At 47.5% G+C, this 72,089-nt stretch overlaps 2 protein-coding genes and 2 pseudogenes across 2 annotated transcripts; 3 read left to right on the top strand and 1 right to left on the bottom strand.

Moving 5' to 3' along the window:
- Positions 1 to 3,695: 3,695 nt before the first annotated feature.
- Positions 3,696 to 11,349, top strand: LOC123048901 (GDSL esterase/lipase At1g28570-like; annotated as a pseudogene).
- Positions 11,350 to 12,502: 1,153 nt separating this feature from the next.
- LOC123055689 (GDSL esterase/lipase At1g28570-like) lies at positions 12,503 to 32,624 on the top strand (annotated as a pseudogene).
- A 1,642-nt stretch (positions 32,625 to 34,266) lies between these two features.
- On the top strand, positions 34,267 to 38,912 carry LOC123051894 (uncharacterized). Its single transcript, XM_044474885.1, has 6 exons — positions 34,267 to 34,511; positions 35,545 to 35,598; positions 35,672 to 35,705; positions 36,766 to 36,806; positions 38,500 to 38,559; positions 38,652 to 38,912. The coding sequence occupies exons 1-6, from the start codon at positions 34,446 to 34,448 to the stop codon at positions 38,709 to 38,711; spliced, it is 315 nt and encodes a 104-aa protein (XP_044330820.1). The 5' UTR covers positions 34,267 to 34,445; the 3' UTR covers positions 38,712 to 38,912.
- A 322-nt stretch (positions 38,913 to 39,234) lies between these two features.
- LOC123051893 (4-coumarate--CoA ligase 5) lies at positions 39,235 to 41,400 on the bottom strand. The gene is made up of 3 exons (XM_044474884.1): positions 40,310 to 41,400; positions 39,796 to 40,208; positions 39,235 to 39,675 (listed from the first exon to the last, which is right to left on the bottom strand). Exons 1-3 carry the CDS (start codon positions 41,294 to 41,296, stop codon positions 39,453 to 39,455), a joined length of 1,623 nt encoding a protein of 540 aa, XP_044330819.1. The 5' UTR covers positions 41,297 to 41,400; the 3' UTR covers positions 39,235 to 39,452.
- Positions 41,401 to 72,089: the final 30,689 nt, after the last annotated feature.

Consider the following 72,089-nt stretch of genomic DNA (forward strand, 5'->3'; position numbering starts at 1 on the left):
ATAATTATGACAGTATATCGTGAGCACCATAAGTGAAGCCACGGGTAATTTGGATTTCCCATGGGCCACAAAATACGACATGGGATTCACGTACAGATGAAAGTGTTACATAAAGAAAATGTTTGACTACAAATGTACGTGTCATGTGAATTTAAAGTTACCTATAACTCCAATTAATAGTGTATATGCAATGTCAATTTAAAGTTGCGTACAACTCCAATTCATAGTATTTTTCATGTCAATTTAACTACGTATCCGATTTTTTACGAACAAGACTTAGAGATTGACCCTGTCTAGCTAAGTTGTGGGTCAGTAGTTAACATGGATGAGAAAAAACATCACCACATCCTATTCTCTCATTTTCATGACAATGATAGCAAGAAAAAAAAAGACATTCATAAACAAACAAAAAGATGGGAATTTTATCGCTACCTAGCTCTCTTGTCCGTTGAGACGACACAAGGATCTAATGCCGACAAAAAGATGGAAACAAACATTCATAAACAAACAGATTTTTCTTTTCTTTCTTTTTTTCTTCAGTTTTTCGGTTTCATCTTTTTTGCTTCGGGTTTTCTTGTTTCTTTGGTTCCCTTTCTTTTCTTGCACTGGTTTTTTTTTCTTATTTATAGTTTTTTTCTTGGTTTTCCTTCGTTTCCTCATGGATTTTCACAGTTTTCTTTCTTTTTTTAGGTGTTTATGTCTTCGGTTTCTTCGGTTTTCACCATTTTTCCTTCAATTTTGTCTGTTCCTTTCTCAGTTTTCATCAGTTAATTCTCTCGGTTTTTATACACCTTTTTATATATCTAGTATATTTTTATAACACATGTTTAACATTTCCTAAATACAAGATAAACATTTTTTGAATACATGGTCAATTTTTTTGCAAACATTTAATGTTTTAAATGCTTCATTAACCTTTTTTAAATTTTTTGAATACATGCTCAACATTTTATCAAATACAAGTTTAACAATTTCACATTTTTCAAAAACAAGTTTAACAATTTTACATGGTCAACATTTTTTTGATAGACATTTAACATTTTTCAAATTCTTGATTTTTTTTCAACTTCAAGATTAACATTTTTTAATATATGATCAACAATTTCTTTGTATACATTTAACAATTTTTGAATGCTTAATTAACATTTTTCTAATAAAAGTTTAGTTTTTTTAATACAATACAAGATTAATTTGTTTTGATTACAGCTCACCATTTTTTCTATACACATTTAATTTCGAATGCTTGATTAACAGTATTCATATACTTGTTTAACATTTTTTTCAAATGCTTGATTTACATTTTTTAATACATGATTAAATATTTTCACACACATTGTATATTATTTATATACATTTTTTTCATATACATGAGGAACATTTCTCTATACACATTTAACATTTTAAAATGCTTTGTTAACTTTTTTTCCAAATCTGCTAATTTACAGTTTTTAAATATATATATTTATTTATTTGAAGTAAGCTAAAGTAAAAAATTAAAAACTAAAAAATACAAAGAAACATGTATGTGGTCTCCCACGCGTCTGAGCTGGCCCATCAGGCAATCCCTTGACGCGAGGCTTCCCTACGTCTGGCTCTAAGTGAGACATAGGGGCGCCCAGTTTAGCCGGTTGTGCTTCATGATGCCGGCCCAACCTAGTGAGCTTTTCTAGAATGAGCTAGGACCACTCTAGGCCAACTAGACTGACTCGTCGTCTTGGGCCTACCCGAGGGATCCCCGTTAACGATGGCAAGAGATCATAACTCAAGTGCTAAAAAAAGCCTTTAAAAAACTCAAGTACTCAAAAAAGGAAGAAGACCACAACTCACTGTTAGTGTGTTGGTTAGGGCATCTTCAAGGAAGACATGTGTCCGACCGGACATATTTGTTCAATTTTGTAATCCAATAGGGACCCTTGTTGGTCCGCGAAGTAATCCAAACGTCCGTTTTTAGCAAAAGTGAGAGAAATATAGGGGAGCTATGCCGGAGTTCGGACATCCACTTGACTAACCAAAAGCCTTTGTCTGGTCTTCCTCTTTTTTCTCTCTCTCTTCACATGCATGACCCCCTCTCTTTCCTCTCCTCCCAAGTGGACACTAAACCACAAATATTCCACCGCATGCATGGTCACCATCTACTTTTTCTCCTCTCGACCAGATACTTTGTGATTAACATTGGACGTGTCACTGCGGCATCATGTCCGCGGACCACGTCCGGACACAAAAACAGACATATACCGAAGACATTTGCAGGTCAGGGTTGGAAATGCACTTAGTTGTTTTTGGAACTATACTCCTTGTATACTACTCCCTCAGTATTATATACTTCTTTTTAAAGATTTTAATATAGACTGATTTTAGAGTATAGATTTACTTATTTTGCTTTGTATGTAGTGCGTATTGAAACCTCTAAAAAGGCTTTTATTTAGGAGCGGAGGAAGTATTTCCTAGGTTATGATAGATGAGCTTTCAGTCATGGTTGTCACAAACTTTTGTGTAGTACTTCATCCGTCCCAAAATAGATGACTCTACTTTGTAATAACTTTAGTATAAAGTAGTATAAAGTTGTATCATCTATTTTAGAACGGAGGGAGTACTGAGTATTATATTGAGTTAAAGAATGTTTTGGCTGACTTATGTACAAATACGCCCATGACGTCCGTGTTCGATTTAACAATACGTAGCACCGATACGCCCAGGAAGTGCCGTGTCGCCGTTCCGGACGGCTCCGATACGCCGATACGGCCGATACGCCTTGGATACGCGTGTCAGAGAAGTATCCCGTTTTTTTATTTATAAACAAAAAGAAAAAAAATGCTGATACGGCAGCGACACGCTCGTGACACTGCTGGGACACGGCGAGCGACCGAGCGCAGCCCCGAGCAAGCCCAATAGCCCATGACCACGTAAACCTAATCTCTCTCTCGCACTCTGTTCGACCGCATGAGGAAGGGATCGAGGGCACTCGCCGCCGCCGCCGCCCTGCAGTGGCTCGTCGCCGCCGTCCACACAGCCTGGAATCGCCTCTCCGCATCGAGTCTTCTGCGCCGCCGTCGCAATGTAAACAAATCTCCCTGAGCACCAAGTGATGTCTGATGCGTGCTTGCTGTATGCTTGCCTGCTTGTTCGATTATTGCTTGGCTGTGCTTGCTGGCTTCCGTTGTACTAGTACACCGAGAGAAATAGCTGCACAAAGGAGGCTATCACTTCTATCTATTGCTGCTTATTGATGTTTGTTGGATAAAATTGCTTGCTGATGTTGATGTATTTTCTATTTTGCGTACACTATGAGGAGTTGAGGACCTGGATCATTCAAGACAAAAGAAAAAGAGGCTTGGAGGCAACCAGGCAACTAATGGAGTCGAGGACATTTTGTTATGTTGGTTTTTATTACATGTCACTTTCATTAATTATTTATATATACTCGACGTATCGCATATTGCTGTTTCTAGAAATTGCCGTATCCCGTATCGCCGTATCGGTGTCGCCGTATCGGTGCAACGTAGTTTAACATGTCAACCAACAGCATTCTCCCCTATAGCCGTCATACCTCAAAAGTCAAAGACACCATTTTGTACAGTAGTGCAAGCTTGCACAAAGTCAACTTCACCGTCGATCAATCTAATTCCTTGAGTTAAAAGCTGGTTATATACTCCATTTGCTACCGAGTTTCTTATCCAGCCGGCTCGATTCAAAAATGTTAGTGGCGTCAGTTGGCCGGTCAGCCAAGCCTATCCACATCATACAAGAGCTAGGAAGCTGCGTATCAGTGAGTCTAGCTCGAGACCGAAACCATTACTTTCCATCCATCCACCATAATGGCGGTGGCGTCGACTCTGCCTGGGCAGCTCGTGGCGGTGGCCGCTCTTCTTGCGCTGTCCGTCGCCATGACGGCGTCGGCATCGGCGTCCCCTGCGCCTGCGAACCGGAGCCGCCGCTGCTACAAGCATCTATTCAGCTTTGGCGACTCTCTCATCGACACCGGCAACTCAATGGTCAACTCCACTCCGCCGGGCCCCGTCCTAAAGCTGCCTACGGTGAGACCTTCTTTGGCCGCCCCACCGGCCGCTGGTCCGACGGCCGCCTCGTCGTCGACTTCATCCGTAAGTTCTTCGATGGCGGTCAACATCTTAGTACGCATTTGTTTTTAGTAAAAGGGATTTCTCTTCGATTTCATTGACGCAAAGGCAAGTAGATGTCTTGTTACATCTTAAGGAGATGTTTGGCTACAGAAATGGTAACAGTAATGTTAACATAATCAGATCACACCGTTTAAGGAGGTGTAATGAGTTTTTTCCAAATTTGTTTGGTTCACGGCAGTAAAGGAATTGCTTACCATCTCTGAATCTCGCTGGCCAGCATGCTCACCATAAATGGCCTGATCTTGCTCGGCCCCAGCCGCCCAAGATATCAAGCGCCGCCGGCCGTCCTCGAAAATCAAGCGCTGCCAGCCGTCCCAGAAATCAAGTGCCGCCGTCCGTCCCAGAAATCAAGCGCCGCCGGCCACTCGGAAGAGGTTGATGGAGGAAGAAGAGGTCGACTGGAAATCGGGAGATGGGCCTTGTTGCTCCCTGACGGCGGCTTCAATGGTTCATCCTCGCTGTTCCCGGCGACTGGTGTGGCGTGGTCATTCGCGGCGGCTGGAACAGGAGGAGATGACCGAGGGGAGGCGGCGGCGCTGGACTCGAAGGGGGGGGGGGGGCACCGCGCTCAACTTGAAGGGGGATCGAGGGAAGGCGACGACGCAGGGCAGATCGGGGAGAAGAGGGAGTCGTGGAGGAGGAGGAGGGCAGGAGCGCTCGGGGGAGTCGCTGGTAAGGAAACCGGTACCGGGGGGGTGGGGGTATCGACGGATAGCTAGCCTGGACCTGATTACGGAGGGACGCAATTACGTAGGGCTGTTGCCAAACGCACGTAACGAATTCCGTTTACACCGTAAACAGGTGACGGGCCAAAAACGCTGAAACTGTGGAAGGTTATGCAACTCACGATATATTGATCGGGTGCAATATGCACTTATATATAAGTACAAAGGGGAGCCACGTCCTCAACTATACATGGAAGGAGGAGGGCTTGTTGTACAAGAAATACGCATGCAATATCTACATCTCAACACCCCCGCAGTCGAAGCGGCACCATGGTCGACGCAAAGACTGGATCGGAACTCCTCGAAGGACGCGGTAGACAATCCCTTGGTCATGATGTTGGCAAATTGTTGGGATGTAGGGACATGTAGCACGCGTACGTGCCCAAGAGCTACCTGCTCCCGAACAAAGTGGATATCAATCTCAATGTGCTTGGTGCGTCGATGATGAACCGGGTTGGCGGGAGAGGTAGACCGCAGAAACGTTGTCACAGTAAACAATCGTGGCCTTGTCAACCGGAGACAAGAGCTCATGCAGAAGCTGACGAAGCCAGGAACACTCGGCGACGATGTTGGCCACGGCGCGGTACTCCGCTTCAGCGCTGGAGCGGGAGACAACGGGCTGCCGCTTGGACGACCAGGAGATGAGCGATGGTCCAAGGTAGACGCAATAGCCGGAGGTCGAGCGGCGCGTGTCGGGGCAGCCGGCCCAATCAGCGTCAGAATAAGCCGTCAAGTCCAGAGAGGACGAAGCCTGAACTGACAACCCAAAATCCAAAGTGCCACGGATATAGCGCAGAATGTGTTTGACCGCGGTCCAGTGAGCATCACGAGGAGCATGCATATGGACCACCTGCTGCACAGCGTACTGGAGCTCCGGACAAGTAAGAGTGAGGTACTGAAGAGCACCAACAATCGACCTGTAGAATGAAGCATCTGAAGCGGGAGAACCATCTGTGGCAGAGAGCTTGGCCTTCGTATCAACAAGCGTGGCAGCCGGTTTGCAGTTAAGCATCCCGGCACGGTCTAGAAGCTCATGAGCATACTTCCGCTGATGAAGAAAGAAGCCATCTGCTCGACGAAGAACCTCGATCCCGAGGAAATAGTGCAGAGGACCTAAGTCCTTAATGGCAAACTCAACACGAAGACGATCAGTGAGCTGTCGAAGAAGAGCAGTCGAGCATGCTGTCAAGATGATGTCGTCGACATAGAGCAACAGGAAAGTAGTAGCATCGCCCTGGTGGTAGACAAACAGTGAAGCATCGGAGCGAGTGGAGCGGAAGCCAAGCTGATGAAGAAACTTTGCGATGCGCTGGTACCAGGCGCGAGGAGCCTGCTTAAGCCCATACAAGGACCGAGAGAGCAAGCACACATAATCCGGAGAAGACTCATCAATGAATCCCGTGGGCTGCTGACAGAACACCTGTTCCTCAAGATGACCATGAAGGAAAGCATTAGAGACATCCATCTGATGCACAGGCCAAGAGCGGGACACCGCTAGCTGAAGGACAGTCCGAATCGTCCCCGGGCTTAACCACCAGGGCAAAAGTGTCGGTGAAGTCAACACCGGCGCGCTGACGAAAGCCACGAACAACCCAACGCGCTTTGTGGCAGTCGAGGGTGCCATCGGGATGAAACTTGTGCTTGAAGACCCACTTCCCGGCAATAATGTTGGCATGAGGGGGTCATGGGACAAGCTGCCAAGTGTGATTGCGCTGCAAGGCGTCGAATTCCTTCTTCATGGCTGCAAACCACAAGGGGTCGCGAAGCGCAGCACGAGCGGAGGCCGGCAGAGGCGATGGTGATGGCGCGGACGTCGAAGCCACACAGGTGTACTCCTCCGAGGAGTACCGGGTACTCGGCCGGAAGACACCCATACGGGACCGAGTGACGGAGCCGGCGGGTGGTGGAGGCACAGCAGCCCGATGGACCCAGCTCCAGGAGGGGCAGCAGTCGGCGAAGGTGCAGCCGGAGTCGGTGAAGAAGCCGGTGACGAGGCTGGCGAGGCCGATTGGGTGGCCGCAGAGGCCGGCGAGGCCACCGCAGGGGCCGGCGAGACCAGCGGAGCCGGTGAGGCCGACGGGGCCACCAAGGCCGGCGAGTCCGGCGAGGCCGGCGTAGACGCCGGAGGGGCCGTCGGGGCCGGGGAGGCCGGTGGAGACGCCGACGAGGCTGGCAAAGAGGGTGCAGCCAGGGAGGCAGCAGACGGCAGCCGTAACACCGTACGGCCGAGGGGCGCACCACGCCGCGGCAGAGAGCCGAGGCGGACAGTGTCGGGCGAAAGAGAGCCGGGCGCCGAAGGAGAATCCACCTGTTGTTCCTGTGTAAATGGGAAACAAAACTCGTCAAAATAAACATGCCGTGATGTGATGACACGGTGAGCAACCGGATCACAGCACCTATAGCCCTTGGTGTTAGCCGGGTAACCGAGAAAGACACACGGGAGGGAACGAGGGGCAAGTTTATGAGGGGAAGTGGCGGCGGTACTCGGGTAACAAAGACAACCGAAAATACAAAGGCCGTCATATGAGGGTGGAGATCCGAAGAGAGATGGTCTGGTGTAAAGTTCCAGCGGGTGCGACACGGACGAAGGTTAATGAGGAGGGTGGCAATAGCGAGAGCATCAGGCCAGAAGCGGGAAGGCATGTAGGCATGGAATAAGAGGGTACAGACGCAATCATTTAGAGTGCGAAGAATGCGTTCAGCCCGACCGTTCTGCTGTGAAGTGTAAGGGCATGTGAGTTGGAAAATGGTGCCATGGGTGGAGAGAAGGTTGCGGATGGTGGTGTTGTCGAACTCTTTCCCGTTATCCGTTTGCAAGGCGAGGATGGGACGACCAAATTGTGTAGACACATAAGAGTAGAAGGCGGTAAGGGTGGCAGCAACTTCGGACTTCTTACGCAAAGGAAAGGTCCACACAAAGTGAGAGTAGTCATCTAAGATAACAAGGTAATATGAAAAAACAGTATTACTAGCAACGGGAGAGGTAACTCAAAAGGTAACACGCAACTGTGGATGAAGTACTAAAGGGAAGGCGAACATGTTTGCCCAGACGGCATGCGTGACAAGAGTGCGCATCCGTTTTATTACATGTAAACGAAAAATCCCTAATTATTTGACGAAGTGCGTTGGAGCTACGATGACCAAGACGGGCGTGCCAAAGATCGACGCCGGCAGAAAGAGCAACTGGTCCAGCAGGTGTGGATAATGGAGGCTGGACGGAGTACATATCGTCAGGGCTGTCACAGTGGTGAAGAACCATCCGGGTGAGGGCGTCCTTAACAGAAAAACCAACTTCGTCAAATTCCACAGTTACAGAGTTATCACGAGAAAGTTTACGAACACAGACTAAGTTCTGAATAAGTTCAGGAGACACAAGAATATCATTGAGATAAAGTGGTCAAGAGGTGGAGGGAAAACTAGCGGAACCAATATGAGTGATAGGAAGACCAGTACCATTACCGACAATGATACGAGAGGAAGTGTGAATAGGAGACGCGGAAGAGAGGTTACCCGGATAAGCGGCCATATGTGATGATGCACCAGTGTCCATGAACCAGTCGCCACCGCCGTTATAGGCCCCGGTCGGAGGCTGTTGATGAAGTGCAGCGAGTAGGATCGGGTCGTAGGAGACCGGTGAGGGGTAGCCCGAGTAGCCGGTCACTCCAGCGCTAGGGTTTGGCCTGCCATAGCCAACCGGGGCGGGGGAAGTAGGGCTGCGGGGCAACCGAGCCTGATTGCTGACCGGCGAAGAAGGCCTGATGACCGGAGGGTCCGGGCCCGAGGAGACTCGGAGCGGAGGGGGCGTGGCACGGGCATGGTGTAGGCGTGCACGAACCCTGTCCAGGGGTTGTGGCCGCCCCCCCCCCCCCCAAGGCGGTGTCGGCTGTTGCAGTTGAGGTGGCCCGGCGCGTGACTGCTGCTGCTGCTGCTGGCCTTTGCCGCGGCCACGGTGCCGCTGGCGCGGCTGTTATTGATGCTGCGGCGGCGGGTGTTGGGGAAGAGCTGGAGCACCAGGGGGCCGCGCTTGGAACGGGGTGCCGTAGGCACCAGCCGGCGCGGGAGGAGCCGGCGGCCGAGGCGCCTGGAAGGGCGCCGGAAAGCCGGGAGGCGCACCCCCGGGTGCAGGACCGCCGCGCGAGTAGCCGGCGGCGAAGGCAGTGTGAACGGCATGGGAGCGAAGATGCTTCAACCGGCGTTCCTCGAGACAGAGATATGCCACCGCCCGCTCGTAGGTAGGGTTCGCCATGAGGGTGAGGTTGGAGGCGGCGTTGCCGAGATCCTCATTGAGGCCGGCGGTGAGGGTGGAGAGGAGCAGCTCGTCGCCCACCTTGAAGCCGATATCGTTGAGCTCGTCGGAGAGGGTCTTGAGGCGCATGCAGTAGTCATCGATGGAGGAGTCGTTTTGGTGACAGCCGAAGAACTCTTGCTGCAGGAAGACGATCCGTTGGAGCTTGTTGTCGATGAAGAGACCGATGATCTTGTTCCACACCGAGCACGCATCATCCTTGTCGCGGACGACGGTGTGGAAGATGTCCTTAGACACGGTGAGGAAGAGCCACCTGACAATGGTGGCATCGATGACCAGCCAGTCGGCATCGCGGTTCAGGACGAAGAGGTTGGCGGTGCCGTCGATGTGATCCTGCAGGTTATACTCACGAAAAAGGAGATTGAAGTATGTTTTCCAGGCATAAAAATTTGCCTCTTTGTGGGAGAGGATGACCGGAACGCGACGTTCGATGGGAACATCACGGATGTAGGCAGGATCGGGAAGGGTGGCGGCGGAGGAACCGGCAGAGAAGTCGAAGGGGTTCGGCGGGCGGACGACCGGAGGAGTGGAGGCGGCGGACCGGTTGGACAGGTCAAAACCAGACATGGCACTGGTGTGGCCGGGGTAGGGTTAGGGTTTGTGGTGGCAGCGGGCGGCCGGGTTGCGGCGTGGGTTAGGGTTTAGGTGGCAGCGGGGTGGGGTGGAGGGAGGAGATCGCGAGGCAGGGGGCGGGTGGTTACGGCGGCGGCAGGGGAGCCGGCGACGCGCGGGGAGGGCTACGGCGGCGACGAGAGGTTCGGCGGCGCGGGCGTAGCGAAGGAGCTAGCGGTGGCGGCTTAAGAAGCGGCGGCGACGCGGCTAGGGCAGGGAGGATCGAAGGGAGGCTGATACCATGTGGAAGGTTATGCAACTCACGATATATTGATCGGGTGCAATATGCACGTATATATAAGTACAAAGAGGAGCCCCATCCTCAACTATACATAAAAGGAAGAGGGCTTATTGTACAAGAAATACACATGCAATATCTACGTCTCAACAGAAACAAACACCTCCTTAGTACATCACATGATACATGATAATTGGCACATGCAGTGGAGAGGCTGGGATTCCCGTACTGGCCGGCGTACCTGCAGGCGGCTGCCGGGAAGTCACCGGCGAAGGAGTTCCTGTACGGCACAAATTTCGCTGTGACGGCCGCCACGGCATTGAGCCAGGATTTCTTCATCAAGAAGAACCTCAGCATCGACCTTCGTCCCCGGATCCCCCTTTACTCCTTGGGCGTCCAGATCGGCTGGTTCAAGAAAGTGCTGGCCACGCTCGGCACCACGGACCAAGGTAACGTGTAGCTACAAAATCGGTGGCATGCGTGGTGCCATGGCTACCCAAACGCACTGACCATGAACGTATGCAGAGAGGAAGGAGGTGATGGAGAGCTCGCTGTTCCTGGTAGGGAAGATTGGCGTCAACGACTACCACCACCCCTTCCTGCAGAACAAGACGCTCGAATGGGTCAGACCCCTCGTGCCCCAGGTCATCAGGTCCATCGCTCTGTCCATCGAGGCCTTGTTCGAGCTCGGCGCCAAGACCATGTACGTGCCGGGCATCTTCCCGCTAGGGTGCACCCCGCAGTACCTCGTACTCTTCCCCGGCGACGACCGCGACCCTGCCACGGGCTGCCTCCGGTGGCTCAACGACCTCATCGTCATCCACAACCACATGTTAAAAGCCAAGCTCGACGAGCTCCGCCGCCGCCACCCCGGCGTGTCCATCACCTACGTCGACTCCTACGACAACGTCCTCGGCCTCATCAGCAAGCCGGTGGAGAACGGCTTCGGCGTGGAAACGGTGCTGGAGGCATGTTACCCTCTCTTAAGCCTTGGGCCGGCGGCGGCTGTGCCGTGCTCGGACCCGTCGAGGTACGTGTCCTTCGACGGCCTGCACATGACCGAGGCAGCGTACAAGATCATGGCCAGCGGGCTGCTCGACGGCCCGTTCGCCACGCCGCACATCATGTCCACATGCAACCACACCTCTAGACCTGCGTGTGTGCACCCAAAAAAACCTGCGTGCGTGCACCTTAAAAAAAACTAACACGCACTTCGTCTCGTCCTTCTTTACTTGTGGTAAACTCATTTTTATCTTTTTTTAGGGAAACTCATTTTTATCTAGGATGTTATTGTAGTTGGTTGTTTCGTTTTTGGTTTATCTATGTTGACTTGGGCAGTTGGGCTTCAGTTATGTTTTCTTTGTGTTTGTTTTTCATTCGTATATTGTGTCCGGCTGTTGTTCAAGACTGTATTTGTTTTAAGAGGAGAGTGAAGTTTGATCATTGCCTGGTTGTGGTGTTCTTGTACGTTTTGACACTCGTGTCAGCCGGTGATGTCCGTGCAATCCCTTGGGAGCCCTTATTTCACATTCCAACCATAGAATTGCTGCTACAACACTCCCATGGGCCGGCCAATGAAACTCTCACTTGCTCAGCTCGGCTTCGTGCTCCGCTCGCATAGCTTTTTTTTCGCTTCATTGCTAGCTTATGAGAAAACGACAATCATATTTTTAATTCAAAAGTATGTTAAATAAAAGTATGTTCAAGAATTTTAAAAAAATCATGGATTTTAAAAATGTTGTGAAGTGATAAAATAAAATAATCATAATTTTTGAAATATATTCATGCATTCCAAATAATATTCTTGATTTTGGAAAAAGGTTCATAAATTTTAGAAAATCAAGTTCATTAACTAGCTACAAGACTTTTTGAATATGCATTTATTGAAATGTAATAAAACAATACCAAATATTAATTTGACAGTCTGACTTGAAATGTTTTTCATTAGAAAAATAAATTTAATTTATTTAAAATTCTCGAACTGTTAAGTTGCTAAAATGTTAGGATGCACTAATAGTTTACCGGTCAAACTAATGGTGTTGACTTTCAGCTGACATATGGGCTAAATTGTTTTGAGATAGAGCTGACATATGAGCTCCACGTGTCATAATATCTAACATACGGGTCAAACAAGCGGTGTTGACTTTCAGCACCTCATCAACGCTTACATGCAGGCCACCCCTGTCACTATCGGGTTTAAAATGGCCAGTAGCATAACAGAAATGGTATTTTTTCCCAAAAATTAGACTAAATGTGGCAGTTTTTTTTTTGGTTTGTAAAGTGGTAGTTTTTTGCCACTATTGGTCGAATCATGGTAGATTGTTTAAATACTCATTCTATAGCTACATGTTTCTGAGTATTTCCACATCAACGTGCGGGGAATCGTTTGGTTCGGTGCAAGCTTGCACAAAGTCAACTACGATGTCGATCAATATAATTCCTTAAATTAATCCATTTGCCACGAGTTCCTTATCCAGCCGAAATGTTAGAGGCTTCAGTTAGCCAGTCAAACAAGCTTTGCTTCATCATACAAGCTAGGAGTACAAGCTAGCTAGCTGCTAATCACATATACAAATGGAAGTCCGGGCAGAACTGAGTGAGTCTAGCTCGAGACCAGAACAATTACTTTCCATCCGTCCACCACAATGGCGGTGGCGTCAACTCTGCCTGGGCAGCTCACGGTGGTGGCCGCTCTTCTTGCGCTGTCCGTGGCCATCACGGTGTCGACGTCCCCTGCGACTGCGAACCGGAGCAGGTGCTACAAGCATCTATTCACCTTCGGTGACTCTTTCATCGACACCGGCAACTTCATCGTCCACAACTCCACTGATTCGGGGCCCGTCCTGGAGTTGCCCTACGGGGAGACCTTCTTCGGCCACCCCTCCGGCCGATGGTCCGACGGCCGCCTCGTCGTCGACTTCATCGGTAAGTTCTTCGACGACACATCGACATCTTATTACGTATACATGCATGATGAATGATAATTGGTACGATGCGTGCAGTGGAGAGGCTGCGGTTCCCGTACTGGCCAGCGTACCTGCAGGCGGCAGCCGCGAAGTCTCCGGCGGAGGAGTTCCGGTAAGGCGCCAATTTCGCGATGGTGGCCGCCACGGCGCTGAGCCAGGATTTCTTCATGAAGAAGAATCTCAGCGTTGACTAGTTTCCACCGATCCTCCCCTACTCTCTCGACGTCCAGATCGGCTGGTTCAAGAAAGTGCTCGCCGTGCTCGCCTCCACGGACCAAGGTAACGCGTAGCTTGAACAAAATCCGTGGCATGCGTGGCGCCATGGCCACCCAAACGCACTGACCATGGATATTATCTCCTACCACACCATCGCGGCCATGCACGTATGCAGAGAGGAAGGAGGTGATGGAGAGCTCGCTGTTCCTGGTGGGGGAGATCGGGGCCAACGACTACAACCACCCCTTCTCGCGGAACAAGACGCTTGAATGGGTCAGGCCCCTCGTGCCACAGGTCATCAGCTCCATCGCTCTGTCCATCAAGGCCCTGATCGAGCTGGGCGCCAAGACCATGTACGTGCCGGGCATCTTCCCGCTGGGGTGCACCCCGCCACTACCGGAATCGCACCCTACGCCGACGGCGAGGGCCGTCGGCATAGCCCTGATATGCCGTCGGGACATGCCTATGCCGACGGCCCCCGTCGGCATAGGGCCGTCGGCAACATATCCGTCGGCGCAGCCCGGAAGGCTGTCGGCATAGGATCTATCCCGACGGTGTTCGTGCATCTATGCCGACGGCCCTGGCCGTCGGCAACGTTCCCGTCTAACGGCGGCCGCCGTCAAGTGACGACCAACCGCTGCTCGCCACGTGGCTCATCTATGCCGACGGCCTAGCCGTCGGCTTAGTTTAAATCTATGCCGACGGCGCCGTCGGCATAGATTTAAACTAAGCCGACGGCTAGGCCGTCGGCATAGGCTTACCCAAGGAGCGCCCAGTTGCTGACACGTGGCATCTATGCCGACGGCCTGGCCGTCGGCTTAGTTTAAATCTATGCCGATGGCTAGGCCGTCGGCATAGATGCCACGCGTCAGCAACTGGGCGCTCATGCCAGCCCTATGCCGACGGCCTAGCCGTCGGCATAGTTTGTATTTGATTTTTTTTCTTTTTCTGTTTGTTTTCAAATCAATTTAATTCAGATATATAGCACATATCAGCAGATATATATGATGGAAATAGACATATAGAACACATCTAAGTATCATCCGTCACCATCACAACAATATATGCATAAGCATCATCATAATCAACATAAAGATAAGCATAAGCATATAAAGAAGCACGCAAGTCATCTAAAGGACCATCAAAGACCACAAGTTTATCATCATCACCACACACAAGTCATCTAAAGATACATAAGCATAAGCACACAAATAACCAAAAGGCTTAAGCGCCAGGACGTCGAGCACCGCGGAGGTCGTCAACGCCAAGACCGCTGAAGCCCAGGTCGTCACTGCTAGCGGCAGCGCTACCGCCAAGACCGCCTCCGCCTCCGCCTCCATGGATCGGAGTGGTCGGGCTCCGTGACTCGGGAGTGCTGCGAAGACCACCGCCAACGGTTGATCCACCGGTTCCCTGGATGTTGAAAAGACATATTAACGGGATATATGACTGTGTTGAAAGGCATGATATGCTTTGAGTGAATAGATTGGGGATGAACTAACCGGCGAGGGGCCAGCGTTCTGTGCCACAAACTCCTCAAAGGTGAGCAACGTTGGTTGTGCTGGAGGACCCTCTGCTGATGGCCATTGAGGACACCTGCCGGCCGCCATTTCCTGAAAAGCGTGCTGCATCTAGCGATCCCTCTGCTGATGGTATGCATGAAGGCGGTCGTGCCACGCCATGGTCTCCTGGCGTGTGTACTCCATGTAGGCCTACAGTATGACATGATGAAACTCATAAAACTACTAAATGCGGAAAATAAAGTGAGCAATGAAGATAAAAGGGAAAATACTTACAGTTTGCTGCTCCTGAAAGAGGGACAGTGACGGTGCACTACTCATGGGCGTGCTCGTGCGCTGGCTCAGGGTTGGGTCGATCCGACGGAGCTATGTGTAGGAGATAGTAGGAGTGATCACAGCATCGAGAACCGCCTCCCGACCGTGCTCCTTGGGCCCCATGCCCACCACCACCCTTTCGTCCAGATCCGCCGCAATGGGGTCAGGTGTGTCAGGATGTAACGCCAGATACCCATCGGAGTAGGGCCTTCTTCCTATGCGCGGTCTTCTTGCCGTAGTACTTGGGCTCGCCAGGCTTGGGGTCCTTCCGCGTATGGGCGATCTCCCACGCCTGCATGTGTGAGAGCGGCCGCTTCAGTTTCTCCTCCTGCACCACCAAACAGAGGTTAGTCATACATAAGAAAGTAATGGTAAATAGAAGAAGAAGAATGTTTAATGGGGTTAGTCATACATTAACTGCCTTGTGGAGATAGTGGTTTCGGTTTCCCTGAGCATGTACTCCCTCCTTCCCTCGGTTAGCCTTGTTTTTGACTCTCATAGCCGCCCAGGCTCCAGCCTCATCACACCAAAGATCCACCAATGCCGCCCAGGACTCGTCTTTTCCATAACACCAATTTGGTAACACCTACATAATGAAAGCATAATGGCATGTCAACACGAAACGGTGAAATGTACCACAAGGTAATGAAAGCATAATGAAAAATCTTTTATACTTACTTTCAAGAACTCGTCCCTCTCCAAGGTAATGCTCATCCTCCGCGGGTCTTCCTTGGTCATCTTCACACCAAGATAGTCGTGATGGTATGTCGAGATGGCCACATAGCGCACCTCGTACTGCATCTGGCGGGCCTTCTTCTTGCATTGGCGCAGCACGATCTGGTCCGCTCTGGCCCTGTGCTCCGGGAGAACTCGATAGAATTTCTACAATCATGCACGAAACAAGAATGGAAGAAGCCATGAGTTAAATCATTCATGAAACTAGAATGGACTTGTGCTTCTGAAGAGAACTCACCCAGAAAGTGGTGATCACGGCCTTGGCATGGGTCCCATGGTCCGGGTGGAGGGCCGCTTCCCAGTGCTCCCAGCTCGTGGCCAAGACCCGATGGTTCGGGTGCCTGACTGGATCCGGACAGTACAACCCCGGCCAGTGTAACTTCAGCAAGACGGTGATGAGGCCGTTGGGAATACGGACCCCTTTAGAATATATCCAGTTGCTGCAAAAGAATGAACTATTAGCATGTGGCAAGCAAAATAAATAACAACCGGAATGAGCATGTGACAAGCAAAATAATGAAATTATTATAAAGTGGCACTTACTCTTTCCCCGTGGGCTCAATGAGCCACTTCTGCTCCTCAGTAGCAGGAACGTGCTTTGGTAGCTTTGCGTTACCACGCAGCCACCCCTTGTTGTCAACCCCCTCCCCGCCACCACCATCATCCCCGCCACCACCCTCCTCCTCGCCTGCCTCCCCCTCCCCAACCTCCTCCTCATCCTCCTCCTCCTCGTCCTCCTCCAACACCTCCTCCTCGGCCCCATCCCGAACCTCCTCCTCCTCGCCTGCCTCGTCGTCCTCCTCCTCCTCACCAGAGGAGGGTACCTCACTAGAGGATGGCCACGAAGACAACACCCCTAAGTCGGTGAGGGTGCGCTCTTTCTGGCCGCGACCCCCTGTAGTGGCTCTCCCCCACCACCTCGCCCTCTAGGGGCTCTCCCCCCGCCCCCTCCTCTAGGGGCACCTCTCCCTCGACCTCCCTGTGAGGAGTCATCGTCAAGTAGCTGGGGGGAGGATTACGTGCTCGACCACTCCGACTAGGCAGGCCAACGACCTTGCGTAGGAAACCCACGCCGTCGGCCTTCCCCTTGCCCATGTTCCACGAACCTGCATTGAAAAGAGAATAAGCAATTAGTAAATTAATGAAATGAAGGAAAAGGCATGATAATAAACACATTAATAAAAATGCATAAAAGGCATATTCCTAAACTATAGAAAAAAAGACTTGACACGTACATCTGCTAGAAACCATATGAATCATCACTGTTGTAACCTCTTTCTCGGTCCGTCTCATCATCACTATCAATCATATCATCTTCGTTATCTGACGGAGGTGGAGGCTCTTCCTCGTCGTCAGCGTCTTCGTTTAACTTTTCTAGCATAAGTATGTCATTTTCATTGACAATGGTCTCACCATCATTCCGTGCATCGTCGTCGTTTGGATCCACATCATCATCACCCAATGGTCTAGCGTCATCGTTTCTAACCACATCATCATCATCAGGTTGCTCTTGATAGAACACTCCCTCGTATGTCATGGGGTTAATGTTGTAGTAATCGTCTTTATTCGGGTTCGGTAGCTTACCATGTGGCGACACCTTGAACACAACTTCCCAACCCTTTAGGTACTCTTTCTGGCATGGGTAAGGCAGATAATATACTTGTGTAGCTTGGGTAGCCGCAATGAAGAGATCGGCTCCGGCATAGACGGTTGATGGTTTAACTTCGACCAAACCAATGGAAGGCGTATGTTTTACCCCCTCCCGCGGATCGAACCATCGACATTTGAACACAGGCAGACTTAGGGTCTCGCGCCCCTGGTGGAATTTAATCTCGTATATATTTTGTACCCTTCCGTAGTAGTCTACTGAATTTTGACCGGGGGTGTACACTCCGGTATTTATAGTTTTGGGATCAGGCCGGCTGTTCTGGTGCTCCTCTGTATGGAAGCGATACCCATTCACATCATACTTTTTACATGTCATGACGGCAGGGTCAAAACCCATGGAAACCCATCTCAATTCATCATCCATAGATATGTTCGGATCTTTTCCCTACAAGTATAATTGAAATTGTTGCGTGCATTAGTTAACTAATAAATGTTGAACTAGGTATTTAATAGGGGAGTGTGGAAAATTACTTTCTCCATGAACCAAGCAACAAAATTTTTACGTCCAGGGTTTCCATGACGGAGAAGAGTAAGTGCCTCCGCCTCAGTAGGAGGATTCATTCCCGTCCATTCCTCTTGAACGAAATCACTAAAAAAAAAGAAAAGCGGTGTTAGACCGGGACTAAGTGAACATAAAACATGATGATGTGGAAGACATAAAGGAATGGTGTAGTGGTATTACCTCATCCACACTTCCTCAACTTCCCTGATGTTGTGCAAGATATAGAACATGAGGTCCTCCCACTCTTGTCGTGGCATGTTATAAGGTTTCGAGGCCCCAGCCCTCCCACCTTGCGCGTTGAATAGATGGAGCCTGGGTTGATACTTCGACTCTTCTATATTGTATCGAGGCACCTTGTTATGCAGATGGGGAACGTGGTCTGGATAGTATGATGTCCTGAGGTCTGACACCTCCTCTAGGATAACTGCCTCAGCTATGGAAGCTTCAATCTTAGCTTTGTTTCCACATTTCTGTCGGAGATGCTTGTTCTGTCTCTCAGGGCCGTACTGCCAGCGATTCTGCACAGGCCCCCCCAACAATACCTCGTTCGCGAGGTGCAGAATGAGATGTGTCATCGGTGTAAAGAAGCCTGGAAGAAAGATCTTCTCTAGCTTGACTATCAACTCCGGTGCCTTCTTATGCAATTTTTCAATCACGTCTTTACTTACTTCTTTAGCACAGAGCGTGCAGAAGAAATGGCTTAGCTCGGCAAGCACTCGCCAGACATGCTCGGGGACATAGCCTCGAACCATCACCGGCATTATCCGCTCAATCCATACATGGTAGTCATGACTCTTCAGGCCGGTCACTTTGCCCGTTGAAAGATTGACTCCCTTACTTATATTCGATGCATAACCATCGGTGAACTTCAAAATGTGTTTCAGCCAGATAAGTACTTCCTTTTTTTCTGGCGGTTTAAGGACAAAGTCAGCATCTGGCTTGAACCAGTTTTTTCGACCGCCTGTGGGAGGCTTCATGTTCAGACGTGGTCTATCACAAATTCTCTGTTGATCGGCTCTAGCTTTAACGTTATCCTTCGTCTTATCAGGAATATTGAGGATCGTGTGGAAAAAGGACTCTGCCACATTCTTTTCGGTGTGCATCACATCGATATTGTAAGGAAGTTTGAGGTCCTTGAAATAGGGAAGCTGCGAGAAGGGGGTAATGCGAGTCCAGTTGTGTGTTTCACCATATCCCTCGAAGTCTTTGGCTTTGACTTTGCCTTTGACTTTAGGCTGGAGAGCTTTCAGCTGAGCAAGAACATCTGCCCCCGAAAATGTTGGAATCTCGGTTACTTCATGAACAACCCGGCCTTTCGTGAAGTTCTTCTTGTCTTCCCTGTCTGGATGGTCTAGAGGGAGGAACTGTCGATGCAGGTCAAAGGCTACATACTTGCCACCCTTACTCAGCCAAATCATTCGCAGAGCCTGCATGCACATTGGGCATGGCATCTGCCCACTTGTACACCATCCGCAGAATAGAGCATAGCCGGGAAAGTCATGCATGCAATAGTGCAACCAAACTTTCATCAAGAAATTTCTCTGCAGATCCCGGTCGTATGTCAACGTCGGAAAGTACCAAGAATGGTGCAAAGCATCCACCAGCGGCTGCATAAACACACCCAATTGCTTCCCCGGATAATCAGGCCCCGGAATGATGAGCGACAAGAACATGGTCTTGCGTTGCATTAGGGCACCGGGAGGAAGATTGAGCGGAATTACAAACACGGGCCAGCAGCTGTATGGATTGGACGACATACCATATGGATTCAACCCATCACCTGATATGGCGATTCTGACATTCCCAGCCTCGGCTGCTTCCTCGGGGTATTCTTCATCGAACGACTTTCATGCTTCCCCTTCCGATGGATGTACGATTTTTTTGGATTGTACCTTATACCTTCCTTGTGCCACTTCATCATTTTGGCAGACTCCTTCGTGATGAAAAGGCACTGCAGTCTTTTTATAAAATCAAGATACCGAAGAACCTTAACGGGGATGGTTAGCTGCTTTTTCTCACCATCCTCACCGACCACCTCAATGTACCGAGACGAACCGCACTGCCTACAGTACTTGTCATCCGCATACTCGTGCCTAAACAAAAGGCAATTCTTCGGAAAAACATCTATTTTCTCATAATCCATAGAGAGTGCCTTCATGATTTTCTTTGTATCGTACATGCTTTTCGGCAGTTCATGACCCTCAGGGAGGCTGTTAGCCCATACTCCCAAGAATGCTTTGAACTATTTCTGGCTACAGCCGTACTCAGCCTTGACTGCAATCAGTTGCGAGATGGCATCCAGCTGAGATATTTTCGCACCCGCATAAAGAGGTTTCTTCGACGAGGCCAAGACCTCCAAGAAGGCCTTTGCGGTTGCCTCCGGCTCCTCTGGTTCATTCTCTGAAGGTGTCGCATTCGCCGTTTCTGCAACAATGACATCATCTAGCATGTCCCTGACCCCGTCGTCCTCATATTCATCGATGCGTTGTCGCATCACCTCCTCTCTACCACGGTCCTGCTCGGCTATGTTTATCGGCGGCATGTCAAAGTTTGGCATATATCCGTGCGTGCGAAGGTGCTCACTCATGTCCATCTGATTTCTACGGTGACGTCTGGCACATCTCGCACAGGGGCATGGTGGGATAATTCTCATTGGACGACGGAATATCTCCTTCAAATACACATCGGTTTTCGCGATCCATTCTGATGTTACTCAATTCCGACGGATAAAACCACTGTACATCCACTGATTATCTGCCATCCTCTGCTTTTTTGCAAGCCACACAACATAATTAAGGATTCACTTAAATTAATCACATCAAAATTTTCAGTTTCTACCGCGTTGAATCCACCAACATCTCTAATAGGTAAAGATGGGTCCTAATCCCACCCGAGGATGTGTAGATTGAGTACGTTCTCCATTCTACCCCGTTCCGAGACAAAATTTCGGCAGCACCTCCCCGCTATTCTCCAGATACACGTCTCGGCAAATAGCCGAGAGAATGTGCTCCGGAGAACAATGGGGAGGCGCCGCCGAAATCCTGTCTCGGAACAGGGTAGAACATGGAGAACATAACCAATCTACACATCCTCGGGCTGTCCGTGGAAAACGCTGGACAATCCGAAAGAGCTGCGGTGATAAATATGCAATTGAATGCATATTTATCGATGCAACCCTTTCGGACGGGAGACCTAGGTTACGCGACTTGATGTGAAAATGAAATCTACTTAAAAGAGGGTAGGAGGTGAAGGTGGATTCGTAGCTCACCCTCCGCTGTAGAGGAAGTAGTCGAGCAGCGGCAGGATCACGGACGACGAAGGCTCCAGGGAGATGAAATGCCACAAAGCCTGTAAATTTTATCGAGTCAAAAAATTTGAGGGCATCACATCACATAAAGCATTGACACTTTAAACTATGAAAAAAAATTTATTTCGTCAACTGTCAAATTTTGTCCTTCAATTTTTTTAACAAGATCATCATGATAAAATAACCACTCATCTTATACCAGTTTCGGAGCACATCTCACATAGCTTTTTTAACTAAGTGACTCAAGTTGCTTTTTTAACTATGATAATGCATTTTCGGTCTCGAATTTCACCTACATCACAACATTCATCCATCTATCAATGTAACAACATCACAACATCTATCCATCTAAGACACATACAACATTCATCCATCTATCAACCTAACAACATCCAACATCCAACCATGCATCCATTCATCCATCCAACAGTACCAAAATAATGCAAAAAAAGAAGAAGAAAAAGGTAGCTCACTGAAACGCCCACGATGCGGCTATATCTCCCACGTGTCGAGGCACGACTTAGAGGCATAACCGCATAGTGGTTTTGTCGCAAGAAGGGTCATCTTCACACAATCCCATGTAATGAACAAGAATGGGATAAAGAGTTGGCTTACAATCGCCACTTCACACAATACATAAATATAATCCATACATCATCCAAAATACAAACATATAGACCAACTACGGTCAAGATCCAAATGAAAATAAGACGACCCCAAATGCTAGATCCCCGATCGTCCCAACTGGGCTCCACTACTGATCAACAGGAAAAGACACATAGTAACGACCACGTTCCTCGTCGAACTCCCACTTGAGATTGACCCCATCATCTGCACTGGCATCGTCGGCACCTGCAACTGTTTTGGTAGAATCTGTGAGTCACGAGGACTCAGCAATCTCACACCCGCGAGATCAAGACTATTTAAGCTTATAGGAAAGGAAGGTGTAATAAGGTGGAGCTGCAGCGGCAATAAGCATATATGGTGGCTAACTTGCGCAAATGAGAGCGAGAAGAGAAGCAACGGAACGGTCGTCATCTAGCAATGACCAAGAAGTGATCCTGAACTCCTACTTACGTCATACATAACTCAGACCGTGTTCACTTCCCGGACTCCGCCGAGAAGAGACCATCACGGCTACACACGTAGTTGATGTATTTTAAATGGGTCATGTGACAAGTTCTCTACAACCGGACATTAACAAATTCCCATCTGCCTCATAACCGCGGGCACGGCTTTCGAAAGATAATACCCTGCAGGGGTGTCCCAACTTAGCCCATCATAATCTCTCACGGTCAACGAAGGATAAACCTTCTCCCGGAAAGGCCCGATCAGTCTCGGAATCCCGGTTTACAAGACATCTCGACAATGGTAAAACAAGACCAGCAAAGCCGCCCGAATGTGCCGACAAATCCCGATAGGAGCTGCACATATCTCGTTCTCAGGGCACACCGGATAAGTCAAGCTACGAGTAAAACCAGACCTCGAGTTTCCTCGAGGTGGCCCCGCAGGCTGCTCTGTTCGGACCAACACTCGAAGGAGCACTGGCCCGGGGGGGTTAAAATAAGATGACCCTCGGGCTCGCGAAAACCCGGGGGAAAAGGCTTAGGCGGCAAATGGTAAAACCAAAGTTGGGCCTTGCTGGAGGAGTTTTATTCAAGGCGAACTGTCAAGGGGGTCCCATAAATCACCCGGCCGCGTAAGGAACGCAAACTCAAGGAACATAATCCCGGTATAACAGAAACTAGGGCGGCAAGAGTGGAACAAAACACCAGGCATAAGGCCGAGCCTTCCACCCTTTACAAAAATATATATAGATGCATTAATTAAATAAGAGATATTGTGATATCCCAACATATCCATGTTCCAACATGGAACAAACTTCAACTTCACCTGCAACTAGCAACGCTATAAGAGGGGCTGAGCAAAAGCGGTAACATAGCCAAACAACGGTTTGCTAGGAAAGGATGGTTAGGGGCTGACATGGCAATATGGGAGGCATGATATAGCAAGTGATAGGTAGCGCAACATGGCAATAGAGCGAACAACTAGCAAAGCAAAGATAGAAGTGATTTCGAGGGGTGGTCATCTTGCCTGCAAGGTTCTCAGAGTTGTCGAAAGCTTGATCCTCGTAAGCGTACTCAACAGGTTCCTCGTTCACGAACTCGTCTCCCGGCTCTACCCAAGACAAGAACACAAACAAACGGAACCACAATCAATCACGAGAAATGCGCAAGCAACATGATGCAAAACATGTATGATATGCGAGATATGATATGCGATGCATATGCGTGCTCCGGAAGGAAAAATGATGAACAAGGCAGTAACTTGGCAAACCAAGCATGCCACTGGAAAGATGAGTTGATTTCGGTCGAAATCGATATAAAGATCACCGGAATCGGATGCACGGTTTGCAAATGGCGGGCAAAACAAGAATGACACGAATCTGCGATTAACAGCATGATAGCACTTAAGATGCAACAAGCAACAATGCTACAGCAACCCAACATGGCAACAAAGCACATGACAGTAATCTACAGGAGATTCTTGACAAAAGATGAACACTGAGCTACGGCTAGTTCACAACATATCAAGCTCAAACAAGCATGGCAAAAGTGCAAAAGATAACAGGATCACAGACAGTGAAAAACTGGACATGGCAGAAAACAGCATCAGGTAGCAATGTTCAGAGCACGAAATCAACATGCTACAGGAACTTAACATAGCAAAACAAGGCATGGCAGTGTTCTACTAAATGCATATGACAAAAGTCCCTTACTGACCAAAAGCCAAAAAGGACCAGAAGATATAATGGCAAGCATGTAAACATAGCAAGTTTCGTTATCAGGTTTCAGACTTAGCAGAAAACAGAGCATGGCAGAAACAATAATATGTAGGCATGTTGGTGAGCTTGATACACTCACTACAGAGCAACGCATGACAAAAACAAGCATACCTACAGCAAGATGGCAAGTTTATGAAGCTATCCATGGTAAGAACAAGAGCATAGCATGAATGGATCAACTACAATAAGCTTGGCAAAAATGAATATCATGTTAAGAATCTGCCAGAAATATTTTATAGCAAAAGTAGAGCAAGATTGAGTCATGCTATGATACTCCATAATTGTAAACAAGGGCAGGAATGGATCAATTACAACTATAGCTACAAAACATCCTTACTGAACATCTCCAAAATATGCATAGATCTCTCTGTAGCATCAAGTTTACATGGCAACAAAATAACAGCAGACAAGGACAGAAATCACCAAGTCCCTGAAATCAGAAACATTACGGGGCCTACTTTGCATGCTTGTGATAGTCACTATAGAGATCACAAAAATACATGGCATACACCCTTGGAAAGATGGCATGGCATACAACAAAACACATGTAGAGCTCATGCCCATAAGATGCACAGATTAAAAGATACAAAAATGACAAATCTCCAAATTCTGTTAAGAACCAGCAGATAACAGCAACTAGCCCTCTTGCAACAGAGATTTGGGCATCAAGATGACCCCTAATGAACATGGTGCAATTGAACGAAATGTAGAGCATCACGAGACGAACAATTTGACATATTGCACACGCGAATCGGAGCTACATGCAAGAAGTTATGCAAAGAGGAACAAGGGCATATATTGTGAAATACAAAAAAACTTAGCAATATTTGGGGGGGGTTCGGGTCAACCTGCGCGTTGACCGGATCCAGATCGAAGCACAGGAGCTCGGGCTCGGGCTCGCCGGCCGGAGAGGAAGGAGGGAGAGGGGCGGCGGCGACCCGTGGCAGAGGAGGAGGCGAGGCCGGAGGACGGCGGCGGAGGATGGCCGCGCCGGCGGATGGCGGCAGCGGGCGGCGGCGACGGCGCACCCCGGCGTGGCGGCGGCGCAGGTGGCCGGGGCCGGCGGACGGGAGGGCGCGGGCGCGAGGAGGATCGGGCCCGGGAGGGCCCGCGGCGGCGGCGGGGCTGATGACGTGGCGGCGCGTGATTCGTTGCGGCCGTCGGTGGAGATGTGTCCGGCGCGGACCGGGCACGTCCGGCGGCGGAGAGGGAGCGGGCTAGGGCTTGGTCTGCGTGCGTATTTCGGGGGAAAAGCCTATTTATAGGTAGAGGGAGCTAGGAGACTCCAAATGAGGTGCGGTTTTCGCCCACACGATCGTGATCGAAAGACCTAGGACATGGAAGAGAGTTTGGTGGGTTTTGGGCTGATTTTGAGGGGGGTTTTTGCTGGACACTCAAATGGACTTTGCGGATGCCCGGTTAACCGTTGGAGTACCAAACGACCTCCAAATGGAACGAAACTTGACCGGTGGTCTCCAGGTGGTATACTAAGGCCACTTGACAAGCCTCGGTCCATTCCGAGAATGTTTGACACCCGCTCACGAAAGAAAACAAGAGGGGTGCACCGGAGGAGATAGGAGCGCCGGATTGCAAAACGGACAACGGGGAAAATGCTCGGATGCATGAGACGAAACGTACGCAAATGCAATGCACATGATGACATGATATGAAAATGCATGACATGGACAAAATACAAAACGAAAAACAAAACCCGACCACGGAGGGAAAATCATAACACGTAGCCGAAGATGGCAAGAGTCGGAGTTACAAATATGGCAAGTTACATGCGGGGTGTTACACTCACCGACGGGCGAGGCAGCAGGGGCCGGTGGTGGAGGGCTGGAGGAAGAGGCACGGGAGGGCCAGGGCGGGGCGGGGCTGGCCGGAGAAGCAGATGAGGGCTTCCGCCGCCGCTAGCAGCAGCGCTGGTCGGGGAGGGACGCGGGCCAGCCGGAGCCGCGACCCGTTGTGGTCGGGGCGGCCGTCGCGCAGTCGGGGGAGGACGGGGCGGCGGTGGGGTCGGGAGGAGGCCGGGGTGACGGCGGGTGGCGGAGGCAACGGCGCGGGTGTGGAGGCGGCAGTGCGGGTGTGGAGGCGGCGGTGGCAGATGTCGGGGTGGGGAGGGCGGCGGTAGGGGGCGGGCGAACGGTGCGCCCGGCCGGGGTGCGAGGTCGGGCCGCTGGCGGCGGTGCGGGTCGAGGTGGTGTTGGGAGGCCGGGGTGGGTGGACGGCGGCGCGGGTCGAGGGCAACGGCGCGGGATCGATGAGGGTTGGGGCGGGGGCAATGGGTGGATGGGGCGAGCCCGTGAACGGATAAGGCCAAGTATGCCGACGGCTAAGCCGTTGGCATAGCTGACGATGCCACGTGGCACCTATGTTGACGGCTATGCCGTAGGCATAGATGGCAACTACTTTTTTTTGAAAAAATAGTCCCACCTCGCCGAGGGAAAAGCAATTTGACCTGTTTAAATAGTTCACTAATCCATACATTATAAGCTCCGGTATTCATTAGACTTATATGAAGAAAATGGACAATTGCTGTGAACTTTTCAGTGCCCGGGCAGCCGGCCCGGTGCCCGAGCACTAAAAGGTTCACAGTGATAGTACATTTTCAATGATGAATACCGGAGTTTTTAATCAATTCAATTATTACATTTTTAGATTCTTAGTTTACCGTCTGTATGGGACCCGGTACCCGGTGCGACGCCTGTGACACCGGGACCCTGGGGGTTAGGCGGTACGGGGGCCGTGGGGGTAGCAATGCCACTAGAGCTTAGCCGTCGGCATAGATGGACATGCCACGTCCGGCGAAAGTCAAAGGGCTAGACCCGGCGGTCGTCTGTGTCAGGGATAGACAGGACGGGGTACCTGTGGGCTCGGGGGGTAGCAATGCCGTCCGTGAGGGGGGCCACACCCCGGAGACGCGTGCCGCCTCTTCGTACATGCCACCACACCACCCCGCATGTATGAGGGCCCGGTGCGACGCTCCGGTAGCATTGCTACCCCCCAGGGCCCCCGTCCCGCCTAACCCTATAGCGTTAGACCACGAGATCTAGCCCTTTGACTTTACACGGACGGGCTTTGACCAGTGGAACTCTCCCCCCGGTTGTGTTAGGTCAGCCCATAGGAACACTTTGGAGCAACATCCGGGCCATACCCACAGCAAGATCCCCTACGTGGAGACCCTACGCGTCTGTTTCACCCCTCCAGGTGCCGGCGGCGGCGCCATCCGTGAGGGGGGCCACACCCCGGAGACGCGTGCCGCCTCTTCGGACATGCCACGACACCACCCCGCATGTATATGAGGGCCCGGTGCGACGCTCCGGTAGCATTGCTACCCCCCAGGGCCCCGTCCCGCCTAACCCTGTAGCGTTAGACCACGAGATCTAGCGCTTTGACTTTACACGGACAGGTTGACCAGTGGAACTCTCCCCCGGTTGTGTTAGGTCAGCCCATAGGAACACTTTGGAGCAACATCCGGGCCAAACCCACAGCAAGATCCCCTCCGTGTAGACTCGACGCGTCTGTTTCACCCCTCCAGGTGCCGGCGGCGGCGACGTCCGTGAGGGGGGCCACACCCCGGAGACGCGTGCCGCCTCTCCGGACATGCCACCACACCACCCCGCATGTATGAGGGCCCGGTGCGACGCTCCGGTAGCATTGCTACCCCCCAGGGCACCCGTCCCGCCTAACCTTGTAGCGTTAGACCACGAGATCTAGCCCTTTGACTTTACACGGACGGGCTTGGAACTCCCCCCCCGGTTGTGTTAGGTCAGCCCATAGGAACACTTTGGAGCAACATCCGGGCCAAACCCACAGCAAGATCCCCTCCGTGTAGACCCGACGCGTCTGTTTCACCCCTCCAGGTGCCGGCGGCGGCGCCGTCCGTGAGGGGGGCCACACCCCGGAGACGTGTGCCGCCTCTTCGGACATGGCACCACACCACCCCGCATGTATGAGGGCCCGGTGCGACGCTCCGGTAGCATTGCTACCCCCCAGGGCCCCCGTCCCGCCTAACCCTGTAGCGTTAGACCACGAGATCTAGCCCTTTGACTTTACACGGACGAGCTTTGACCAGTGCAACTCTCCCCCCGGTTGTGTTAGGTCAGCCCATAGGAACACTTTGGAGCAACATCCGGGCCATACCCACAGCAAGATCCCCTCTATGGAGACCCTACGCGTCTGTTTCACCCCTCCAGGTGCCGGCGGCGGCGCCGTCCGTGAGGGGGGCCACACCCCGGAGACGCGTGCCGCCTCTTCGGACATGCCACGACACCACCCTGCATGTATATATGAGGGCCCGGTGCGACGCTCCGGTGGCATTGCTACCCCCCAAGGGCCCCGTCCCGCCTAACCATGTAGCGTTAGACCACGAGATCTAGCCCTTTGACTTTACACGGACGGGCTTTGACCAGTGGAACTCTCCACCCGGTTGTGTTAGGTCAGCCCATAGGAACACTTTGGAGCAACATCCGGGCCAGACCCACAGCAAGATCCCCTCCGTGTAGACCCTACGCGTCCGTTTCCCCCCTCCAGGTGCCGGCGGCGCCGCCGTCCGTGAGGGGGGGCACACCCCGGAGACGCGTGTCGCCTCTTCGGACATGGCACCACACCACCCTGCATGTATATATGAGGGCCCGGTGCGACGCTCCGGTGGTATTGCTATCCCCCAGGGCCCCCGTCCCGCCTAACCATGTAGCGTTAGACCACGAGATCTAGCCCTTTGACTTTACACGGACGGGCTTTGACCAGTGGAACTCTCCCCCCGGTTGTGTTAGGTCAGCCCATAGGAACACTTTGGAGCAACATTCGGGCCAGACCCACAGCAAGATCCCCTCCGTGTAGACCCGACGCGTCTGTTTCCCCCCTCCAGGTGCCGGCAGCGCCGCCGTCTGTGAGGGGGGCACACCCCGGAGATGCACGCCGCCTCGTTGGACATGGCACCACACCACCCCGCATGTATGAGGGCCCGGTGCGACACTCTGGTGGTATTGCTATCCCCCAGGGCCCCCGTCCCGCCTCTTCAGACATGGCACCACACCGCCCCGCATGTATGAGGGCCCGGTTAGACGGGACGGTGTACCTGGGGGTAGCAATGCCGCTAGGTGTTGCTTTGGGCCCTCCTACGGTTGTGGAAGCGTGGTGGCTGGTGCAGGCACCCGTCACACAGCTCCGGGGTGTGCCCCCCTCACCGGCGTCGGTGTGGGGCACGGCGGCAGCAACGTCCGTGAGGGGGGCAATCGATATACCATCGGGGTATGTTTTTTTGTTAGATAAGGCACATTTATGTTGTGAAAAAAAAACAGGAAAAAGTAAATAATATTAAAAAATAGAGGTATGCCGACGGCAAGGCCGTCGGCATACATGCGCACACGGCCACGGATCGATGACGTGGCAAAGGGCGGGGATCGACGACGTGGCAACATCCATGGGCCAAGCCTATGCCGACGGCTAGGCCGTCGGCATAGATTTGCCACCCCACGGATTGGCGGGCGACGCGGATCGATGACGTGGGGGCTATGCCGACGGCCGCCGTTAGCCCGTCGGCGTAGACTGACGCCGTCAAAAGGCCGTTTCCGCCCGGGTAGCCGGCCCACGTTCTATGCCGACGGGCTTATCTATGCCGACGGCCGCCGTAGGCATATTTCTCGCGACGCCGACGGCTGAGCTTTGCCGACGGGTGCCGTCGGCATAGATGGATATACGCCGACGGCTTTTCTATGCCGACAGCTTGGGCTGGGCCGTCGGGATAGGACAATCTATGCCGACGGGGGCCGTCGGCATCGCCAGTTATTCTGTTAGTGCGCAGTACCTCGCACTCTTCCCCGGCGACGACCGCGACCCTGCCACGGGCTGCCTCTGGTGGCTCAACAACCTTATCCTCCTCCACAACCACATGCTGGAAGCAAGGCTGGAGGAGCTCCGCCGCGACCACCCCAGCGTGTCCATCACCTATGTCGACTCCTACGACAACGTCCTGGGCCTCATCACCGCGCCTACACAAAACGGCAAGCCCTAGCTTCTAGCTAGAATCCTACCATGGCAACACAGCATGTCCAGAACGGCTTATTATTTTCGTGGGAAGACGCACATGTTTGCCTAATTGACAAGACTCGCAAAACACAGAATTATGAGAGTCCCTATTACATGGTATGGTAAATTCACTAAGCATAGAAGCTAAGACGGCGGGGTTGGGATGGCCCAAGCGACGATGCCAGAGATCGACGGAGGCCAGCATGGAAGTTGGAGGGGTGGCGGCAGGAACTCCATTAAGAGAATAAAGATCACCGGAGCTATTGAAGCGAGCGATCTCGGCCTTGGTCAGGTAATCCTTCACAGATAGACCAAAAGGGTCAAATTCAGCCGAAACTAGATTGTCGCAAGTAAATTGGCGAACAGAGATAAGATTTTTAATGAGGGCAGGTGCAACTAGAACATCGCGAAGTAAAAGAGGTTTGGTGGAAGAGGGAAGTTGAGCCTGACCAACACAATATATAGGAATAGATGATCCATCTCCAAGGATAATGGAAGGGAAAGGAGATTTAGTGCAAGAAGATAACCAATTACTAGATGCAGACATATCACTAGAGGCCCCTGAATCAAAGATCCAATCCGTACCTGAGTTTCCTTGTGCAGCAAAGTTATTCATGGCCTGGAGAAAGGCAGCTTGATCCCAGCTCGGCGTCGCAGGTGAGGGTGGCGTCGGAAGCAGTGCCGGCGGATACGATGGTGAAGGCAGTAGGGCCAGCTGGGGAGTGTAGTAGGCATTGGCCGGCTGTGGTGGGGGTGGCGTCGGGAGCAGGGCCGGCTGAGGTGTGTAGTAGGCGCCGCCGTCGGTGCTGTAATGACCATAAGGAGCATACGTCGGGGCGGCATGATAGGCATTGGCCGGCTGTCGGGGGTTGAGAACCCCGGGAGCACCAGTAGGCGGCCGAAGGCCGGGTTGCCAGGCACCTGAGTATGCTGGCGGAGCACCGAGGGTGGACGGAGCGGACCAGGGCATGGGCCATGCTTGAACAAGCCCCGTCCAAGGATCATGAGGAGGCCGCCATGCAACCGCAGATGGAGCATTGGTGGGTGGTGCAGGACTCGATGCTGGTGATGTCGTAGGCGGAACCGAACGAGTCGGCGGCGGCCTGTAGATAGGGTTTTTGCCGCGGTAGTTCGGACTAGGACGCCAGCCTGGGGGCGGTTCAACAGATGACGATGCGGACGGACCGGCGGCAGGAGCCGGCCTGGAAGGCGGCGCTGGTGTAGACGACAGAGGAGGACGAGCCGCAGCATGAAAGACCTTGGGGCGAGAATCCTTGCGAGCTTGTGTTTCCGCCGCGAGTTGTAGCAAGGAACGTACTTCAGCGAAGGTAGGAGGGGGCCGTATCATCGGTATGAACGACGCTTGCTTGTCAAAGTCTTCGCTGAGGCCGACGACGACGATATTGATTAGCTGTGAGTCGCTAACTGTATCGCCGAGTTCGCGGAGCTCATCGCCAATGGTCTTAACGCGCTGGCAGAACAGGTTCACCGGGGCGTCTCCTTGCACCATATTGCGAAGCTCGGTGTGGAGAGCGTTTTTCCGAGCGTCGGTGTTGCTTTGGAAGAGCTGACGGAGGGAGTGCCAGATGTTGGCAGCGGTGGCGCCGTCGTGATCGAGCATGTTGAAGATCTCGGTGGTGATGCGGGTGTAGAACCACTGGACGATCGCGAGATCGTTTTTCAACCATTGCGGATCGTCGGGGCGGGGAAGACAGTTGGCGGCGACATGCGAGCGCAGGTTGCAGCGGCCGAGGTGGAGATCGAAGAGATGTCTCCAATGGTAGTAGTTGTGGGCGGCGAGATCAAGAACTATGGGGATGTAGGGGCTGACGTCGGAGATTGTGTCAGCAAGAGATATTGGTGCGGCGAGGATGGGTGCAGGGTAGTTTTGTGGAGTTATGGTGAGGGCCGAGAGAGAAGCGGCCGCGGCTTTGGCAGCCTTGGCGATGAGTGCGGCCCGGCGCTCGAAGTAGCCGGGCGGCGGCGGTGACGGTGGCGTTGGCGGAGCCATACCCTAAACCCTGGGACCGGTATCTGATACCATGAAAGCTGAATAAAACTGTTGCTTATCGATGATTTGGTGCGGCATACAAAAGTATATAAGAGGGTACAAATCAACTTGGGATAGGGATACAAAACTGACTTAAACTAGAAGTCGTATACCAACTCTAACACTGTGCATTCAGGGTTCGACAAGGAAACGGTGCTGGAGGCGTGCTACCCCCTCTTTACTGCCGGGCAGGTGGCGGTGCCGTGCCCGGACCCGTCGAGGCGCGTGTCGTTCGACGGCCTGCACATGACGGAGGCGGCGTACAAGCTCATGGCCCGTGGGATGCTCGACGGACCGTTCGCCGTGCCGCCCATCATGTCTACATGCAACCACGGCTGCTAGAGCTGCATGTATGTATATATTGCTGCCCCCAACCGAAGTTGGTGTCTCTTTGACGCGTGGAATAAATGTAAACCGGACTGCTAAATCTAGTCGAATGAGACTTACATGAAGATCCGTGCAAGTTTTCATTGAATTTTTCTTTTTTTCTTTCTACATGTTGTGTCACTTGGCCGAGACTTTGTTAAGTCTCAATCGACTGAGATCAGCCACACTCATAGATACGCAATAGCGTATTAGCAGAAAAAAAAAGAGAAATAACACCGAACTCATTCTTCCTGGTGGGAGAGATCGGCGGGAACGACTACAACTAGTCCCCAGGGCAGGCCGGTCCGCGAGGTGAGCTCCTACATCCCCGACGTTGTCACCGGCATCAGCGCCTTGGTCGCCTTGCTGATCGAGTTGGCGCCAAGACGGTGGTCACCCCCGAGTAGCTTATCAAGTTCCGGACCAACGGCACGACACGCTCGGTTGCCTCAGGTGACTCAACGACTTCGCTGGGCTGCACAACTGCACGCTCAGGGCGGACTGCTCACGTTCTGCCGGCGGCACCCTGGCGCGGCCGTGGCCATGGAGACTTCACTGCGAACCCACGCAGACAAGGGTTCGGCGGGCAGTCGCTGGTGTCGTGTTGCGGCGGCGGGGCCCGTACAACACCGACCTGATGGTGCGCTGCGGCGGCCACGACGTGCCGCGCCCCATGCAGGGTGTTGTCGCGGGACGAGTTCCACCTTCGTACGAGTTCGTTGCCCACGGCTTGCTGTGGCCTGTGGGGCCCAGCGACCTGGGCCCGCTGCCGCGTCGCCGGAGCATCACGGTGGCAGCTGTGAGCCCGGTGACACATTGTATGTGTGTTTACTGAGAGGAGACGTTTTCATTGACTACGAATGTGTCTTTTACAAATTCGTCTATCTCAATATGATGTGTCGTCTTAGCCTTTCAGAGATGCTCATAGAGATAGGATGTGTGTGCTTGTGTTTATAAGAGTGAGTGTATGCGCATGTACGACTTTGATTGCACCGTGTTAAGAAAAAGTTGTCATTTGCGAACCAACCTGTGACTGGATGGTTAGGTGGACAGTGTGGTATCCTCAGCCCACCATGGTTCAAATCCCGATGCTCGCTCAAAGCCAAAGATGGCGACGGCTGTTGCAGGTGTGTTGGATTAATGTCCATGCCCTTTCAGCGCTGGTGTCAAGAAAGGAGGAAGCAGCGTGGCGACAATTACACCGTGGTCGAAGATGATGACCTGCTTGCGACTGGTTGCAGATCCTTCTGCTGCAGGGGTCTTCTCTCAAGATTCAGGGATGATGACACAGGGCTCTGGAGATCTTCTTGTGTTATGGTTGTCTTAGGGTACTCTAGGTATTCATGGTCCTTTGTGTTTGCGTTTCAGTGTGCTTGTAAGGGTCAACTTTTTTTAACTGATTCGTGATATGAATGAAAAAAATCTCAAAGAAAAAAGTCCTGATGCTCGCATTTATCCTGAATTTATTTCAGTATTTTCAGTGATTTGCTTTTAGTGGGAGGAGATATTTCCGAGGCGTCCATATAAACACACACACATCTACCTCTATGAACTCTGGTGGGTTGGGAATACCATAGTCCCTCTAACCACCCAACCACAGATTGGTTCGCATGTTAAAAGAAAAGTTGCCATTTCTCTTGTACGCTGTCACGCAATATTTTTTCTGTTATTTGCTTTGGGCCGAGAGAGGCCCTAATCTGCACAAACCCTGCATGCGGCTCAAAAAAAAAAAAGGCCGAAACTGTCTTGGGCCCTTGATTAAGAGCACAAGCGCGGCGCAGTCGTCTCGGGTGGACTCGTCGTCTCCTCTGAGCTCGAGACCGACCGAAACGCACCGGCGTCGGAGCGGCTAGGCGAAGGCGGGGCCCAACGCCGGCGAGCGGCGGCAGCGTGCTCGCCGCCATGGACGAGCAGGAGTTCCGGCGGATGCTCGACCTCTTCCCCGTCGTCCGATCCCGCGACTACTGCGTAATCCATCTCATCCCCGCTCCTCTAATTCTCTCCTGTTTCCTGAGCATGGGGAATTTTTCGTGTGTTTGCGGCGCGGTAGTGGCGCCCCTTGCCCTTGCGGGTTTTGAATCGGAGGCTAGATAAATCGCGATTTTGCCGGGGTAGGCGATTTTGGTGCGGGTGGCTGTTGATTGGACTAATCCTAGGTTTGTGCGCTTGGAATATGGCTCTGGATTTGGGTAACCTTAGGGTTGGTTCTGGCGACCCGTTAGATCACGCGAAGCCTATGGTATCACTACGCTGATCTTGGAAGTGTTGGTCTTGTAGCAACCCATGGAGCTCACGAGATGTAAATCTTCCATCAACAAGGCGAACATCAGATCCACAAGTAATTATCAGACTGATATTTCTGTAGTAAAGCAAATAAAAGAAGGAAAATTCATCCATATCCCGTTAAAGGACTTCAATTGAAATAAGAATATAAAGGCCTTGTTAACAATGAGAGCGTTTGTGAGTGCGATAAAAGTGTGTATGTATTTGTGTCCTAGCAAGACATAAATGGCAACTCTTTGTCTGGTCTATTGTCTGTATTTCAGAATTTCCCAGATTCCATCAGTTACTCCTACTTCTAGCCCCTCAAAGCATGTGATCCAGGTGACTATGTCTCCTGTCCTTTGTCATTTAAGTAAACATGCTAATATTAGCATCTGGCTAATATTAGTTAAGAATGTTAGTACAGCATCGTCAAGGTGCCGCGTCTCTTTCAAATGGTGTGTTTGCCATGGATATTTGATGTTAGTCGAGTTATAGCCCTGTGGTTAAGAGACGGTTAAATGGGCTCACGTATATAAATAGAAAGTGTATATAAATAGAGACGTGGGTCGAACGGTAACAAGGATTGCAGTAGTAAGTAACTTGACATGTAATCCTAAACATTCATGGTCAATGCTTCATTGCAGAAGTAACCGAAGGAAACATGGTAGGTGCTTGTTATCCTGTTACAGGACCTTGTGGTTATGAACTGATGCCAACTTTTCTTGCCAAAATGTAGAAGGATGAAGTGGAATCATCAAGCGAAGGCACCACACAGCAAACACGACCGCAGGTATGGTTGATGTGATCAGCTGTGTGCTGCCTGATTATACTTGAAAATAATTCTGACGGGCTATTTCTTGCAGGAGATAAAAGGAACCAAACAGAATGCTGCAGAAGGTATATGGATCAGCATTTTTATGTTTCTCTGATAAATTTTTACCAGAGTTACATCTCATAACTATTCCGGAACCACATCATCTGCCATTATCATTGTAGCGTCTTTGCACTTTGTTCATGTGAATCACATGGACAGTTATTCATGACCCCACATCCCTATCCCTAATTAGCCTTAGATATCTAGCATGCATCCCGAACCCTTGGGAATTTATTCGTGACCTAACATCCCTAATCTCTAATTGGTCCTAGGTCTTAAGCCTGTGCCCTGTTGCTGTTGGCTTTCGTCTTTAGTCTCAACTCTTCCTCTCACTAGTCTACTTCATGGAATTTTGTTCCTTGGGTTAATAACTCTTAATCTATATCAATTTCTCTTATTTTCTTCTATCTTTAAATCTTTTAGAACAGGACTTCTCACATAGGGCTGTTTGCACTTTTGATCACATTTTCGCCCCATATGGCACATGTGGGATTCAAAGCTGGGTGGGCTGACTGCTGCCTGCAGAAACCAGCTAACTGAGGAACATCTCGGTCCTATCAACTTTTATACTTAATAGTGAACTCATCTGATTTGTTATGAATTGCGTTCTCGAGCAACATAATGTTCATTCAGGTTTTCAAACTGTAAGAATTCAATTTCATTTCCAGTAAAATCAAAACTAAGTTTACTTCTAAAAAAAACTAAGTTTAATTGAGGTGGCAATGCACAAACCTGTATTTTCCTAAACTGCCAGCCAAACTATGTTGCGAATACGCAGTCCTTTATACCATATCAAATTAGTTGATCCCCTAGTTTTCAAGCTTATGCACACTTCCACACATGCTCATAGAGGTTAACCAAGATTTGGGGAAGCCAGGGCAAGAATAGCAGGGAGTGCGCTTGACCAAAATTTTGGCTTGCCAAATGTTTGGTGGAGCAACCCTGGGCTCAAACCAAACGAGGAATAACAGAGGGTGTGCTTCCCAACCAACAAGAAATAGCAGAAAATAGACTCAGTTATCGCTGCTAGCATGCCATAACACACCAGTATATTAATGATGAATTCTGTGGCATGTTCGACAGCTCTATTCCTGCGGAAATTGAAGATGGCTGCTGAGAAAAAGGTAACCTTTCTTTTGCTTTTATATAAGGAAGCTAGCAACTCAGCAGAAAGTTAAAATATTTTAAAAGCATTACGTGGTATCTTTGTGTCGTTTGTATTTATTACCAGATTGTTTGTATACATGAAGTCTATATCTATATCTATATCTATACCTACTATTAAAGGGAATAGATATTCTTGGTTTGGTTCTGCTTTGTTTCGTCCCGTTTTGAGTATTCTTGGTTTGGTTTCATCCGTTCCCTGATTTTTTTACGTTGTTCCCTCCCGTGCGTACGTACGTTGATCGATCTCTCCTCGCGTTGTTTTCTTTTTCCTGAGCCGACTCTGTGCGTGTTTTAGGTCGATCGATCTCTCCTCAGCTTTATCCTGGGCCGCGCTCACAAACTGGGCTGTACAACACTTTTTTGGTCTATTGAAAGCAGGCTAAAATTAAATGCACGGGCCGAAGAAAAAGAGGTTGAGTGGGAGGTCGAACTCATGATCTCACCTCCCCCCACCCTAATGGCTTTCAACCAACTGAACAACTAATGCCTGTCCAAGGAATTTGGCTTGTTATCTAATTAAATAGTACCACCTCGCCTTATTATACGAAATTTCAATAATTTATATAGGTACATGAATTGCCCGAAAATCAACAAGCTACCGGGAGGGTTAATTGTGGGTGGAAAGGGAGAAATTAACTCCACAAACAAATCTTGTTGGGTGGCTGCACGTTTAAGTGGGGTGGGTGCTACTAGATGAGCGACCCTCGGCTTACGATTTTTGGACGATGCTATCGATCGAACCATGCATGGATAAGACCAAGTGCAGCACAACCGTTGGATCATGTGTCGTGTGAAAATCAGGTAGGGAGTGTCGTGCGCCGAGTAGTTCCGTAGAGGATTGACTAGCGAAGAGGGAGAGAGAGGCATGGAAGCTTTAAGTGGGCCAATTGTTGGCTAAGAGCTTTAAAAATAGCTCCAATTTTATCACAACGGCTTAGAATGGGAGATTTAAAATTAGGCCCTGGAAAAATAGAACCGCCTTTTGATTTAAAATTAGTAGAATGGTATATTTATATACCATAGTCAATGTAATGATTTGCTGCAGTTTGATTTATTCATATTTGGTGTGATCAGACTTCTCGTACAAAAATTATACCAAAAGTATCATATGTGTAATATGATTCTTAATGCGCCACCAATATACATTTCTGCTAGACCAGTGTGTGCCTCTCTGCGGCCGTCAGGCGGCACCGTCCCGATGTTTCTGTGACACGTTTTGGTGGACACCTCCCTGCTGTCGCCGAGTGGCACTGTCAGGATGTTTTCATTGTTGTGTCGATGGACATTTTGGTACACATGTCAATTATCTCTCCCGGTGCAACGTACGGGCATGTTTGCTAGTATATACTTACGGATGCAAACAAAGATATCATAAATATGTCACTCTCGGGCTGGGAAATTGGTAGATGATAATCTGGCAAAATGCTTGTGAGCTTGGTTAGCATGCTTGGCCTTTGTTGGATATATTTTAGATTACCTTTTCAATTTAGTAATTGCCCTACTGCAGCTATCTAGAATATATAAAATACAGTTTCCTGCGGCACTGGATGGAATAAATATTCGGACAACGGGGTGTAATTGACTGACTCGGTTACTCTAGTGCTTACTTTCTGACTGGTTACTAAATAATGTCATTATTCACCGTCTCAGGTTGGAGCAACAAAGGCAGAGCTATTCTGCAAGACATTCGAGGAAGCTCACGAGAAACTTGTATTGACTTCTCTTTTCCGGGAACCTACTTCGTAATAACTTCTCTACCATCTTTCTTCCTGCGGTCTTATGAGATTGTTCTGTTTGGCCAGGTTTACAAAGAACTGGATCTGGATGCTGCTCAAAGGTTCCTGAATGCCTACAAGAGCTGATGATGAGCTGTTGCTACATGCCTAGAAGATTTGGTTTTTATTCATCGGAAACTGCTGAAGATGTGATGATGTTAAGATTTCTGATGTTTCCTTTGTGGTTCTCATCTTCTGCGAAACCATGTAGACAGCCCTGGTCAATCAGCTACATTATTCAGATGTACTGTGTTATCCTTAACATAGACCACATGTATTTTTCTTCCAGCTGCGATCTGTTCGCCCTGTTCTTCAGAGATAGAACTAGCATGTTTCTTCTGTTTCCAATGACAAAAAGTCTGAACCGGCAAAAAAAAAATACCGAAGTTGCAGATGGTACAATTTTAACTAGGGATTTTTTTTGCGGGAAACTAGGGATTTTTTCAAATTGCCGCGACGTTGAACCCGATGCCACAATATACGGATGAACAACATCTTGGAACAAAATATCCCTGTTCAAGAATTCATCCGATTAACTAGTTAACTTGCCGATTCATCCCTATTGGTAGGGTCATCGAGTAGCCGATAAACTTTCAATGGTACTTCCAGAAAAATTAACTATACTGTTTCTTCCAGTTCACTGATATTTTTCACAAAAGTGCGAATACATTATCTGGAGTATATCCAGAACCCCAGAAACACAGTATGTCATGCACATTGGCGACTGATTGATCCTTGCTCACACTCTCTTCGTGGTATTTTAATTAGCATGACGAGAACAAAAAATCGAACCGGGTATATATTTCTCACACAAATAATCAAGCACCATCAGCACGATCCGGCGGCCAGTTTCGCCCTCAGGTCCTTCCTCAGGATCTTCCCCGACGGCGCCTTGGGGATGGAGCTCACGAAGAAGACCTTCTGCAGCCTCTTGTAGAACACCACCTGCTTCGCCACATACTGCTTGATCTCGTCCTCGGTCATGTCGGCGCCGCCCGACGACGGCACGACGAACGCCACGGGGACCTCGCCGCTGGCATCATCCTTCATCCTGATCAAGATCAAGATAGCCGGCCGTTGTTAAGACATCATCATAACTCTTACAGCTCAATGAGGACCCATGCATTCATATGAATTCAAGTTCGTGCCGGAGTAAGAAGTTGGTGCTTACGGGACGACGGCGGCGTCGGCGATGCCGGGGTGGGCGATGAGCATGGCCTCGAGCTCCGCGGGGGCCACCTGGAACCCCTTGTACTTGATGAGCTCCTTGAGCCGGTCCACGATGAAGATCTCGTCGTCGGCGTCCACGAACCCGACGTCGCCGGTGTGCAGCCACCCGTCCTTGTCCACCGTCTCCGCCGTCGCGGCCGGGTTGTCGAGGTACCCTTTCATGATCTGCCTCCCCCTGATGCAGATCTCCCCGGGCTGGTTGCGCCCGAGGCACAGCCCGGTCTCCGGGTCGACGATCTTGAGCTCCGCGTTCCTCACCACCGTGCCGCAGGCGCCGGACTTCACCGGCGACGGCTCCTTGGCGAACGCCATGCACATCGACAGCACCGGACCCGCCTCTGTCATCCCATAGCCCTGCTCAAACGAAGTTACAAACAGATAAGTTTAACTGGCATGGCATGGTCGTCGTCTAGTCATGGTCAAAGCACGAGGAAGGAAATGTTAGGTGTATGTACCTGTCCGAGCACGGCGTTGGGGAGCTTGGCGTGGATGATGTCCTGCAGCTCCTTGCCCATGGGCGCGGCGCCGGAGATGACCATGCGCACGGAGGAGAGGTCGTGGCGGTCCATGGCGTCGCCCTTGGCCATCTCGACGACGATGGGCGGCACGAGCGGCGCGATGGTGATGCCGTGGCGCTCCACCAGCTCCATCATCTTCACCGTGTCGAAGCGCTTCATGACGACGAGGGCGGCGCCGGCGCGCAGCCCGCAGAGCAGGATGGAGTGCAGCGAGTAGACGTGGAACATGGGGAGCACGCAGAGCACGACGTCGTCCTCCCGGAGGTGCAGGTTGGGGTTGTCGCCGTCGACGAGCTGCGCCACGCTGGTGACCAGCCCGCGGTGCGACAGCATGACGCCCTTGGGGAGCCCCGTGGTGCCCGACGAGTAGGGCAGCGCCACCACGTCGCTGGCGACGTCGATGGGCGCCTCGGGCAGCGCCGAGTCGTCGGCGGCCGCGAGGTCGGCGAACGAGGCGCAGCCCTCGGCGCCGTCGCCCGTGGCGACGACCGTGACGCCCGCGAGGCCCCGCACCTTGGCGACGAACGCCGGCTCGGTCACCACGAGGGTGGCGCGGGAGGCCTGGGCCTGCTTGGCGATCTCGGGCGGGGTGTGGAGCGGGTTCGCCGTGGTGGTGGCGGCGCCGAGGCGGGACGCGGCGAGGAAGGCCAGCGCGAACTCGACGCAGTTGGGGAGGAGCAGCATCACGGTGCTGCCGTGGCGGACGCCGAGGGAGTGGAGCCCCGCCGCCACGCGCCGGGACAGGCCGTGCACGTCGCCGACCGTGAGCGTCTCGCCCGTGGCGCCGTCGATGAGGCAGGCGCGGTCCCGGCGCTCGGCAAGGCGCTCGAAGACGTAGTCGTGGAGCGGGAGGTGGTCCGGGATGGCGATGTCCGGCAGCGTCGAGCGGAAGACGACCTGCTGCTGCTCCGGCAACGAGCCCATTTCTCGCCGCGTCGTCTGCCCTGGATCGTTTTGAGCTGAATTGGTTGGTGGAGCTGTGGAAGCACTGGTTGCAAGATCGAGTTGTTCTGACTTCTGAGGAGTGGAAGGAGCTCGCGAAGTGGTACTTATAGATAGCGGAGGGAGGCAGTGGCGTTTGGTGGGGAGCTTGCCGGAGCGGTTGTTGTCCGGGAGAGAATGACTGGACCTGGTCCAGGTTCGTGGAAGAAAGCTCGGTGCGAATTTCCAAGTCTAGCCGAGCAGCATAAGACATGCATTTCACACGTGCGAAGGAACCACACCTCCAGCGTCTGACTGTATGATAAAATATACTCCTTCATTCATTTTAATTTACTGCCCAGACTAGCTTTGTCTGGAGCCAAACTTTATACATTTTAATCAAGTTTGTAGAAAAATTACTTGCAAAAAAAGTTTGTAGAAGAAAACATTAACAAGTTTGTTATTGTAAATGTCCGTACTATATTGTTTATAAACTTAGTCGAACTTATAAAATTTGAGGAATCCAATATGCGGAGTAAACAAAAAATGGAGTGAGCACTACCCCCTCCGTAGTACTATAATATAAGATACAAATAAAAACTTGATTAATATCACACATCTAGCTTTATCGCTATTTTCTGGGCATGTGCAAAGAAAGAGTAAGTTGATAGTTCTTAAATTCTACGACGACATATAAAGTCAATGCATGTGCCATACATTGTCTCAAGTCGTTTTGCTTCGGAAAAATTACAGCTACAGAAACATCATCAGATGAACTCACTAAAGGTTGGAGCTTCGAGTCTCACTGTCCGTGTAAGAGCCAATTTCTTTCTCTTCTTTCTAGTCAATTAACATCATTATAGCTTTGTGCCCCCTCGATACAATCGCTTCGCCCAAACAAACTCACTGTTTTCTCTTGAATTAAGCATCTATACAACGAAATACATCCGTTTGAATGACACTTAAATATGAGATGGAGGAAGTACATCTGTAGTAAGTGCTAGGAGAATGCTTGCTTTTAAGGTAGGAAAGATTATCTACCATCAAAGCTAACATATGTAAGTATATTATAGATGCCAGGGTTAAAAATGCACTACAATACCACTAAGCTATCACCTGGAGTAATGGTAATTTAAGCAACCTTTTGTTATTCCTTGTTGCCCGATTCTGAATTTTGCTATGCACCTGCTGTGCCACTGCCTCGTGGGCCTAACAAGCAACGGACCCGTCTTATTGGAGATGGTTGGTGACAGTCTTTTTTGGGGTAGATGGTTGTTGTGAGTTTGACTGGAGCAGCAGGACCAAACATTTGGTCAGCCAAGTCAGTGCTCACCAACCGTGCGTGAGTTGAGAGGTGGAGGAACCGGTAGCTCCGCCACGGATCAGTCCAGTGACGTCAAACGCTAGGACTTGGTTACATGGTAGCTCCTCCGTTTGGGGCGATGGTAGTGGTAGCTGTCGGATCACAAACATTGCCAATCCTGTCCCTGTCCGTAAAAATCAAAACCATGTTTGCTTCTCTCTTTCAGGAAAGTGCTCTCTGATCGAAATTAATTAGCACACACTTGGTACAACTTTGTACTAAGGTTGTAGTGATTGTGCGTCAATTAATCTGAATCGGGGGAGTGCTAATATGAATGTGTAATCGGGCATAAGAGCGTTTTTAGTCATTTCCCTTGAGTTCTTCTTCTTTCCTAAAAGAAACATTTTCAAGAGTTAACATTTCCAGCTCTCCATCAAACCTGTTGACTCCTAATTTTTTGAGAAGTTGCCACTCAAACATTTTCCTCCGCGTTCAAGTTTGAATAGGAAGCATGCATTCTCCTCAATTTCCCTCTCCTACAACGATTCTCCCTCCTTCAAGGACGTGAAGGTTGCGCTCCTCCCCACCTTCTCCGCCACGGTTTTGATGCCCATGCACTCCGACGAGATTTTTCTTTGTCTTCTCATTCTCTTCTTCTTCCATTCATCCCCATCACGGGTGACGCCTTTACAAGGCTGCCCTTTTTGCCACGGGTAAAACGACATGTGCGTGTCTGTGGAAACACATCTGCCAGCTACTGTCGCTGATTCCGACGAATCTGTGCGCCACGTACTATGCCATCGTACCACCAAGAGAACGAAAGAGGAGAAGGACACATTCAGGTGAATAAGTGCACACACAGTGGCCTAAGAAGAAGGAATTTCACTGACTTTCTCAACTCCATCTTCAAAGTGCCCAAACTATGGCCCGGGAAGTACAAATTTCACCGATTTTCTCAACTCCTTCATTGGCTTGATCCCCCAATTGGCAATTAATTTCAAATTTGTAGTCTCCTGTTCACCCCCTAGTCGATTGGTTCAATCCTTTCAGTCATAACCCTCCGACGTCAGTTCCGCATGATGGATCCATCGCCCGAGCACCTCGCAACTAGCCGGATCTGGCGCTCAACCAACACGCCACACCTTCTGGCCGACACGATGAAAGCCTCGAAGACCACAGTACAACCCACCCTAAGCCCGCACTGCGGGCCGCTGCACTGATCACGACAAGCTCACACCTCATGCCGCTGGTCTTCCTAACCCCCTGTGTGCAGCTGCCACGCGTAGGGATGCAAGCTGATGGCGTCTGCATGTCCGCGACCATTCGTAGGCATGCACCTAATGCAACTCCGATGCAGCCGCTGCTGCAGCACACACCTCCACACCAGCCCCACGCAACTCGCCCAGCATCCCAACCGTCGTCTCACCGGAGAAGGGGCTTGATACGTCTCCAACGTATCTATAATTTTTTATTGTTCCATGCTATTATATTATCTGTTTTGGATGTTTTATATGCATTAATATGATATTTTATATGATTTTTGGGACAACCTATTAACCTAGAGCCCAGTGTCAGTTTCTGTTTTTTTCCTTGTTTTAGAGTTTCGCGGAAAAGGAATACCAAACGGAATAAAACTTTCGCGATGATTTTTCTTGGACTAGAAGATTCCCAGGAGACTTGGAGTGCAAGTCAGAAGAGCCACGAGGCGGCCACAAGGGTGGAGGGCGCTCCCAGGGGGTAGGGCGCGCCCCCCGACCTTGTGGGCCCCTCGTAGACCCCTGACCTTGATCTTCCGCCTATATATACTCTTATACCCCAAAAACATCCAGGGGAGCCACGGAACCACTTTTCCACCGCCGCAACTTTCTGTACCCGTGAGATCCCATCTTGGGGCCTTTTCTGGCATCCTGCCGAAGGGGGATTCGATCACGGAGGGCTTCTACATCAACACCATTGCCTCTCCGATGAAGCGTGAGTAGTTTACTTCAGACCTACGGGTCCATAGCTAGTAGCTAGATGACTTCTTCTCTCTCTTTGATTCTCAATACAAAGTTCTCCTCGATGTTTGATACGTCTCCAACGTATCTATAATTTATGAAGTATTCATGCTATTATATTATCCATCTTGGATGTTTAATGGGCCTTACTATGCACTTTTATATTATTTTCGGGACTACCCTATTAACCCAGAGCCCAGTGTCAATTTCTGTTTTTTCCATTGTTTCAGTGTTTCGCAGAAAAGGAATATCAAACGGAGTCCAAACGGAATGAAACCTTCGGGAGCGTGATTTTTGGAACGAACGTGATCCAGGAAACTTGGAGTTGAAGTCAGGGAAGCTTCAAGGTGGCCACGAGGCAGGGAGGCGCGCTTGCCCCCTGGGCGCGCCCCCCACCCTCGTGGGCCCCTCGTGGCTCCCCTGACCGACTTCTTTCGCCTATATATGTCCATATACCCTAAAAACATCGGGGAACAGAATAGATCGGGAGTTCCGCGGCCGCAAGCCTCTATAGCCACCAAAAACCAATCGGGACCCTGTTCCGGCACCCTGCCGGAGGGGGATCCCTCACCGGTGGCCATCCCCATCATCCCGACGCTCTCCATGACGAGGAAGGAGTAGTTCACCCTCGGGGATGAGGGTATGTACCAGTAGCTATGTGTTTGATCTCTCTCTCTCTCTCTCGTGTTCTTGAGGAGATACGATCTTGATGTATCGCGAGCTTTGCTATTATAGTTGTTTCTTATGATGTTTCTCCCCCTCTACTCTCTTGTAATGGATTGAGTTTTCCCTTTGAAGTTATCTTATCGGATTGAGTCTTTAAGGATTTGAGAACACTTGATGTATGTCTCGCATGTGCTTATCTGTGGTGACAATGGGATATCACGTGATCCACTTGATGTATGTTTTGGTGATCAACTTGCGAGTTCCATGAACTTATGCATAGGGGTTGGCACACGTTTTCGTCTTGACTCTCCGGTAGAAACTTTGGGGCACTCTTTGAAGTTCTTTGTGTTGGTTGAATAGATGAATCTGAGATTGTGTGATGCACATCGTATAATCATACCCATGGATACTTGTGGTGACATTGGAGTATCTAGGTGCCATTAGGGTTTTGGTTGATTTGTATCTTAAGGTGTTATTCTAGTATGAACTCTATTGATAGATCGAACGGAAAGAATAGCTTCGTGTTATTTTACTACGGACTCTTGAATAGATCGATCAGAAAGGATAACTTTGAGGTGGTTTCGTACCCTACCATAATCTCTTCGTTTGTTCTCCTCTATTAGTGACTTTGGAGTGACTCTTTGTTGCATGTTGAGGGACAGTTATATGATCCAATTATGTTATTATTGTTGAGAGAACTTGCACTAGTGAAAGTATGAACCCTAGGCCTTGTTTCGAAGCATTGCAATACCGTTTACGCTCACTTTTGCTATTAGTTACCTTGCTATTTTTATTTTTTTAGATTACAAAAACCTATATCTACCATCCATATTGCACTTGTATCACCATCTCTTCGCCGAACTAGTGCACCTATACAATTTGCCATTGTATTGGGTGTGTTGGGGACACAAGAGACTCTTTGTTATTTGGTTGCAGGGTTGTTTGAGAGAGACCATCTTCATCCTACGCCTCCCACGGATTGATAATGCTTAGGTCATCTAATTGAGGGAAATTTGCTACTGTCCTACAAACCTCTGCACTTGGATGCCCAACAACGTCTACAAGAAGAAGGTTGTGTAGTAGACATCAAGCTCTTTTCTGGCGCCGTTGCCGGGGAGGTGAGTGCTTGAAGGTATATCTTTAGATCTTGCAATCAAATCTTTTTGTTTCTTGTTTTATCACTAGTTTAGTTTATAAAAGAAAACTACAAAAAAATGGAATTGAGGGTGCCTCATATGCTTCATCTTTTTAATGTCTTTCGTGAAAATGATGGGAAGGAAAATTGTGCTCAAGTGCTAGAAGAAGAATTACATAGAATGCTTGGCATAAAATATGTGAATGATGAGCATGATTGCAATGTTGTTAGTATGAATTCTTTGAATACCCATGATGCTAATGATATGCAAAGCCACAAGCTTGGGGATGCTATGTTTGATGAAGATGATATTTTTTGTCCCCCAAGTTTTGATGAGCAAATTTATTATGATGAAAGCATGCCTCCTATTTATGATGATTATTGTGATGACATGTTGAAAGAACATGCGGTGCCCCCATGTTTGGTTTTGGTAATTGATGACAATCTCTATGGACTGATGGTTGCCTTGAGTTATATTTGAAGGATTTGTCCATAGGCATTTCTTGAAGTCCATGTGTTGGTTTCAAGGAGTTTATGTGGTGACCAAGGTGTTATTAAGGAATTATCCAAAGATTGGTCATGTGAGAGTTGAGCTTATTGCAAGCATGTCTTGAAGAAGAAGATTGTGTGATCATTCATGTTTACCTTCAAGACATCATCCAAATGAAGAGAGTTGGAAAGAGTCAAGGTTGATCAAGACTAAGTCAAGAGTGAATCAAGTTGATCAACACATAAAGCGCACAAGATGTACCGAGGGATCAAGCGATCCCATGGTATGGTAAGCATTGTCAATTACGCTTTGTGTACTAACCCATGGTCTTTGTGAGAGTTCTTTGTGGGGTTAGGTTGCGGTGTGCATGTTCAAGTGAAGCGGGCAAGTTCAAGTAAAGCATCACGAAGAGATCAAATGCTTGAAGCCATTGTGGTGACAATGGACTTGTGAAGATGTGCGGAAGGGTGGCTCACCCATAGTGGAGTATGGGGGAGCAATCAACTAGTCTTCATCGAGCCAACGCAATCAAGAAAGGTGGTCCATCTTTAGGGAGTCAAGATCGTCACCATCTAGCTCAACTGGACCATGTGCAATGCAAAGGTTTTCTCTTGATAGGTTTTCTATTTTACCGGTCTCATGATGGTAGTTGGGAGACCGGGTTATAGGATCGATTGCCGTACTATCAAGGGGGGCTCTCGATGAGTAGCTTGATCGTATCGTTCATAGAGAGCTCAAACCATTGCATCCTTGCATCATATTTATTGGTTCTTGTTTGGTTCTTCTCTTTGTGAGTTTTGGAGCTTATGGTCATCTTGATGACAAGCTCGAGTTCATCGAAAACGGAGTTCACTCACATCTTCTATGATGTTTTCGATGTTGGAGGTTATGCTGGTTCTTCTCAGTTGGAGGTTTCACTCCTCTATTTGTTGGCATACCTCCCCTGCCTCTTCTTACTATAACCAGTCGCTGTTTTGATGCTACTCGTCTTCCTCTATCCAACAAGCTTGATTTGCTCAATTCGGAGTTCATATGAAGAAGTTTTGGCAGTTCTGTTTTTCTCCCTGCGGTAGTACCGCAGTGGCAGCGGTAGTACCGCTTGTAGCGTCAAGTGGTAGTACCGCGGTGGCAGCGGTAGTACCGCTTGTAGCGTCAAGCGGTAGTACCGCTGCCGTACCGCTCTACTACCGCCTTGATTTTGGGTCTGCTCTTTTCGTGTCGGGTTCAGCGGTAGTCGCGCGGCAGTAAGGCACGGTAGTTCCGCCTATAAACGGTAGTACCGCTCCGGTCGAGCGGTAGTACCACTGGGGTGAGCGGTAGTACCGCTTATAAGCGGTACTACCGCCCCAAGGTTCATGTTTTGTTGATCTGTTTCCCTGCTTCTTCCGCCCGAGCGGTAGTACCGCTCGTGGAGCGGTAGTACCGCTCGTGTGCGGGCTGAGCACATAACGGTTGGATTTTCCCCCTCCTATAAAAGGGGGTCTTCTTCCCCAATGAACCTTATCTTTTGAAGCTCGTGTTCTTCCCCCATTGTTGACCTTCTTCGATCTTGCTAACTCTCAATCCCTCCATGGATTCTTGCTAGTTTTTGAGGGAAAAGAGAGAGGAGATCTAGATCCACATTTCCACCAATCACTTTCTCCTCTATGTGAGGGGAACCCCTTGGATCTAGATCTTGGAGTTCTTGGTGTTCTCCTTCTTGTTCTTCCTCTCATTTTCCTCCCTAGCATTAGTTGCTTCGGTGGGATTTGAGAGAGAAGGACTTGGGCACTCCGTGTGCCCTTGCCATTGCATTTGGTGCATCGGTTTGAGTTCTCCACGGTGATACGTGGAAGTTAAAAGTTGAGAAGCTTATTACTCTTGGGTGCTTGGTACCCTTGAGCTTGTTCCTCTTGGGTGCTTGGGCGCCCTAGACGGTTGGTGGTGTTCGGAGCTCAATCATTGTGGTGTAAAGCTCCAGGCAAGCGTCGGGATCTCCAATTAGGTTGTGGAGATCGCCCCGAGCAATTTGACGGGTTCCGGTGACCGCCCCCAAGGGTTGCCAAAGTGTACGGGTTCGGTGACCGCCCCCAAGGGTTGCCATTTGTACGGGTTCGGTGACCTCCCTCAAGGGTCCCTTAGTGGAATCACGACATCTTGCATTGTGCGAGGGCGTGAGGAGATTACGGTGGCCCTAGTGGCTTTTTGGGGAGCATTGTGCCTCCACAACGCTCCAAACGGAGATTAGCATCCGCAAGGGTGTGAACTTCGGGATACATCGTCGTCTCCGCGTGCCTCGGTTATCTCTTACCCGAGCCCTTTACTTATGCACTTTACTTTGTGATAGCCATATTGTTTCTTGTCATATATCTTGCTATCACCTAAGTAGTTTTTCTTGCTTATCATAAGTTGTTGGTGCACATAGATGAGCCTAGTTGTTGTAGGTTTTGTGCTTGACAAATTAACCGCTAGGTTTATTCCGCATTTGTTCAAGCCTCAACCATAATTATTTTAAAGCGCCTATTCACCCCCCCCCCCGCCTCTAGGCGACATCCACGATCTTTTACATGTATGATATAAAGAATAAAGATAACCATGAAACTTGTCATCATGATTTTAATTTTCAATTGGATTATGCTTCACATGATAGTTATTTTGTTGAGTTTGCTTCCACTACTATTGATGAGAATAAATTTGCTTATGTGGAGAGTAGTAAAATTTCTATGCAAGTAGATCATGAAAAGAATGCTTTATGTGCTGGTTATATGGCTGAATTCATTGATGATGCTACTGAAAATTATTATGAGGGAGGAACATATGCTTGTAGGAATTGCAATAATTTCAAGTTTCCTCTCTATGTTCATAAAATCTTGAAGTTATGCTTGTTTTGCCTTCCTATGCTAGTTGATTATTGTTCCCATAAGTTGTTTGTTCACAAAATCACTATGCATAGAAAGTGGGTTAGACTTAAATGTGCTAGTCATATTCTTCATGATGCTCTCTTTATGTTTCAATTCTTATCTTTTATGTGAGCATCATTGAAATCATCATGCCTAGCTAGGGGCGTTAAACGTTAGCGCTTGTTGGGAGGCAACCCAATTTTATTTTTGTTTCTTCCTTTTTAGTTCTCGTTAGTAATAAATATTTGATCTAGCCTCTGGTTAGATGTGGTTTTCTGTTTTAATTAGTGTTTGTGCCAAGTAAGACCTATAGGATCTTCTTGGATGATAGTTAGTTGATCTTGCCGAAAATTCCAGAAACTTTCTGTTCACGAAAACAATTGTTTAAAATCACCAGAACATGATAAAATACTGATTCAAATTGCAGCAGATCAATAATCAAATTATCTAGGTCTTCCTATTTTGGTAGAATTTTTTGAGTTCCAGAAGTTTGCGTTAGTTACAGATTACTACATACTGTTCTGTTTTTGACAGATTCTATTTTTCGTGTGTTGTTTGCTTATTTTGATGAATCTATGGCTAGTAAAATAGTTTATAAACCATAGAGAAGTTGGAATACAATAGAGTTAACACCAATACAAATAAAGAATGAGTTCATTACAGTACCTTGAAGTGGTGTTTTGTTTTCTCTCGCTAACGGAGCTCACGAGATCTTCTGTTAAGTTTTGTGTTGTGAAGCTTTCAAGTTTTGGGTAAAGATTCGATGGACTATGGAATAAGGAGTGGCAAGAGCCTAAGCTTGGGTATGCCAAGGCACCCCAAGGTAATATTCAAGGACAACCAAGAGCCTAAGCTTGGGGATGCCCCGGATGGCATCCCCTCTTTCGTCTTCGTTAATCGGTAACTTTATTTGGAGCTATATTTTTATTCATCGCATGATATGTGTTTTGCTTGGAGCGTCATTTTATTTTCTTTAGCTTTGCTTGCTGTTTGAATAAAATACCAAGATCTGAAATTTTTAAATGAGAGAGAGTCTTCACATAGCTACATAATTATTTAACTACTCATTGATCTTCACTTATATCTTTTTGGAGTAGTTTGTCATTTTCTCGTGTGCTTCACTTATATCCTATGAGTAAATGGTTGAATGATTTGAATGTCATAAGTCTGAAATTATATATGTTTCATATGCCTTTCCCTTGGGGAGTAATGCCTTCACATATAAGAAGTAGAGGTGGTAAATTTTTTGAAGGTTAGCAAACATTGTATTGGTCACTTGAACAATTCATGAAATAATATTGAAGGAAGAGAGATTTCACATATAAATATACTATCTTGGACATCTTCTATGATTGTGATCCCCATTAATTATTTTCAAACCTGAGCAAATTAGTTGAAGTTGGACAAGGAAACAACATAATGAGTTATGCTTGGGTATATTTGTATAGAAGTTATATTGTTATGGATCCTCTAACATGTGGTGCTTTCTATTTAGAATCTTTGCTAGCCAAAATATCTGTACTAAGCGGGAATACTGCTTGTGCATCCAAATTCCTTGAACCAAGTTCCTTCCATGAGTGTCCACCATATCTACCTATATGCGGTATTTACCTGCCGTTCCAAGTAAATTTTCATGTGCCAAACTCTAAACCTTCAAATAATAATCTGTTTTGTATGCCTGAATTGCTCATGTAGCGACTAGGGGCTGTCAGTATCTTCCATGCTAGGTGGGTTATTCTCACGATGAGTGGACTCCGCTCATCATTCACGAGAAAATGGCTGGTAACTGGGTGCCCAGTCCTATGATCAAAAGATCAAAAACAAATTCGCAAATAATTTAAACAAAACTCCCCCAGGAATGTTGATAGTTGGACGGCACCCGTTGTTTCGGACAAGCCGTGGAGTGTGAATGTTGGTGGAGGGGGAGTAAAAAGTTTACCTTTCTGCGTGGGAACCGCCTATAATGTATCTAGTATGGAAGATATTGGGAACTCTTGGTTGTTATGTTGACAATGAAAGCATACCTCTCAAAATTATTTTCATCTCTGTTTTTGCTCCGAGCTCTGGCACCTCTGCAAATCCCTGCTCCCTCTGCGAAGGGCCTATCTTTTACTTTTATGCAAGAGTCAGTAGTATTCCTTCTCATTCCAACCTACTCTTTAGTTGGCAAGCATCATATGATGGAGAGATCTAAGCATATATGGCCATTCAAATATATTTGATCATGAATTATTATTGTTGACATTACCCTTGAGGTAAAAGGTTGGGAGGCGAAACATTAAGCCCGTATCTTTCTCTGTGTTCGATGAATACTATTTGTTCTAAAAATATGCTTTGAGTGGTAGCAATCATGGAAGACTAAATGATAGTTGAGTATGTGAAGTTTGCTGAATCAAAGCTCTGACATAGACTCTTCCTGAAAATAAGATGAAATGTAATTGTTTGATGACTAATAACACGGTTTGTTAGTTGTCAAGAAAGTTTATGATCTATACTTTAACATGTGAATAGCTTGTTACTTGATCATGAGAAGCTTTATGAGTTGAGCTATTGTTATGACATATGATGATGCTAGAAAAGCTGATTGAAATTATCATTGATCAAACTTGTGCACCTGCTAGCATTCACACTTCATAAATTATTTCTTTTATAATTTACCTACTCGAGGACGAGCAGGAATTAAGCTTGGGGATGCTGATACGTCTCCAACGTATCTATAATTTATGAAGTACTCATGCTATTATATTATCCATCTTGGATGTTTAATGGGCCTTACTATGCACTTTTATATTTTTTTGGCACTAACCTATTAACCCAGAGCCCAGTGCCAGTTTCTGTTTTTTTCCCTTGTTTCAGTGTTTCGCAGAAAAGGAATATCAAAGGGAGTCCAAACAGAATGAAACCTTCGGGAGCGTGATTTTTGGAACGAACGTGATCCAGGAGACTTGGAGTTGAAGTCAGGGAAGCTTCAAGGTGGCCATGAGGCAGGGAGGCGCGCCTGCCCCCCTGGGCGCGCCCCCACCCTCGTGGGCCCCTCATGGCTCCTCTGACCGACTTCTTTCGCCTATATATGTCCATATACCCTACAAACATCGGGGAGTAGAATAAATCGGGAGTTCCGCGGCCGCAAGCCTTTGTAGCCACCAAAAACCAATCGGGACCCTGTTCCGGCACCCTGCCGGAGGGGGAATCCCTCACCGGTGGCCATCTTCATCATCCCGGCGCTCTCCATGACGAGGAGGGAGTAGTTCATCCTCTGGGCTGAGGGTATGTACCAGTAGCTATGTGTTTGATCTCTCTCTCTCTCGTGTTCTTGAGGTGGTATGATCTTGATGTATCGCGAGCTTTGCTATTATAGTTGGATCTTATGATGTTTCTCCCCCTCTACTCTCTTGTAATGGATTGAGTTTTCCCTTTGAAGTTATCTTATCGTATTGAGTCTTTAAGGATTTGAGAACACTTGATGTATGTCTTGCATGTGCTTATCTGTGGTGACAATGGGATATCACGTGATCCACTTGATGTATGTTTTGGTGATCAACTTGCGAGTTTCGTGAACTTATGCATAGGGGTTGGCACACGTTTTCGTCTTGACTCTCCGGTAGAAACTTTGGGGCACTCTTTGAAGTTCTTTGTGTTGGTTGAATAGATGAATCTGAGATTGTGTGATGCATATCGTATAATCATACCCATGGATACTTGTGGTGACATTAGGGTTTTGGTTTATTTGTATCTTAAGGTGTTATTCTAGTATGAACTCTATGATAGATCGAACGGAAAGAATAGCTTCGTGTTATTTTACTACGGACTCTTGAATAGATCAAATCAGAAAGGATAACTTTGAGGTGGTTTCGTACCCTACCATAATCTTTCGTTTGTTCTCCTCTATTAGTGACTTTGGAGTGACTCTTTGTTGCATGTTGAGGGATAGTTATATGATCCAATTATGTTATTATTGTTGAGAGAACTTGCACTAGTGAAAGTATGAACCATAGGCCTTGTTTCGAAGCATTGCAATACCGTTTACGCTCACTTTTGCTATTAGTTATCTTGCTGTTTTTATATTTTCAGATTACAAAAACCTATATCTACCATCCATATTGCACTTGTATCACCATCTCTTCGCCGAACTAGTGCACCTATACAATTTGCCATTGTATTGGGTGTGTTGTGGACACAAGAGACTCTTTGTTATTTGGTTGCTGGGTTGTTTGAGAGAGACCATCTTCATCCTACGCCTCCCACAGATTGATAAACCTTAGGTCATCCTTGAGGGAAATTTGCTACTGTCCCACAAACCTCTGCACTTGGAGGCCCAACAACGTCTACAAGAATAAGGTTGTGTAGTAGACATCAATGTTCTTGGAGATCTATTCGATGTGATACTCTTTTGCGGTGTGTTTGCCGAGATCCGATGAATTGTGGATTTATGATCAGCTTATCTATGAATATTATTTGAATATCCTCTGAGTTCTTATATGCATGATTTGATATCTTTGCAAGTCTCTTCGAACTATCGATTTGGTTTGGCCAACTAGATTGGTATTTCTTGCAATGGGAGAAGTGGTTAGATTTGGGTTCAATCTTGCGGTGTCCTTTCCCAGTGACAACAGGGCAGCAAGGCACGTCTTGTATTGTTGCCATCGAGGATAAAAAGATGGGGTTTTCATCATATTGCTTGAGTTAATTCCTCTACATCATGTCATCTTGCTTAAAGCGTTACTCCATTCTTTATGAACTTAATACTCTAGATGCATGCTGGATAGCGGTCGATGTGTGGAGTAATAGTAGTAGATGCATAATTGTTTCGGTCTACTTGACACGGACGTGATGTCTATATTCATGATCATTGCCTTAGATATCGTCATAACTTTGCGCTTTTCCATCAATTGCTCGGCAGTAATTTGTTCACTCACCGTAATAATTTCTATCTTGAGAGAAGCCTCTAGTGAAACCTATGGCCCCGGGTCTATTTTCCATCATATTAGTTTCCCATCAACTTGCCAATTTCTGTCGCCGTTTCCTTATTTTGCAATCTTTACTTTCCGTTCCATAAACCAAAAATACCAAAAATATTACTTTACCGTTTATCCATCTCTATCAGATCTCACTTTGCGAATAACCGTGAAGGGATTGACAACCCCTTTGTCGCGTTGGTTGCAAGTTGGTGTTTGTTTGTGCATGTATTCGGTGGCTTGTTGCGTTGTCTCCTACTGGATTGATACCTTGGTTCTCAAAACTGAGGGAAATACTTACGCTACTTTGCTGCATCACCCTTTCCTCTTCAAGGGAAAAACCAACGCAAGCTCAAGAGGTAGCAAGAAGGATTTCTGGCGCCGTTGTCGGGGAGATCTACGCCAAGCCAAGACATACCAAGTACCCATCATAAACTCTCATCCCTCGCATTACATTATTCACCATTCGCCTCTCGTTTTCCTCTCCCCCACTTCTGAAACGATTTTCGAAAAGACTCACCTTATATTAGCCCATCTTCCGTTCGTCTTCTTAGTTTGCTTTTTGTGTGCTCGTGTGTTGGATTGCTTGTTTTGTCACGATGGCCCAAGATAATACCAAATTGTGTGACTTTTCCAACACCAACAACAATGATTTTATTAGTACTCTGATTGCTCCCGATGCTAATGCGGAATCTTGTGAGATTAATACTGCTTTGCTGAATCTTGTTATGAAAGATCAATTTTATGGCCTTCCCAATGAAGATGCCGCATCCCATCTTAATAATTTCGTTGATTTATGCGATATGCAAAAGAAAAAAGATGTGGATAATGAATTGTTAAGTTGAAGTTATTTCCGTTCTCGCTTAGGGATCGCGCTAAAACTTGGTTTTCATCTTTGCCTAAAAATAGGATTGAATCATGGAATAAGTGTAAAGATGCTTTTATTTCCAAGTATTTTCCTCCCGCCAAGATCATCTCCCTTAGGAATGATATTATGAATTTTAAGCAACTTGATCATGAACATGTTGCACAATCTTGGGAGATGATGAAATTGATGATTAGAAATTGCCCTATTCATGGTTTGAATTTATGGATGATTATACAAAAAAATTATGACGGATTGAATTTTGCTTCTAGAAATCTTTTAGATTCGGCCGCGGGAGGCACTTTTATGGAAATTACTTTAGGAGAAGCTAACAAACTCCTAGATAATATTATGATTAATTATTCTCAATGGCATACCGAAAGATCTTCCACGAGTAAAAAAGTGCATGCGATTGAAGAAAAAAATGTTTTGAGTGGAAAGATGAGCTTATGAAATTGTTTGCTAGTAAGAGTGCTCCTATTGATCCTAATGATATGCCTGAAGGAAATATGCCCTAGAGGCAATAATAAAGTTATTATTTATTTCCTTATATCATGATAAATGTTTATTATTCATGCTAGAATTGTATTAACCGGAAACTTAGTACATGTGTGAATACATAGACAAAAATAGAGTGTCACTAGTATGCCTCTACTTGACTAGCTCGTTGAATCAAAGATGGTTAAATTTCCTAGCCATAGACATGAGTTGTCATTTGATTAATGGGATCACATCATTAGAGAATGATGTGATTGACTTGACCCATTCCGTTAGCTTATCACTTGATCGTTTAGTATGTTGCTATTGCTTTCTTCATGACTTATACATGTTCCTATGACTCTGAGATTATGCAACTCCCGGATACCGGAGGAACACTTTGTGTGCTACCAAACGTCACAACGTAACTGGGTGATTATAAAGGTGCTCTACAGGTGTCTCCGATGGTACTTGTTGAGTTGGCATAGATCGAGATTAGGATTTGTCACTCCGATTGTCGGAGAGGTATCTATGGGCCCTCTCGGTAATGCACATCACTATAAGCCTTGCAAGCAATGTAATTAATGAGTTAGTTACGGGATGATGCATTACGCAACGAGTAAAGAGACTTGCCGGTAACGAGATTGAACTAGGTATTGAGATACCGACGATCGAATCTCGGGCAAGTAACATACCGATGACAAAGGGAACAACGTATGTTGTTATGCGGTTTGACCGATAAAGATCTTCGTAGAATATGTGGGAGCCAATATGAGCATCCAGGTTCCGCTATTGGTTATTGACCGGAGATGAGTCTCGGTCATGTCTACATAGTTCTCAAACCTGTAGGGTCCGCACGCTTAACGTTCGGTGACGATCGGTAATATGAGTTTATGTGTTTTGATGTACCGAAGGTAGTTTGGAGTCTCGGATATGATCACGGACATGACGAGGAGTCTCGAAATGGTCGGGACATAAAGATCGATATATTGGAAGCCTATATTTGGACATCGGAATAGTTCCGGGTGAATTCGGGAATTTACCGGAGTACCGGGAGGTTACCGGAACCCCCCGGTAAGTGTATGGGCCTTATTGGGCCATAATGGAGAGAGAGAGAGGAGGCCAGGGCAGGCCGCACGCCCCCTCCCCCTCTGGTCCGAATTGGACTAGGAAGGGGGGCGGCGCCCCCCTTTCCTTCCTCCCTCTCTCCCCCTTCCTTCTCTCCTAGTCCAACTAGGGAAGGGGGGGAATCCTACTCCCAGTGGGAGTAGGACTCCTCCAGGGCGCGCCATAGGAGGGCCGGCCCTTCCCCTCCTCCACTCCTTTAAATACGGGGGAGGGGGCACCCCATAGACACACAAGTTAATCATTGATCTCTTAGCCGTGTGCGGTGCCCCCCTCCACCATAATCCACCTCGGTCATATCGTCGTAGTGCTAAGGCGAAGCCCTGCGCCGGTAGCTTCATCATCACCGTCATCACACCGTCATGCTGACGAAGCTCTCCCTCAAAGCTCTATTGGATCGTGAGTTCATGTGACGTCGCCGAGCTGAACGTGTGCAGATCGTGGAGGTGCCATACATTCGGTACTAGGATCGGTCGATCGTGAAGACGTACGACTACATCAACCACGTTGTCATAACGCTTTCGCTTTCGATCTACGAGGGTACGTGGACAACACTCTCCCCTCTCATTGCTATGCATCACCATGATCTTGCGTGTGCGTAGGAATTTTTTGAAATTACTACGTTTCCCAACAGTGGCATCCGAGCCAGGTTTATGCGTAGATGTTATATGCACGAGTAGAACACAAGTGAGTTGTGGGCGATACTAGTCATACTGCTTACCAGCATGTCATAATTTGATTACGCGGTATTGTTGGATGAAGCGGCTGATACGTCTCAACGTATCTATAATTTTTTATTGTTCCATGCTATTATATTATCTGTTTTGGATGTTTATGGGCTTTATTAAACACTTTTATATTATTTTTGGGACTAACCTATTAACCCAGAGCCCAGTGCCAGTTTCTGTTTTTCCCTTGTTTTAGTGTTTCACAGAAAAAGAATATCAAACGAAGTCCAAACGGAATGAAACCTTCGGGAGAGTTATTTTTGGAACGGAAGCAATCCAGAAGACTTGGAGTGTACGTAAGGGAAGCAACGAGGAAGGCACGAGGCAGGGGGTGCGCCCACCCCCTGGGCGCGCCCTCCACCCTCGTGGGGCCCTCGTGGCTCCCCTGACCGACTTCTTTCGCCTATATATATCCATATACCCTAAAAACTTTGGGGAACAGAATAGATCAGGAGTTCCGCCGCCGCAAGCCTCTGTAGCCACCAAAAACCAATCGGGACCCTATTCCGGCACCCTCCCGGAGGGGGGATCCCTCATCGGTGGCCATCTTCATCATCCCGACACTCTCCATGACGAGGAGGGAGTAGTTCACCCTCGGGGCTGAGGGTATGTACCAGTAGCTATGTGTTTGATCTGTCTCTCTCTCTCTCTCTCTCTCTCGTGTTCTTGAGGTGGTACGATCTTGATGTATCGCGAGCTTTGCTATTATAGTTGGATCTTATGATGTTTCTCCCCCTCTACTTTCTTGTAATGGATTGAGTTTTCCCTTTGAAGTAATCTTATCGGATTGAGTCTTTAAGGATTTGAGAACACTTGATGTATGTCTTGCCGTGCTTATCTGTGGTGACAATGGGATATCACGTGATCCACTTGATGTATGTTTTGGTGATCAACTTGCGGGTTCGCCCATGAACCTATGCATAGGGGTTGGCACACGTTTTCATCTTGACTCTCCGGTAGAAACTTCGGGGCACTCTTTGAGGTTCTATGTGTTGGTTGAATAGATGAATATGAGATTGTGTGATGCATGTCGTATAATCATACCCACAGATACTTGAGGTGACATCGGAGTATCTAGGTGACATTAGGGTTTTGGTTGATTTGTGTCTTAAGGTGTTATTCTAGTACGAACTCTATGATAGATCGAACGGAAAGAATAGCTTCGAGTTATTTTACTACGGACTCTTGAATAGATCGATCAGAAAGAATAACTTTGAGGTGGTTTCGTACCCTACCATAATCTCTTCGTTTGTTCTCCTCTATTAGTGATTTTGGAGTGACTCTTTGTTGCATGTTGATGGATAGTTATATGATCCAGTTATGTTATTATTGTTGAGAGAACTTGCACTAGTGAAAGTATGAACCCTAGGCCTTGTTTCCTAGCATTGCAATACCGTTTACGCTCACTTTTACCACTTGTTACCTTGTTGTTTTTATATTTTCAGATTACAAAAACCTATATCTACCATCCATATTGCACTTGTATCACCATCTCTTCGCCGAACTAGTGCACCTATACAATTTACCATTGTATTGGGTGTGTTGGTGACACAATAGACTCTTTGTTATTTGGTTGCAGGGTTGTTTGAGAGAGACCATCTACATCCTACACCTCCCACGGATTGATAAACCTTAGGTCATCCACTTGAGGGAAATTTGCTACTGTCCTACAAACCTCTGCACTTGGAGGCCCAAACACGTCTACAAGGAGAAGGTTGCGTAGTAGACATCAAGCTCTTTTCTGGCGCCATTGCCGGGAGGCTAGGTAAGCGGCACTCACAACCCGTCAACTAAGCTCTTTTCTGGCGCCCTTGCCGGGGAGGTGAGTGCTTGAAGGAATATCTTTAGATCTTGCAATCAAATCTTTTAGTTTCTTGTTTTATCACTAGTTTGGTTTATAAAAGAAAACTACAAAAAAATGGAATTAAGGGTGCCTCATATGCTTCATCTTTTTAATGTCTTTCGTGAAAATGATGGGAAGGAAAATTGTGCTCAAGTACTAGAAGAAGAATCACATAGAATGCTTGGCATAAAATATGTGAATGATGAGCATGATTGCGATGTTGTTAGTATGAATTCTATGAATATCCATGATGCTAATGATATGCAAAGCCACAAGCTTGGGGATGCTATGTTTGATGAAGATGATATATTTTGTCCCCCGAGTTTTGATGAGCAAATTTATTATGATGAAATCATGCCTCCTATTTATGATGATTATTGTGATGACAGGTATGATATAAAGAATAAAGATAACCATGAAACTTGTCATCATGATGTTAATTTTCAATTGGATTATGCTTCACATGATAGTTATTTTTTGAGTTTGCTCCCACTATTAAATTTGCTTATGTGGAGAGTAGTAAATTTTCTATGCTTGTAGATCATGAAAACAATGCTTGAGGTGCTGGTTATATTGTTGAATTCATTCATGATGCTACTGAAAATTATTATGAGGGAGAAATGTATGCTTGTAGGAATTGCAATAATATCAAGTTTCCTCTCTATGTGCTTAAAATCTTGAAGTTATGCTTGTTTTGCCTTCCTATGCTAGTTGAATATTGTTCCCATAAGTTGTTTACTCACAAAATACCTATGCATAGGAAGTGGGTTAGACTTAAATGTGCTTTCCATGTGTTTCATGATGCTCTCTTTATGTTTCAATTCTTATCTTTTATGTGAGCATCATTGAAATCATCATGCCTAGCTAGGGGCGTTAAACGTTAGCGCTTGTTGGGAGGCAACCCAATTTTATTTTAGTTTCTTGCTTTTTGGTTCTATTTAGAAATAAATAATCCAGCTAGCTTATGTTTAGATGTGGTTTTGTGTTTTAATTAGTGTTTGTGCCAAGTTAAACCTATAGGATCTTCTTGGATGATAGTTATTTGATCTTGCTGAAAATTCCAGAAACTTTCTGTTCATGAAAAGAATTGTCTAAAATCACCAGAACGTGATAAAATACTGATTCCAATTGCATAAGATCAATAATCAAATATCTAGGTCTTCCTATTTTGGTAGAATTTTCTGAGTTCCAGAAGTTTGCGTTAGTTACAGATTACTACAGACTGTTCTGTTCTTGACAGATTCTGTTTTTCGTGTGTTGTTTGCTTATTTTGATGAGTCTATGTTTAGTAAAAGAGTTTATAAACCATAGAGAAGTTGGAATACAGTAAGTTTAACACCAATATAAATAAAGAATGAGTTCAATACATGTAACACCCCGGATGTAACTTTCCATATTTGTAACTGCAACTCTTGCCATTTTCGGCTATGTGTTATGATATTCCCTCCGTGGTCGGGTTTTGTCTTTCGTTTTTGCATTTTGTTCATGTCATGCATCTCATCATGTCATCATGTGCATCTCATTTGCATACGTGTTCGTCTCATGCATCCGAGCATTTTCCCCGTTGTCCGTTTTGCAATCCGGCACTCCCACTTGCACCGGCGCACCCCTCTTGTTTCTTTTCGTGAGCGGGTGTTGAACGTTCTCGAAATGGACCGAGTCTTGTCAAGTGGCCTTGGTATACCACCAGTAGACCACCTGTCAAGTTTCGTTCCGTTTGGAGGTCGTTTGATGCTCCAACGGTTAACCGGGTAACCGCAAAGTCCTTTTGTGTGTTGCAGCAAAACCCCCTCCAAACAACCCAAAACCCACCTAAGTCCCCTCCATGCTCTCGGTCGTTCGATCACGATCGTGTGGGCGAAAACCACACTCCATTTGGAGCTTCCTAGCTCCCTCTACCTATAAAAACACCTCCCCCTCCGAAATTTCAGGCAAAAACCACCCCTAAACCCTAGCTTCCGTCCTCCGTGCTCCGCCTGGCCGAGCCGGACGAAATCCCCGCCGCTGCCGCGGCCAACGGGCGCCTGCCACGTCAGCACCCCGTCGCCCGTACGCCGCCGGCCCGCTCGGCCCGGGGCGGGCCCTCCCGGCCCGTACACCGCCGCCGCCCGTGCGCGCCTCCGCCTCCTCCCGCACGGGACCCCGCGTCCGCCGCCGACCGCCGCGCGCCGCCGCCGTCCTCCGCCCGCCGCTCCGCCGTCGCCTTCCGGCCGTGCCGCTGCCCGGGCGAGCCCGCGCCGGCGCTGCCCGTGCCCGCGCCCCCGACTCCGGCGCCTCCCCGCGCCCTCTCCGGCCTCCTCCGGCGACCCCGACCCCGCGCCGCCGCCATCTCCCTCCTCTCCACGCCGGCCACCGCCACTGCTCCAGCGAACCCTAGCCCGAGCCCCGATCCAGATCCGCGAGGAGGTTGACTTTCCCCGAACTTTTGCAATATATGCTCCTGTTCATGGCATCATAACTCCATGCATACTGCTCCGTTTTGCGTGCATGATATATCGAAATGTTCATCTCAAGATGCTCTTCATTTTGTTCCATTGTGTCATGCTCGTTTGAGTCCATCTTGATACCCAAATCTCTGATGCAAGAGTGCTATATGCTGTTAACTGCTGTTACTTATTAGAACTTGTGATTTGTTATTTTTGTTGCATTTGATGTGTGTATCTTATGGGCATGAGCTCTACATGTGTTTTGATCTATGCCATGCCATTTTTACATAGGTGTATGCCATATATTTTTGTGATCTTTGTGGTGACTAGCACCAGCATGCAAACTAGGCTTCGTGATGTTTCTGATTTTAGGGAATTAGTATTCACTCTGTTTCTGCTGTTATTTTGTTGCCATGTATCCATGTGTGTACAGAGAGACCCATACTTCTTTTGGGCATGTTCAGTAAGGATGTTTTGTAGATATAGTTGTGCTCTATCCATCCATGCACTTGTTTACAATTATGGAGTGCCATAGCATGTCTTAATCTTGCTCTACGTTTGCTATAAAATGTTCCTGGCAGATTATTTACATGATATTCAATTTTGCCAAGGTTGTTGTAGTTGATCCGTACATGCTATGTATTTGCTTTTGCCATGGATAGCTTCATAAACATGCCATCTTGCTGTAGATATGCTTGTTTTATCATGCATTGCTTTGTGGTGAGTGAATCGAGCTCACCAAGGTTCCTTCATAATGCTGTTACTGTCATTCTCTGTTTTCTGCTAAGTCTGGAACCTGTTAACGAAACTTGCTATGTTTACTTGGTTGCCATCATATCTTCTGATCCTTTTTGGCTCATGGTCAGTAAGGGACTTTTCTTCTATGCATTCAGTAGATTCATGCCATGACTTGTTTTTCTATGTTAAGTTCCTGTAGCATGTGTTTTGCTTGCTCTGAACATTGCTACCTGATGCTGTTTCAGCCATGTCCAGTAATTTCAGTCTGTGAACCTGTTATCTTTTGCACTTTTGCCATGCTTGTTTGAACCTGTTATGTTGTGATCTAGCCGTAGCTCACTGTTCATCTTTTGTCAAGCGTCTCCTGTAGATCACTGCCATATGCTTTGTTGCTATGTTGGAGTGCTGTAGCATAGTTTCTTGATGTATTCTAAGTGCTATCATGCTGTTAATCGCAGAATCGTGTCATTCTTGTTTTGTTTGCCATTTGCAAACCGTGCATCCGTTTCCGGTGATCTTTATATCGATTTCGACCAAAATCATCTCATCTTTCCAGTGGCATACTTGTTTTGCCAAGTTACTTCCTTGTTCATCCTTTTTCTTGCGGAGCACGCATACGCATCACATATCATATCTCGCATATCATGCATGTTTTGCATCATGTTGCTTGTGCATTTCCCGTGATTGATTGTGGTTCCATTGCTTGTGTTCTTGCTGTGGGTAGAGCCGGGAGACGAGTTCGTGAATGAGGAACCTGTTGAGTACGCTTACGAGGATCAAGCTTTCGACAACTCTGAGAACCTTGCAGGCAAGATGACCATACCCTCGAAATCACTTCTATCTTTGCTTTGCTAGTTGTTCGTTCTATTGCCATGCTGAGCTACCTACCACTTGCTATATCATGCCTCCCATATTTGCCATGTCAAGCCTCTAACCATCCTTTCCTAGCAAACCGTTGTTTGGCTAAGTTACCGCTTTTGCTCAGCCCTTCTTATAGCGTTGCTAGTTGCAGGTGAAGTTGAAGTTGGTTCCATGTTGGAACATGGATATTTTGGAATATCACAATATCTCTTATTAAATTAATGCATCTATATATTTGGTAAAGGGTGGAAGGCTCGGCCTTATGCCTGGTGTTTTGTTCCATTCTTGCCGCCCTAGTTTCTGTCATACCGGTATTATGTTCCTTGAGTTTGCGTTCCTTACGTGGTTGGGTGATTTATGGGACCCCCTTGACAGTTCGCCTTGAATAAAACTCCTCCAGCAAGGCCCAACCTTGGTTTTACCATTTGCCACCTAAGCCTTTTTCCCTTGGGTTTTCGCGAGCCCGGGGGTCATTTTTATTTAAACCCCCGGGCCAGTGTTCCTCTGAGTGCTGGTCCAAACTAGAGCACCATGCGGGACCGTCCCTTGGCAACTTGGGTTACGTTGGTACCTGTACGCTTCGCTTATCCGGTGTGCCCTGAGAACGAGATATGTGCAGCTCCTATCGGGATTTGTCGGCACATTCGGGTGGCTTTGCTGGTCTTGTTTTACCATTGTCGAAATGTCTTGTAAACCGGGATTCCGAGACTGATCGGGTCTTCCTGGGAGAAGGTTTATCCTTCATTGACCGTGAGAGCTTATGATGGGCTAAGTTGGGACACCCCCGCAGGGTATTATCTTTCGAAAGCCGTGCCCGCGGTTATGAGGCAGATGGGAATTTGTTAATGTCCGGTTGTAGAGAACTTGTCACTTGACTTAATTAAAATACATCAACCGTGTGTGTAGCCGTGATGGTCTCTTCTCGGCGGAGTCCGGGAAGTGAACACAGTTTGAGTTATGCATGAACATAAGTAGTTTCAGGATCACTTCTTGATCATTTCTAGCTTCTCGACCGTTGCGCTGCTTCTCTTCTCGCTCTCTTTTGCGTATGTTAGCCACCATATGCTTAGTGCTTGCCGCAGCTCCACCTCATTACACCATCCTTTCCTATAAGCTTAAATAGTCTTGATCTCGCGGGTGTGAGATTGCTGAGTCCTCGTGACTCACAGATTCTATCAAAACAGTTGCAGGTGCCGACGATGCCAGTGCAGGTGACGCAACCGAGCTCAAGTGGGAGTTCGATGAGGAACATGGTCGTTACTATGTTTCGTTTCTTGATGATCAGTAGTGGAGCCCAGTTGGGACGATCGGGGATCTAGCATTTGGGGTTATCTTATTTTCATTTGGATTTTGGCCGTAGTCGGTCTATGTGTGGATTTTGGATGATGTATGAATTATATTTATGTATTGTGTGAAGTGGCGATTGTAAGCCAACTCTCGTTATCCCATTCTTATTCATTACATGGGATTGTGTGAAGATGACCCTTCTTGCGAAAAAACCACAATGCGGTTATGCCTCTAAGTCGTGCCTCGACACGTGGGAGATATAGCCGCATCGTGGGCGTTACAATATAGTACCTTGAAGTGGTGTTTTGTTTTCTTTCGCTAACGGAGCTCACGAGTTTTCTGTTGAGTTTTGTGTTGTGAAGTTTTCAAGTTTTGGGTAAAGATTCGATGGACTATGGAATAAGGAGTGACAAGAGCCTAAGCTTGGGGATGCCCAAGGCACCCCAAGTCAATATTGAAGGATAACTAAGAGCCTAAGCTTGGGGATGCCCCGGATGGCATCCCCTCTTTCGTCTTCGTTCATCGATAACTTTACTTGCAGCTATATTTTTATTCACCACATGATATGTGTTTTGCTTGGAGCGTCATTTTATTTCATTTAGTTTTGCTTGCTGTTTGAATAAAATATCAAGATTTGAAATTCTTAAATGAGAGAGAGTCTTGACATAGTTGCATAATTATTCGACTACTCCTTGATCTTCACTTATATCTTTCGGAGTAGCTTGTTGTTTGCTCTAGTGCTTCACTTATATCTTTTAGAGCACGGCGGTGGATTTATTTTGAAGAACTATATGAACTCTCATGCTTCACTTATATTATTTTGAGAGTCTTTTAGAACAGCATGTTAATTTGCTCTGGTTATGAAATTAGGCCTAATATGATGGGCATCCAAGAGGGATATAATAAAAACTATCATATAAAGTGCATTGAATAATATTAGAAGTTTGATTCTTTATGATTGTTTTGAGAAATGAAGATGGTGATATTAGAGTCATGCTAGTGGATTAGTTGTGAATTTGAGAGATACTTGTGTTAAAGTTTGTGATTCCCGTAGCATGCACGTATGGTGAACCGTTATGTGATGAAGTCGGAGCATGATTTATCTATTGATTGTCTTCCTTATGAGTGGCGGTCGGGGATGAGCGATGGTCTTTTCCTACCAATATATCCCCCTAGGAGCATGCGTGTAATACTTTGCTTTGATAACTTGTAGATTTTTGCAACAAGTATATGAGTTCTTTATGACTAATGTTGAGTCCATGGATTATACGCACTCTCTTCCTTCCACCATTGCTAGCCTCTCTAATACCGCGCACTTTTCTCCGGTATCATACACCCACCATATACTTTCCTCAAAACAGCCACCATACCTACCTATCATGGCATTTCCATAGCCATTCCGAGATATATTGCCATGCAACTTACCACCGTTCCGTTTGCTATGACACGCTTCATCATTGTCATATTGCTTTGCATGATCATGTAGTTGACATCGTATTTGTGGCAAAGCCACCGTTCATAATTCTTTCATACATGTCACTCATGAGTCATTACACATCCTCGTACACCGCTGGAGGCATTCATATAGAGTCATATTTTGTTCTAAGTATTGAGTTGTAATTGTTGAGTTGTAAGTAAATAAAAGTGTGATGATCATCATTTTTAGAGCATTGTCCCAAGTGAGGAAAGGATGATGGAGACTATGATTCCCCCACAAGTCGGGATGAGACTTCGGACGAAAAAAAAGAGGCCATAAAAAAAAGAGAAAAGGCCTAAATAAAAAAATGAGAGAAAAAGAGAGAAGGGACAATGTTACTATCCTTTTACCACACTTGTGCTTCAAAGTAGCACCATGATCTTCATGATAGAGAGTCTCCTATGATATCACTTTCATATACTAGTGGGAATTTTTCATTATAGAACTTGGCTTGTATATTCCAATGATGGGCTTCCTCAAAATGCCTTAGGTCTTCGTGAGCAAGCAAGTTGGATGCACACCCACTTAGTTTCTTTTATTGAGCTTTCATATACTTATAGCTCTAGTGCATCCGTTGCATGGCAATCCCTACTCACTCACATTGATATCTATTAATGGGCATCTCCATAGCCCGTTGATACGCCTAGTTGATGTGAGACTATCTTCTCCTTTTTTGTCTTCTCCACAACCACCATTCTATTCCACATATAGTGCTATATCCATGGCTCACGCTCATGTATTGCGTGAAGATTGAAAAAGTTTGAGAACACCAAAAGATGAAACAATTGCTTGGCTTGTCATCGGGGTTCTGCATGATTTAAATATTTTCTGTGATGAAGATAGAGCATAGCCAGACTATATGATTTTGTAGGGATAGCTTGCTTTGGCCATGTTATTTTGAGAAGACACGATTGCTTTGTTAGTATGCTTGAAGTATTATTGTTTTCATGTCAATATTAAACTTTTGTTTTGAATCTTATGGATCTGAATATTCTTGCCACAATAAAGAAGATTACATTGATAAATATGTTAGGTAGCATGCCACATCAAAAATTCTGTTTTTATCATTTACCTACTCGAGGACGAGCAGGAATTAAGCTTGGGGATGCTGATACGTCTCCAACGTATCTATAATTTTTGATTGTTCCATGCTATATTATATTCTGTTTTGGATGTTTAATGGGCTTTATTATACACTTTTATATTATTTTTTGGACTAACCTATTAACCGGCGGCCCAGCCCAAATTGCTGTTTTTTTGCCTATTTCTGTGTTTCACAGAAAAAGAATATCAAATGGAGTCGAAACGGAATGAAACCTTCGGGAGAGTTCTTTTGGAACAGAAGCAATCTAGAAGACTTGGAGTGTACGTAAGGGAAACAACGAGGAAGGCACAAGGCAGGGTGCGCGCCCACCCCCCTGGGCGCGCCCTCCACCCTCATGGGGCCCTCGTGGCTCCCCTGACCAACTTCTTTCGCCTATATATATCCATATACCCTAAATACTTCGGGGAACAGAATAGATCAGGAGTTCCGCCGCCGCAAGCCTCTGTAGCCACCAAAAACCAATCAGGACCCTGTTCCGGCACCCTGCCGGATGGGGGATCCCTCATCGGTGGCCATCTTCATCATCCCGGCGCTCTCCATGACGAGGAGGGAGTAGTTTACCCTCGGGGCTGAGGGTATGTACCAGTAGCTATGTGGTTGATCTCTCTCTGTCTCTCTCTCTCTCTCGTGTTCTTGAGGTGGTACGATCTTGATGTATCGCGAGCTTTGATATTATAGTTGGATCTTATGATGTTTCTCCCCCTCTACTTTCTTGTAATGGATTGAGTTTTCCCTTTGAAGTAATCTTATCGGATTGAGTCTTTAAGGATTTGAGAACACTTGATGTATGTCTTGCCGTGCTTATCTGTGGTGACAATGAGATATCATGTGATCCACTTGATGTATGTTTTGGTGATCAACTTGCGGGTTCCGCCCATGAACCTATGCATAGGGGTTGGCACACGTTTTCGTCTTGACTCACCGGTAGAAACTTTGGGGCACTCTTTGATGTTCTATGTGTTGGTTGAATAGATGAATCTGAGATTGTGTGATGCATATCGTATAATCATACCTACGGATACTTGAGGTGACATTGGAGTATCTAGGTGACATTAGGGTTTTGGTTGATTTGTGTCTTAAGGTGTTATTCTAGTACGAACTCTATGATAGATCGAACGGAAAGAATAGCTTCGTGTCATTTTACTACGGACTCTTGAATAGATCGATCAGAAAGAATAACTTTGAGGTGGTTTCGTACCCTACCATAGTCTCTTCGTTTGTTCTCTGCTATTAGTGATTTTGGAGTGACTCTTTGTTGCATGTTGAGGGATAGTTATATGATCCAGTTATGTTATTATTGTTGAGAGAACTTGCACTAGTGAAAGTATGAACCCCAGGCCTTGGTTCCTAGCATTGCAATACCGTTTACGCTCACTTTTACCACTTGTTACCTTGCTGTTTTTATATTTTCAGATTACAAAAACCTATATCTACCATCCATAGTGCACTTGTATCACCATCTCTTCGCCGAACTAGTGCAGCTATACAATTTACCATTGTTTGGGTGTGTTGGGGACACAAGAGACTCTTTGTTATTTGGTTGCAGGGTTGTTTGAGAGAGACCATCTTCATCCTACACCTCCCACGGATTGATAAACCTTAGGTCATCCACTTGAGGGAAATTTGCTACTGTCCTACAAACCTCTGCACTTGGAGGCCCAACAACGTCTACAAGGAGAAGGTTGCGTAGTAGACATCAGCGGCCCGGATCGACATTACGCATATGCTTACGCGAGACTGTTTCTACCGACGTGCTTCGCACATAGGTGGCTGGCGGGTGTCAGTTTCTCCAAATTTAGTTGAATCGAGTGTGGCTACGCCCGGTCCTTGTGAAGGTTAAAACAACACATACTTGACGGAATATCGTTGTGGTTTTGATGCGTAGGTACGAACGGTTCTTGCTCAGCCCGTAGCAGCCACATAAAACTTGCAACAACAAAGTAGAGGACGTCTAACTTGTTTTTGCAGGGCATGTTGTGATGTGATATGGTCAAGACATGATGAGATATATATTGTTGTATGAGATGATCAAGTTTTGTTAAAGTTATCGGCAACTGGTAGGAGCCTTATGGTTGTCTCTTTATTGCATAAGATGCAAGTGCCATGTAATTGCTTTACATTATCGCTATGCGATAGCAATAGTTGCAAAAGCAATAGCTGGTGAGACGACCATGTGACGACACGTTGATAAAAAATCAAGATGATGGAGATCATGGTGTCATGCCGGTAACAATGGAGATCATGACAGTACTTTGGAGATGGAGATCAAAAGCACAAGATGATGATGGCCATATCATGTCACATATTTCGATTGCATGTGATGTTGATCTTTTATACATCTTATTTTGCTTAGTTCGGCGGTAGCTTTATAAGATGATCTCTCACTAAATTTCAAGGTATAATTGTTGTCCCTGAGTATGCACCGTTGCGACAGTTCGTCGTGCCGAGACACCACGTGATGATCGGGTGTGATAAGCTCTACGTTCACATACAATGGGTGCAAGCAAGTTTTGCACACGCAGAATACTCGGGTTAAACTTGACGAGCCTAGCATATGCAGATATGGCCTCGGAACACTGGAGACCGAAAGGTCGAGCTTGAATCATATAGTAGATATGATCAACATAGTGATGTTCACCATTGAAAACTACTCCATCTCACGTGATGATCGGACATGGTTTAGTTGATTTGGATCACGTGATCATTTAGATGACTAGAGAGATGTCTATCTAAGTGGGAGTTCTTAAGTAATATGATTAATTGAACTTTAATTTATCATGAACTTAGTCCTGGTAGTATTAGCATATCTATGTTGTAGATCAATAGCTCACGATGTAGCTCCCCGTTTATTTTTTATATGTTCCTAGAGAAATATAAGTTGAAAGATGATAGTAGCAATGATGCAGACTTGCTCCGCGATCTGAGGATTTTCCTCATTGCTGCACAGAAGAATTATGTCCTTGATGCACCTCTAGGTGATAGACCTATTGCAGGAGCAGATGCAGACGTTATGAACGTTTTGACAAAAGCTCGGTATGATGACTACTTGATAGTTGATACGTCTCCAACGTATCTATAATTTTTGATTGTTCCATGCTATATTATATTCTGTTTTGGATGTTTAATGGGCTTTATTATACACTTTCATATTATTTTTGGGACTAACCTATTAACCGGCGGCCCAGCCCAAATTGCTGTTTTTTTGCCTATTTCAGTGTTTCGCAGAAAAAGAATATCAAACGGAGTCCAAATGGAATGAAACCTTCGGGAAAGTGATTTTTGGAACAAACGTGATCCAGAGGACTTGGAGTCTACGTAAAGTAATCAACAAGGAGGGCACGAGGTAGGGGGGCGCGCCCACCTCCCCCAGGCGCGCCCTCCACCCTCATGGGCCCCTCGTTGCTCCACCAACGTACTTCTTCCTCCTATATATACCCATATACCCTGGAAACATCATATACGGAGCAAAAACCCAATTTCCACCACCGCAACCTTCTATACCCGTGAGATCCCATCTTGGGGCCTTTTCCGGCGCTCCACCGGAGGGGGCATTGATCACGGAGGGCTTCTATATCAACACCATAGCCTCTCCGATGATGTGTGAGTAGTTTACTTCAGACCTTCGGGTCCATAGTTATTAGCTAGATGGCTTCTTCTCTCTCTTTGGATCTCAATACAAAGTTCTCCTCGATCTTCTTGGAGATCTATTTGATGTAATCTTCTTTTGCGGTGTGTTTGTCGAGATCCGATGAATTGTGGGTTTATGATGAAGTTTATCTATGAACAATATTTGAATCTCCTCTGAATTCTTTTATGTATGATTGGTTATCTTGGCAAGTCTCTTCGAATTATCAGTTTGGTTTGGCCTACTAGATTGATCTTTCTTGTAATGGGAGAAGTGCTTAACTTTGGGTTCAATCTTGCGGTGTCCTTTCCAAGTGACAGCAGGGGCAGCAAGGCACGTATTGTATTGTTGCCATCGAGGATAAAAAGATGGGGTTTATATCATATTGCATGAGTTTATCCCTCTACATCATGTCATCTTGCTTAAAGCATTACTCTGTTCTTATGAACTTAATACTCTAGATGCATGCTGGATAGCGGTCGATGTGTGGAGTAATAGTAGTAGATGCAGAATCATTTCGGTCTACTTGTCGCGGACGTGATGCCTATATACATGATCATACCTAGATATTCTCATAACTATGCTCAATTCTATCAATTGCTCAACAATAATTCGTTTACCCACCGTAATACTTATGCTATCTTGAGAGAAACCACTAGTGAAACCTATGGCCCCGGGTCTATTTTGCATCATATTAATCTCCCGACAACAAGCTATTTCTGGCGCCGTTTATTTTACCTTGCATCTTTATTTCTCTTTATCATTAAAATACCAAAAATATTATCTTATCATATCTATCAGATCTCACTCTCGT

This window comes from Triticum aestivum, chromosome 2D, assembly GCF_018294505.1.
Source record: "Triticum aestivum cultivar Chinese Spring chromosome 2D, IWGSC CS RefSeq v2.1, whole genome shotgun sequence".
In the NCBI taxonomy this organism is placed as follows: domain Eukaryota; kingdom Viridiplantae; phylum Streptophyta; class Magnoliopsida; order Poales; family Poaceae; genus Triticum; species Triticum aestivum.

Excerpts from the sequence above, each read along its gene's own strand:
- LOC123051893 (XM_044474884.1), bottom strand. The coding sequence starts at position 41,296 with ATGGGCTCGTTGCCGGAGCAGCAGCAGGTCGTCTTCCGCTCGACGCTG. Across the intron at positions 40,209-40,309 it reads CCAACGCCGTGCTCGGACAG|GGCTATGGGATGACAGAGGC; the intron begins GTACATACACCT and ends TCGTTTGAGCAG. Across the intron at positions 39,676-39,795 it reads GCCGACGCCGCCGTCGTCCC|GATGAAGGATGATGCCAGCG; the intron begins GTAAGCACCAAC and ends GATCTTGATCAG.
- LOC123051894 (XM_044474885.1), top strand. The coding sequence starts at position 34,446 with ATGGACGAGCAGGAGTTCCGGCGGATGCTCGACCTCTTCCCCGTCGTC. Across the intron at positions 35,706-36,765 it reads CAAACAGAATGCTGCAGAAG|CTCTATTCCTGCGGAAATTG; the intron begins GTATATGGATCA and ends CATGTTCGACAG. Across the intron at positions 36,807-38,499 it reads AGATGGCTGCTGAGAAAAAG|GTTGGAGCAACAAAGGCAGA; the intron begins GTAACCTTTCTT and ends TCACCGTCTCAG.